This window comes from Camponotus vicinus, unplaced genomic scaffold, assembly GCF_025532165.1.
Source record: "Camponotus vicinus isolate PSW18456_S1 unplaced genomic scaffold, iyCamVici1.0 SCAF_10, whole genome shotgun sequence".
Classification (NCBI taxonomy): domain Eukaryota; kingdom Metazoa; phylum Arthropoda; class Insecta; order Hymenoptera; family Formicidae; genus Camponotus; species Camponotus vicinus.
In genome coordinates this window covers 8757370-8829458 of record NW_028141946.1, presented here as the reverse complement: position 1 = coordinate 8829458, position 72089 = coordinate 8757370, and the positions used below count along the sequence as shown (strand labels likewise).

The 72089-nt window shown below is 40.3% G+C and overlaps 1 protein-coding gene across 1 annotated transcript; it reads left to right on the top strand.

Annotated features, from left to right (window-relative positions):
- The first annotated feature begins 15057 nt into the window (after nt 1-15057).
- On the top strand, nt 15058-71380 carry Toll-6 (Toll-like receptor 6). Its single transcript, XM_083080653.1, has 3 exons — nt 15058-19690; nt 69176-69249; nt 70120-71380. Exon 1 carries the CDS (start codon nt 16024-16026, stop codon nt 19672-19674), a length of 3651 nt encoding a protein of 1216 aa, XP_082936779.1. The 5' UTR covers nt 15058-16023; the 3' UTR covers nt 19675-19690; nt 69176-69249; nt 70120-71380.
- The last annotated feature ends 709 nt before the right edge of the window (nt 71381-72089 follow it).

The following is a 72089-nucleotide window of genomic DNA, read 5'->3' as shown; positions in this document are numbered from 1 at the left end:
ATGTCTATCGGAAGCTTTCTTCGAAACTGAAATTCGAAAAGTTGCATATCGCCACGTCACAAGAGAGAAGGCGCTCTTTCGAAGAAGGAGAAAAACACAAGAGATGTCTTGTCAAAAAAAAAAGAAAAAAAATTGCAATGTAACGACATATGTCATACGAATGCAAACAAGAAATCTTCTTCCTTTGCGTACTTGGATGACGCGCGGCGGGTCACTAAATTTAATCGACATATCATTTTTATCCCGCTGAGTCTAGGACGGATTCTGTCAGTTTCCCGAGAAATAATAAAAAAATGAATTTTTCTCGATAAAACGATCCGGGCGCGTTCCTTCACTTAGCATTACACCTTTCGCCTTATTAATAAGCTTAACACAGCTCGTCTTCCACTCGCCAATAATCCGACTCGACCCCGATATAGGATTTCACGGGCAACGGAACGTGTCTTAAAGTCACACTCCCTCTCCTCGAAATATTCTCGCTAATTGGCTCGAGTTTCCCGGGAATCGCTGCTAATTACGCGATAAATGATTCCGCGGAGCACCTGCTCCAACAATGATCGCAATCGATTTTACCATCTATGCCGATACAACATGCAAGAATGATGATGGGGACGTCGATGTTACGGTGCAGACTGCTAATTTCGAGACAATAGTCCATCGGGAACCTTTGTTCCGTTGTAAGGTGGAAAGAAAAAAGGACGACGAGCAGCAACACCGCCGGAAACATTCGGCGTGTTTTCGCCGAGCAGACTAATGAGCGACGTGTCGCCCAGATAACGTGGGAGAGCGACTAATCTAATATCGAAGCGAAATTACGCATAAAGGATGCAAATCCCGGTGGTCCCTTTTCCCCGCTTCCCTCCGGGAGGAGCGAGCCCTTTCTCTCCCTCTCTCTCTTTCTCGTCCGTCGGCGCGCGTCCTAATAAACTCCTTTCATTAGAGCCGCCCCGTCGTGCTGCAGCACGCCGAATGAACAAACTGTGCAGTCGTAACACCGGCTTGGCGACAGCTGCGGGACGAGGCACCCGCTGTAGTCTCGGCCTCGCGGTTTTCTCTCCCTTCGTCCTCGTCCTTCTTTCTCTCTTTCCTTCTCCCTCCCCTTCCACCCCACCCCCGCATTAGCGCGGGTTGCTCTTCTCCCTTTCCGTTTCTCTTTTTCTCTCTCTCGAGCTTAGTTCTTTCGGTCGCGAGCCGCGCTCATCTCTCCCTCGCTTCAATCAATGGTCCTCCTCGCTCCCGTTTCTCTCCCCGCGATCCTTATTACGCTCGCGAGCCGGAGCGCGCGCGGAATTTCTTCGGTGCCGGCGACCGAGCAAATATCAAATAAATGAGACGGCTGCGTGAAACCTCGACGTTTTAATTACTGGTGTTTAGTCGCGGCACCGGGAGTCAAGAGTTGCGGCAACCAGCCTGCCTCGCTTCGCGTCTGTGCCCTCTATAGAGCCCTCTTCCTCCCTATCTCTCGCGTCGCCTCTGATACTCGCTGCGGCTCGTTCTCTTTACCTTTTTTCCTGGATTCTGTCGTAATGCCAACCTCACCGCACTTCCGCGATCTCGTCGAGGGAAAACGTCGACTTTCGGGGACGAGCGGGTTTTTATCGCATGCGCGGTTCATTATATCCGTCGCGGAAAACCAGCTCCGAATGCGTCGACGAGCTTACGTTCCATATGTGCAGATGTACGTATATATTAACGCCGCGATTATATTGACGAATACGCGTTTTGCCCGGGGATGGTTTAATTGCGAGCCCCGTGAATTTCGCACTCGCATCCATATCCATCTCTCTCATTCGCGGGGTAATCCATATCATTTCATAAATAAAAAAGGGATCGTATTTCGAAAAATAGGACAGATGCAAATGAATCGCGCGCGCGTTATTTTCATCGAGAGATTATTTTTCCTGCTTTGCCAATGTTTTAGCGATACGCGCGTCATGATGAGCAAGAGTTATAGGTTGCATCAAAACACGAATGTTTTTATAAATTTTTTCGCAGATTTAGGGCGTCAATTTTTTAGAGTGGAAATTCGAATGATCTCTTTTAAATCTCTCTCTCTCAGAACTTTTTTAATTTTTAATACGTTATAAAGATACTTCACCTTATAATTTGTTTATTTATTAATGCGTTTCGTTATTAAATTTTATACTGGCTGACTTTAATTACTGGAAGATTTTATCAGATGTTGTTTTTCTTAGGTTTGTTTATTTTTTAGTTTTAAATATTTGGATAATTATATATTTTTTATGATTTGCCAATGTTTTAATGATACGCGCGTCATGATGAGCAAGAGTTATAGGTTGCATCAAAACACAAATGTTTTTATAAATTTCTTCGCAGATTTAGGGCGTCAATTTTTTAGAGTGGAAATTCGAATGATATCTCTTTTAAATCTCTCTCTCTCAGAACTTTTTCAATTTTTAATACATTATAAAGATACTTCACCTTATAATTTGTTTATTTATTAATGCGTTTCGTTATTAAATTTTATACTGGCTGACTTTAATTACTGGAAGACTTTATCAGATGTTGTTTTTCTTAGGTTTGTTTATTTTTTAGTTTTAAATATTTGGATAATTATATATTTTTTATGATTTGCCAATGTTTTAATGATACGCGCGTCATGATGAGCAAGAGTTATAGGTTGCATCAAAATGCGAATGGTTTTATAATTTCTTCGTGGATTTAGGGCGTCAATTTTTTCGAGTGAAAATTCGAACGATATCTCTTTTAAATCCCTCTCTTAGACCTTTTTCAATTTTTAATACATTATAAAGATACTTTACTTTATAATTTGTTTATTTATTAACGCGTTTCATTATTAAATTTTATACTACTGGCTGACTTTAATTACTGGAAGATTTTATCAGATATTGTTTTTCTTAGGTTTGTTTATTTTTTAATTTTAAATATTTGGATGATTATATTATAATTAAATTATATTTAATTATAATATAATAAAATAATTATATTAAATTATATAGTATAATTAAGTTATATAATTTTAAATTAAAATTTTTTGTAATAAAATCTACAAATTAATTGAAGAATAAGTTTGGTCTTATTATAGTGTGTTTCGTGTTGAAATTGATAAAGCCGCAAATAAAAAGAGAGCCAGTAATATAATAATAATATTGTAGGACACTCTCTACCGTAAATCCGTATATCTTTTTTCCACTATTGACGCGTCACGGAGCTGTAAATCCGCACAATTTGTGGCGGCGGACTTTTACGCTGCATTGGTCCCGTGGACATTGGTCATCAGGGAACGACGCGATTTCTCATCGGAGCCAGACGATCGCACGATTTTTCGGCATTTTGATAAACGATAATAACATATTTCAGCGAACGGAATTTTTTTTTCGATGGCTTAAAATTCCATGTTAAAAGAAAATCGAATACGCATAATAAGAACTAAAAATTGTTCTTGCTGACATTTTGTTTTTTTGATCTCTTGCTTCTATTGGATAGAAATAACATCAAGTAGGAAACGATCGCGCAAATTTGTTGAATAATTGAAACAATGATCTTTTAAGTTTGACAACTAGTATATAATTGTAAAAGAATGGCGAGAGCATCTGTTTAATTGTCATCAAAAATAGAGGGATTGAATAATGACAATTGATTTTACCATCGGGAATATTATAACGTAGTTCCCCGGATATGAAAATTACTCAATTACCCCAGTTAACATTGTCGCGTTGCAAAGGCATTTTTCATTCGTCGCGAAATCTGTTTCGCCGAATGGATCTGGCGCGTGATTATGTTTTTAGTTTTCATCCTCACACTTGTATTCAACAAAACGCGAAACGTACATTTAACGTAATTCTCGGGTATACGCGATAGCAAGCGTCAAATCACGTAAATTAATATACGGCGAAACAGCGTGTTTTAAAATGCAACGCGCGTACTTCTTCGCGAACGTGTGCGCATTTACATGTTGTGTGTATCTCGTAGTTTAACTACTTTCCACCTTTAATGCCTTAGCGAGCTTTTTCGAGAATGCCATTCGTTTTTTTCCCCTTAAGCGCTATTGTCGCTACGTCAGAGAGAGGAGACTTCTTTTCTGCATTTTCAAAACTTACCTCCATCGTGCTGCACGCGCGGCTCATTTTACCTCGGTTTGGGACGGTTTGTTTGTCTCGCCAAGTAGTTCTTTCAAAGACAAACATTAAGCGAGTTTTTCGAAAACTTAATGAAACTCTACGCTCTACGTGCGCCGCGTCGTCAGTATTTGTTTTTATTTAAACGAGTGCTTGCACCGAATATATGAGAGAGAGCGTATCGATTTATTCGCTGACGATAATTGCCAGTTGCTAAAAATGTCTCCTTGCGAAAAAATTACGGTAAACACTTTTTTTTTTCTTCACTTTGTGTGAAATTCGCGAGTGATGTTGCGGTCGAAAGATTTTGGAGTAGTTACCTGTGCGCGATAAGTTTCACGCTGCTATTTATAAGCGCTATTATAAGTGATTATTATCGACATCTAAGCTGTTTAGCTGCCAATAATTTAGTTGTCGCTCCAACGTGCAACACGAGTTGAGATCTCTCTCTCTCTCTCTCTCGTTGTTGGAAGATACTGTATAAATTCGACACTGCTTATATTGTCACGATGATATAGTGATGTAGATCAACGAATATGTGTTCTTTGATTTAGACTTTTGTAAAGTATAATTGAAGGGAATAAGAATATTGTGAAACAAATTCATATTTCAGGTGTGCATTGTAATATCACTACAATTTGATTGTGAAATATACGGATAATCGAGAATTCGAGGCTAACTTTTACAATATTTCTACGTTATGTAACTTCAACATGCCAGAGCGATCTCGACACTTTTATAGTTTAGTTGTGGAAATGAAAAAAAACACAGATAAAACTATTACGTTATAACGATATGAATTGGCGGAAATTGAGTGCAATTTTATGGAGAATGTAAAAAGTGGTTCTATAAAAATGGTATGACAATTTTTGTGTACGCAGAGGAACTGCACTTTACGCACGAAAATTGTGTTTAGATAAAATCTTTCATTTTATTTTACGAATTTTCGAAAAATATATATTATTTTAGTAACAAGATGTTCGATTTTATTATAATATGATTATTTACATTTTTTTTCGATATTAATATAAAAAGTTTACTTTTATTAGTAGTAAGCAAATTTATTTTTAAGCATTTGTTTTATGATCTCTCGTTTTATTCTTTGTATATACATATATCGCTACAAGATTTTTTGTAAATTCCATTTTTTCACAAAAAACTTACTTTTATAAAATTACAAGAATTTAACACTTATAAAAAAGATTTTTTTTAATACAAGGATTAAATTGATAAAAAGCCTGCAACATATATAAAATAATAAACCGAGCACTGAGGAAAAAATCTGGTTGCAATAATTAGAAATCTGGTAGTTCAATCAGTATGTCTGTTGGAAAATGAACGAATCAGAATTCCTTTAAGAATTACTAGATTATAGAATATAATTAATTTCTTTCTGTTAAATTTATCAAATTTTTCTTGATAATAATATTATTAAATTTACAAAGAAATGGCATCACTGTGTTCATGTTTAGTTAATATTACAAGAAGTTTTATAGATCCAACTAGAAAATATTAACCAAATCCTTATAATAAAATCTATTAAATGTTCTAGTTATAAAAAAAATCGAGTTTTAATTAATATAATTAGAAATTCTGTTTGGTTTAACCAAAATGCCTTCTATCAGATACGTCTTGTTGGTACAATCAAACGATTTTTCTCAGTGAGTGCTTTAATTTTTCACAAAAATATTTTTAATAATTTAATAGTTTCCATTAAATTATTTTTTAAAATATATTTGAGATATATACTAATCAAATATTAATACAAAATCATTAATTTTATATTATATATTCTAAGTTATTTACTAAATGTTCAATGTACTAAAATTCTTAGCTCAAATTTAAAGTCTCATGTTGTCTGCATAATAGAACTGTTTGAATATTTATAACACTGGTTATACACGAGGGTGTATTTTCGTATGCACACAGTGCCTCGATACGCGAAGCTCTCGGTCGCGACACGTAATAAATCACGCAGGTAATTGCCTCAATTCGGCAGCTTTCGACGTTCGCCGCTCGCCCCGTGGACATCGATAAGAACGTTAAAAACTGGGAATGATCAATCTTCCGAAGTAAATAATAATGGAAGCTCATTGATTCACACATCCTGCTGGGAGGCGGGATGCGCGGCCATCGTTCAGTCAACGTTGAACAGCATTGAAAAGCGATTTGAATATTCAAGCCGAACACGTTGGATCGACACGCGAATCCTCGGTAGCGATAGTTAAAAGCCGGAGTCATCGGTGAAATTGGCGGTTTTAGCCCTTCTCATCCCCCTCTCCTCGACGATAGATTAAGAGGAGGACTTTATAACCCCCGGTGCGCTTCCTTTTTTTCCTCTCCTTTTCTTTTCGCCGTAATCCGCGACACGACGCGGCGCTTTCGGTTTTATTATCGACTTCCGCACTCTGTCAGGTCGCTCGGAATATTCGCGACACAATGTATGACGCGATTGCACACAATGAGCTTCGTTTTTTCGCGTTTATATAGCGCTTACGATCCTCCGCCGCGATGTCGCTGATCCTTATTGTTGTGCTGGGCACAATCAATTGAAAAGAGATCTCGAATGTCCACCGATATCAGATTTCCGGTTAAATGTCGTTCAGGTTTTGCCGGTGTAGCTTGAAAGAGGCTTCGAGCGTATTGAATCCGGGCCACGTACACGCGGTCTGTACCTACTACTTGCGTTCTCTCGTCGTCGTCGTACTCTGTACATGAAATTAACGATCTAGAATGAGCGCGGTAAAGCGAGGAAAAAAAGGAAGATGAGGAGAGAAAAGCTGTGTTTCGACAGAAAGTTGGCCTTCTCTCGTCGATCGCATCGCTGCGCAATCTCCGAATCGTTGAAGGGAGATTGGTTGAAGAAACGCTCCCAGTTTCCTCAAGCGAGAGACGCAATGCAGTCTCTCTTAACCGTAAACTGTCTATAGAAAACTATCTATCTATACGTCTCGTTCACAAAACACATCCTACGTCCGTACACACAATCCTTAAATCCTGTAATATCGAGACAGTGAAAGAATCGACGTTATCTTAGGTTCCTCGTCAGTTTTCTTGTGATTAAAACTTGAAACTAAAATTTAATAATTTTAATTAGTTCAAGTATTTCCGATATATTATACATGTATACACAGTATAAAATAAAATGTTAATTTTAACATTTTTCACACGTCCCAGAAAGTCCACTCTAAATTTTAAGTTAAAATAACTCATTCGTCGTATGTTACTTATTGACAAGCTAAAAATGTTAAATAATTGACACAATACTTTACATTTATTTTTGTTATTGTGACTTTAAGTGTAATGTAAAAATAACATGCAAATTAATTAAAAATTACATGAAAAAATAGTTACAATAACTCGTAAGAAATGTTGAGGTCATTAACATATAATAGTAATTATTTTAGCTTAAATTATTTGTAATAGAAACATTTGATTTTAGTAAATTTGATTATTTTTGTATGTCAAAGTTCAAGATTATTTCAAGATTCACTTTAACTTTTCTTAGAATGTTAAATTGACTTTGAGACATGTTGATTGTTTAGAATGATTATGTTAAAAATACTCAAAATAATATTCCATTTCTAAGAGACATGTACAAAGTGTTAAATTATGAAGTTGACATAAATGTAACATGAAAACGTTATAAAAATAATATCATATAAGTTGTATATGTTAATTTTACATTAAAATACTAATTAAAATGTGGTAACACAAGAAAATTTTAACATATGAACGCACAATTTTTTACTGTGTATATATATATACATGCATTTTTCGAGTGTTTAACATTGAAATTTAAATTTGTAATTATATGATTTTTACATTTATATTATTTTATCATTTTTATTATAATTGTATACACTCAGTTTTATACAATAATTATTTCTATGCTATACAAAATGAAATGTTGCAAGGAGTATTCGAACATGTAATCATTCTCTTTCGTAACTTTTCAAAAGCATTTCTATCGCGAATCTGAAATACCCCTTTCCTTTTTTCGACATATATAACTAGAGGGAGGGAAAATACGTAATTCGACAAAGATCGCTTTAATTAGCGTGGAGTACGCGCCGGTGGAGTCTCTGCAATTTGTTTTCGTCGGAAAAGAAAACTCGAACGAGCTGCTGCATCGCACGAAAGAAATCGATTTGAATCGGACGAATGTACGACCGAGCAAAGTAGACAGACGGAATTCGGTGTAGGGAAGCGCGGTTCTAGCAAAAAGAGCGCGCCATTCTCAGAATTGATCTGAATTGCAACGATCGAATCGAAAGTAAAAAATTGCTACGCGTCGATCGACCTCTTAGAGACTTGTTCCTTCTTTTACAGAACGATTTAACGAGGTGCGCGCTTCTCTTATTTGCTAAAAGAAACGGACGCGATCCGATCAGCAACGTTATACAAGTCACAGTACACAATGAGAGAAAGACAAAGAGAGAGAGAGAGAGAGAGAGAGAGAGAGAGAGAGAGAGAGAGAGATTTGAAATTCCATCTCGATAACTCGCAAAACATTCCGTCGCGAAATTTTTTCCCCCGTATTATCATTAGCGATATTTCAAATGATTACGATTGGCAATGGGAAATTTTTTGTCGAGATAATGCGAAAAAAAAACATTTTTTTGCTCGACCCCCCGGCGGAACGTGAAGGGGAAAATTTTTATAGCGTTGTGAGAAGAGGAGAGATTTATGGGGCTTAAACTTAAATAGCTGTTGCTACCGCGAGAAATTCGCCAGAAAATGGCGGTTATGAGGTCATAGTCGGCACGCGGGCAAATTGCCGCCGTCGCCGCGGTAACAATGCAATTTTCGCAAGATTCGTTTAAGGCAAGGATCAAAGTCCCGCGCGCCGTTCCGTTCCGGTAGATCCGGCGCGCAGGATCGACGTCTACGCCGACGAGTGGCATTGCGGTTCTGGACTTTGTTCGACGCTGATGGTCAATCTCCTTAAGAAGAGCTCCCGAGCTCCTCCGGAGGGAAGTGCCCGTCTCATTTGCGGCATCCGGTAGTTCATTTCTCCCCTCGCTCTCTCTTTCTCTCTCTTGTTTCCCTCGCGGATACCGAGTCGAAAATACTCGGTCGTTCGAAAAGTGTTGCGCTTGCTGAGGTCGCGCAATTCCCCTCGCCTTTTTACTCGAAGCAACTTTTCGCGACTGCCGTCAAATTACACGTTTAAATATCCCTCTTTCTCGTCCATTGTGTCCCTCTTCTCTCGCGCGATTTCTCTTCCCTTTGGGATCCTTCCTGGGGATGTTTCTTCGCTCGCGGGAGGCCGCATATTGAAATGGCAAATACTCGGATACGCCTTAATAATGCGTCGCGATCGGCACGACTTATTCCGAAGTAAAAGTCGCGGAGCACGATGGCGCGGAGCCGTTCTCTTTGTAAATTCCGATACTTTATTGTACCGCGCGGAGCTTTCAATTCTCCTTTACTGCTCGCCCTTTCCGGGAAAGGGTCTCTCCGGCGCGTCACGAACTTTCGATAAATTGTAAATACCACCGTCGGGCGCGCCGTTATTGAAAGACAGTCGCGAACTGATTGCCGAGTGCTTTCGTATCGCGGCCATTTCTCATGACGTCTGCTTAGAGACTTTTATTACCGTCGCGGCGAAGCTCTCGTAAAGTCTCGCGACGACTAATAACGTTAGTCATCGGGGGAAAAATAGATAGTTTGTATAATCATGAAATATTCAGAAATGCGTACACATGTATTCGGGAATACGTCGCGATTCGCAGATTTGTGATACGATAAGAGAATTTCGTCTATACTTTATGGACGAAACTCTTTGACTAATTTAGGGTGAATTGCGTGGTCGTCTTCTCCACCTTTCTCATCAGTCAATATTAAGCGTCTCGTAAGTTAAATTAAAATGAAATTAAATTAAATCTCAAATTACGGTTTTCTGCAAAGCCCGCTTGAAATTAACTGCGGATTGAAATTTTATTATTTATATTTAGACTTGAAAGTAAAGCTTTTTTTTTTTAGTTTGCTCCTCCTTTTTTTATGATTCATAACTCAAATTGTTTTCTTTGAAGTATTTTTTCTCTTTTTTGAAGAAGGAGTTTAGCTCTTCGAATTAATCAAGGAGTTTTATCAGAGGGAAGATGAATCTACAGTAGGCTTCACCGAATCTATAGCAACTTTATAAGACATTTGATAAATTCATTTCGATGCTGTTCGCTCATTAAGAATATGAAACGATAAGTGCCAGAATCCAGAGAACAGCAGCGTTATAAGATCTATCTAAATAAATTCATTTCGATGCCATTCGGTCAAGAATGAAACGATAAATACCAGAATCCAGAGTCATCGTACAACGGATTCGCTCCATGTACAATATTTTCCGTACGTGTCGGCAGTGATAGACTTGTTTGGCAAACGGACCTGGCGGATCTATTTTGCACGAGACTTCGACACATGCCGTGGCCACACATGGCGCGCCGTGATACGTATAACACACGGCAAAAAATCCGATATAAATCGAATCACCGTAAAGCACACCATTGTTCGTTGTATATAGTACAGATGCTGTACTCTAGCGCGCTGTACTCTAGCGCGAACAATACTCGGTAAAATCTGCACAGCTAAAAATGATTCGCGAAACCACCGGTCGGTTATTTTTGCGCGCGTGATCTCCCGGGAGTTTTGGCGCGAAATGGGATTTGCTCGATAAAAATTGTACGTAAGATTGATAAAAAATGGAACGGGGGTTTTGCTACGATTAATTCCTAACGCGAGATCTTGGAGGTCTCGTAAGGTTTTCCAAATTCGCCGTTGTTCACTTACAAAGGAACCGTATTTCGAGGACACCCGTTTCACGGATCGTCAGGAATTGGAGGCATTTGATAGGACGCGAGATACCTCTCGAAAATGAAAAGCGAAATCCACCCTTGGCTCCCCCCTTTATTGTGCGCGCGAAATCGGGCGTCCCGTTAATTAGACATAATGGAACATTCACGGCGAGATTTCGAGCGCATATTTATACGGATGGCTTTGCCCGAGGTATTTTAGTATTTCAAGTCGCGATGCCGTCGCCGCCGAAAGAGGAGGCTGGCCAGTTTTCTCCCTTTGACCCTACGTCGTTTTAATCCCCTCCGGGGGAGGGGGCAATTAATTCCGCTCGCTCGATTAAACTCTTATTCTAGGTTTAATTAAAACTTCTTTTTCCCCGCCATTTTCAGGCGTTATTCTGGACGATAAGATTGCGTCCATGATGCGAGGATCCGCTCCTTACGTCCTTGGAGACCGAATCCGTCGCTAATTGATTTTTGAATTGAGCGGCCAAGTTTTCAGCGAGATGCAACCAAGACGAATTACCCTCAAATTGCATGCTTTCGTTGAGGAATTTGCATTTTGCAATGTTCGAAGTAAGAAGCAGTAAACGTCTCGAATAAAGATGCTGCGTCTCGATAATCAAATCTATACACAGTAAAAAATTGTGCGTCCATATGTTGAAATTTTCTTGTGTTACCACGTTTTGATTAGTACTTTAACGTAAAATTAACATACAACCTGTATGTTATTATTTTTATAACGTTTTCATGTGTTATATTTATGTCACCTTCATAATTTAACACTTTGTATATGTCTCTTAGAAATGGAATATTATTTTGAGTATTTTTAACGTAATCATTTTAAACAATCAACATGTCTCAAAGTCAGTTTAATATTCTAAGAAAAGTTAAAGTGAATCTTGAAATAATCTTGAACTTTGACATACAAAAATAATCAAATTTACTAAAATCAAATGTTTCTATTACAAATAATTTAAGTTAAAATAATTACTATTATATGTTAATGTCCTCAATATTTCTTACGAGTTATTGAAACAATTTTTTCATGCAATTTTTAATTAATTTGTATGTTACTTTTACATTACACTTAAAGTCACAATAACAAAATAAATGTAAAGTATTGTGTTAATTATTTAACATTTTTAGTTTGTCAATAAGTAACATACGACGAATGAGTTATTTTAATTTAAAATTTAGAGTGGACTTTGTGGGACATGTGAAAAATGTTATAATTAACATTTTATTTTTTACTGTGTATTATTGAATATTCCCAAATTTTTAGACATTGATTCTTCGATAGATATTTTATAATAAAAATTTTATAACAATTATAAAGAACATATATATGTGATTTTTCAAGTGAGTCGAGGCTATTCAATTTCAATTTGTCCGGCAACTGCGTACTTCGATGTAGCTTTGTGCCAGTCTTCGTTTCGAAGCTATGATATATAGCTCAACCGACGAGCGTTTTTGATACCGCGGCTTCGTTTCAACATTAGTTGATAACGAAGCGGACGTGTGCTGAGAAATAACAGGTTCGTTTCTGGAAGGTGGCGGAGAAGTAAGATTGCGTATATTTTTGCCCGGAGGAAAACTCTCGTCGGATATCTACGGCACCTATTATTGGAGCTATAACGATCCACGATCGCCGTTATAACGATTTTAATTAAACGTGACTGGCCGAGAGAAGAACCCTCGCGTAATGGAGCGACAAATTAATTGCACTTGGAGGAAACGTTTGATCTTTTCCCGGGAAGCGTGTCATATTGCGTGTATATAAAATAAGTCGCATTAATCGAATATATACTTAGGATCCTTTCGGGGAAAAAAAGGAAGGAATCGATTCTTCCTTGAAAAAGAGATTCTAAATTCTTCTGAATTACTTGTGTATAATTATGGGGTTAATGAATTAAATGTCTTTATTTTGATTTTAATTTATTTAATTATACAAAATATGATACATTGATACTTTCTCCTACAATTACGATCGTTAGAAATGTAATTTGTTTATAGAAACACTTTACTTGATTCCAAAATGGAAGAAAGCGCTTGTTTTCTGCTCTCCAATCTTTTTAACTCGACGCTTGTGTTGGTGTTTTCTTGGCGACTCGTCCCCCGCAACGCGAGGAGTTGAAGTATAAAATATCGTTAGATGGATTAAATATCCTTGCTTTGAGTCACGTCTCGTTTGTTACGAGGACGAAGGAGGACGCGGACGATCTTTCTTCCGGGAGTTAATAATTCCCAATTTTCCAGAAGTCATCCCCGCACCACGCAAGATCTCATCCATCGCCTATGCATCAATTAAGCGCGCGATTCACCCTTCGCGCAACAAATATCCCATATACGGAGCATGAGGAATACTTTGACGCTTATTTCCCCGCCAAAGTTCCCGATTAAAGGGACACTTAATATGAATTAATGCCCGCTTTCTTGGCGAGACGAGCAGACGAGACGCGCAAATATATTCTGCGAAGTCGAAACCGCAGCGCGACCGTGGCTACCAAGTTACAAACTATTTCGAGTCCCCATCGATCAAGCCGAAAGTCGCTTGTCGGCCGAACGAGCATGAATCAGCGAGGCTTATTGAGCGTCGGACGTATCTGGAGCTCTCGCGATCTGCAAATCGAGAGAATCTCGACGGAGGGAGCGGGGAGGAAACGTTGTTTGTCGGTTTCCGGGGCGAGCGGGGAAAGGGAAAGCGAGGAGGAGAGATAAAGAAGGAGAGGAAGAGCAGTGCCGGTTCGGCGGCCACTTAAAAATTGATCGAAACCTTTTTACGACCGGTGCTCCGTGTCGGGGTTGGATGCCCCGAATATCGTGGGTCCACAGAGAGAAGAAGCGGCACGTCGCGTCTCCGCGACGCGGCGGCGCGAGGGGAGAGGGTAGGACCGGTTCGCGGTTCTTCGTGCAAGTTCGGCAATCGAATCGCAAAGTCGTGCATGCCGGCTCCCCTTCGTGTCTCTCCCTCTTGTTCTCATGTCCTCTCCCTCTCTGTCCCCCTCCCTCCCCTTTCCCTCTCTCTGTCTCCCTCTTGTCAACCGACGTCTCTCTGTGTTGCACCCTTCGGGCGATGCTGCAGCGGCAACCGGGAGATGAGTATGCGCTGCGTGTGCGTGGAGACGATCTCTATGTTCCCCGCGTCCCCCGCTCCCTCTCGGAACGGTTTCTCCTACGAGCAAGAGACTCTCTCTCCTCGAATGAGAGATTCCGAGCACGATGGAGATACGACTGGCAGAGGACGGAGCGGAACCGTCGAGGATCGTTCATGACTCGCGCCAGACATCCGAGCTAGTTTCAAATGTCCGCATCCTTCGTTTACTATCTAGCTCGCGTTTCCTCCAGACAGTGCGCGAGAAAAGAATATATATTTATTTATCTGTTTATTTATTTATTTGTTTATTTATTTGTTTATTTATTTATTTATTTAGAATGCGATAAAGGATTTTTAACTATTTAATTATTTAGTCGCTAGACGAATAGAATCCAGAGACAACATGTGTCAAATATTTGTGCGCACGCAAAAAAAAAAAAATGTTAAAAAAATGGCATGAATAGAGGCCCCCGTATCTCTTCTCGATATTTACTCTCGTATTGACGACGGCATATTCATCGATATTTTTCTTTTTCGAAGCCAGCACGGATATCGATATTTTTTGTCGACTGTAATAACGAGTAAAGTGTCGATGCTTTTTTCCGATACCGTGTCCTCGGTCCATGCCGGCGGGGGAGGAGGAGGGGGAGGGTAGAAAAGAGGGGAAGGGCGAGAAGATACAGACAGGTTGCGTGCAATGTCCGCTCGTTCTTCTCTCCTCTCTCTCTCTCTCTCTCTCTATGCGGCTCGTTCGTCCGTCGATCGCGTGTAATGGTAACGACGACGACCCTGTGTATGTGTCTATGCGTGCGTACATACATACATACATGCGTGAGTGCATACATGTGCAAGAAAGACGCGCTGGCGTACGAAACGCAGGACATCCTCGTCCTACTCCGGGATCCTGCGGTAGGCGCGTGCTCACTCCACTTGGGTGCCGCCGCTGGTGTGTGTTTGTGTGTGCGTGTATGTATGTGTGTGTGTGTGCGCTGCCGCCACCAGGTCGCTCGGTGGGGGTAGAAACGATTGGTGGACGCTGCGTCGAGTTAGACGCCGAGGAGATCTCGCACGTCAGTCGCGCGGTGGCCGTCGTCCTAAGCGCTACGCGGTCCTCGGTGTCGGTTGAAGACGAGCTACCTGCTCGATTATACCTACCGTTTTACCTTGGTTCTCATTTCACGCACAAGATTCTCGTCGCAAGTCGTGTGAGGGATCACGTCCGTCCTCCTCTGGAATCTCGGGGAGGCCGATCTCCATCTCTCTCTTTCCCTTTCTGTCCTTCTCTATGGGTTCTAATCGAGAAATCGAGGGTGCGTTTGCTCGACATCGACGAGGAAATAGTGCGAAGCGTGGGATTCTGTAATGGCACATTTCGGAGCACGAGTTGGGCAGTTTACGCGAGATGTCGATGTCGCGCGAATAACACGACACGTCTCCCTGCACATCGGAATGCGGGATATTGCAACGGGAGGCGATATTAGCTTGTCAGCGTATCATCGTAAACGGATAACATTCTGATACAGGGTTAACGTCTGCTAAGCGATTTTGACGTGACGTGACTCTCTAATCGTCGTCGATCGTTCCGAAGAACCAAGCTGAATTGCGAGTACAGAATTTATTAAAGAATACAATAGAATAACTCGTCCTTTGTCGTAAGAGAAATGTACTGATTACGAAAACAATACCCAGACGAACCGTTTGCATTTTAACCGAGTGATTTTTTCAAGTGTAAAAAATTAATCGCGCAATTATTGTGATAATTCGAGATCCGCAGACGAACCTATCGGTGATCTTTAATGGGCGCTCGGTCGTAAACGTTTCGTCGTTGATCGAATCTCGTATATCGCGATCGGAGCGAGTGAAGTCTCAGTGACACGTTCTCCGGTTAGTCATACCAGACTTTCTAATCGCGTGTAATAAACGCGCGGCGGACAATAACCCGCAACCGGTGACGTGACGCGGTCGCGCGTGTGATGATCAGGAGACAGAGGACCGGTACGGAAACCGAGCGCAGGCAACGAGTTCGCTAAAGATGCGTGGGCTCGTCGGTTGGCACGAGGATCCCGGCAGAAGAACGCTGTCGTTGGCCCATTACTGCCTGCTATTGCTGCCGGTGTACCACGTGCTCGCCGTGACCAGCGAGCTGCCGCCGAGGCTCGATTTGCCGGACCATTGTACGTGGGATTCGCGCCAGGATGGCTCGCTCACCTGCGTCCATTGTTACGCTGCCGGCAACGACTCGCTCAAGACCAACTTTTCCCAGGCCACGAGCGAGTACGTGACCGCTATGAACGTGGTCTGCGAGGATCTCGAGAACGGGACTGGCATTTTCAGCGTCGACAGCTTCCTTCACCTGTGGCGGCTGCGGTCGTTGAAGTTGACCGGATGCAAGCTGGCGCACTGGCCGGCCAAGTTGCTCAGCGGTCTGCGCGATCTTCGTAATCTAACCGTTAGAACGCTAAACGAACGCAAGACCAAGTACAGTCTGGAACTGGAGAGTGGCGCGTTCGATAACACGCCGCAGATCGAAAAACTCGACCTGTCGTGGAACAACATCTGGCAGATACCCGACCGCTTGTTTTGCCCGTTATCCAACTTGGTAACTCTGAACATTTCGTGGAACACACTGAGGGATATAGTCGAGCTCGGATTTCGCGATGTCGGCGAGAAGCTGTCGAGACGTCAACAAGAATCCACGTCGATGCCGTTTCCGTGTTCTCTCGACGTGCAGTCGCTGGACGTGTCGAACAATCAGATTTCCGTGCTGCCGGCTTACGGATTCTCATCGTTGAAGCGGCTCAGAGTATTGAATATGTCTAGCAACGCGATCTCCAAGGTAGCCGACGAAGCCCTGCATGGACTCAGATCCTTGGAAAGCCTTGACCTGTCCGGCAACAGAATTGTCGCTCTGCCAAAGGAGATGTTTCGAGATGCGACCAAGTCCCTGAAGGAGTTGAGTTTGCAAAACAATTCCATTAGCATGATGTCGCCCGGCTTGTTGACTAACATGAATCAATTGGTCACTCTCGACTTGTCGAGGAACGTCCTGACGAGTTCCTGGTTGAATTCGTCGACTTTCTCCGGTTTGATACGCCTTGTACTTCTCAACTTGTCTCACAATCGAATCAGCAAGCTGGAACCGGCACTCTTCAAGGATCTTTACACTCTTCAGATTTTAAATCTCCAGTTCAACGAAATAGAAATGATCCCGGCAGACACATTTTCTCCGATGAGCAACCTACACACTCTCGAGCTGGCCCATAATCGTTTAACTTATCTTGACGCTTACTCTCTGAACGGATTATTCGCGCTCTCTTTGCTGGCCTTGGATTCAAACCTGCTCGAGGGAATTCATCCAGACGCCTTTCGGAACTGCTCGAGTATGCTAGATTTAAATCTGTCCGGCAACAATCTTGAAAGCATACCGGTGGCGTTAAAAGACATGAGAATATTGCGAACGCTCGATCTGGGCGAGAACCAAATCAGGAGCCTCAACAAGCCCGGCTTTCGGGGAATGTCAAGCCTATATGGACTAAGAATGATCGGTAACGAGATTACCAACGTCACGCAGGAGGATCTCGTGGAACTGCCGGCGCTGCAGATCTTAAATCTGGCCAGGAACAGAATCGAATACGTGGAGGACGGCGCGTTCGCCGCGAATCCGGCGCTGCAGGCGATTCGATTGGACTCAAATTTGTTGCAAGACATGTCCAGCATCTTTGCGAGCGCGCCCGGTCTCCTGTGGCTCAACATGTCCGACAACAAGATCGCGCTGTTCGATTACAACTACCTGCCTGAGAAATTGCAGTGGATGGATTTGCATAAAAATCTTATTACGGATCTCGGCGTCGCGCCACGGAACATGAGGCTGCAGACTTTTGACGTGTCGTTCAATCAGTTAACGAAAATAAACTCGCGGTCGATTCCGGATTCCATCGAGCTACTGTTCGTCAACGATAATCTTATATCATCCGTGGAACCGCAGACCTTCTTCGGTAAGATGAATCTCACTCGAGTGGATCTCTACGCGAATCTGATTGTCAAAATGAACCTCTCGGCGCTCCAGCTTACTCAGGTGTCTAACCGGCAGCTTCCGGAATTCTACATCGGCGGAAATCCCTTTATATGCGACTGCACTACGGAGTGGTTACAGAGGATCAATTCGCTGCAGCTGAAACAGCATCCGAAGGTGATGGATCTCGAGTCCGTTTACTGTAGATTACCGTACGATCGTCACAAGTCGTTTATACCTCTGCTGGAGGCTAAGCCGTCGCAATTTCTGTGCACTTACAAGGCGCATTGCTTCGCCCTCTGCCACTGTTGCGACTTTGACGCCTGCGACTGCGAGATGACGTGTCCGACAAATTGTACTTGTTATCACGATCAATCTTGGTCGGCGAACATCGTCGACTGCTCCAGCTCGGACTACAAAACTCTACCCGGTCGATTACCGATGGACGCGACGGAAGTTTACCTCGACGGCAATAATTTCGGCGAATTGAATTCGCACTCGTTTATCGGTCGTAAAAACTTGCTGATTCTCTACGCAAACGACAGCAACATTATCGCGATCCGCAATCACACCTTCAGCGGTCTAAAGAGGCTGTTGGTGCTCCATCTGGAGAACAACAAGATAAGCGCGCTCAACGGCATGGAGTTGATGCCGTTGGAGAATCTGAAAGAACTTTACCTGCAGAACAATCTGCTGATGTACATCGATAACGGGACGTTCCTGCCGCTGCGTAAGCTGGAGATTCTGCATCTGGAGAACAATCGGCTCGGTACATTTGCCCTCTGGCAACTGGGACAGAACTCATATCTGGTCGACATCGGTCTCTCCAGCAACCCGTGGAGCTGCGAATGCTCGTATCTGGATCTCGTGCGGGAGTGGATGGCCCGCAACCGGGCCAAGATCAACGACTGGCAGAGCGTCACCTGTTCCCTCGGCGTGCCTATAACTCTCCCGGCGAACGGATCGGTCATAAATTGCGCGGCATTAACGGGCACGACCTCCGTCGTCGAGACGCGTCCGCTCGAGGCTTATCTGCCGCTGCTGCTCGCCACGGTCGTGCTGATTTTCGCGACGATCGCGTTGGTGTGCGGCGCCTTCCGGCATCGCCGTACCCTGAGAACCTGGGCGGCCAGCAGGTGCGGCCTACGGGCGTGCTACAAGACCGCCGCGTTCGAGGACCAGGAGAAGCCGTTCGACGCCTACATCTCGTACTCGGCCGTCGACGAGGCCTTCGTCTCGACGATCCTCGTGCCGGGTCTCGAGACCTCGTACAGGCTGTGCCTGCATTATCGCGATCTCGGCGCCGGCAGCAACGTGGCCGATGCCGTGGCCGAGGCGGCCGACTCCTCGAGGCGCACCATCCTCGTGCTGTCGAAAAACTTTCTCCACGGCGAATGGTCCAGATTCGAGTTCAAGGCGGCCCTCAGAGACGCTCTCAAGGGTAAGGGCCGCTCGGTGATTTTGCTTCTGGTGGGCGGTGTGTGCCCGCGAGATCTCGACGCCGATCTCAAGAAGAGAATCTCGTCGCACACCGTGCTGGTGTGGGGGGACAAATTGTTCTGGCAGAAGCTGAGGTTCGCCATGCCGGATGTGTCGCCCGTTCCCGTTCTAGAGAGACCACTGCCACTGCCGCCGCCCCCGCCACCCCCGGTGCACCATCAATGGACGTAGAGCTGCCGTTATTTAGGTAAGGAAAATATTTGGAGAAGGAGAAGGAGAGAACGAGCTTTCTCTTATTCTCCTGTTGTCATATTTATCTCTAGAATCTACGTCGCATAAAATATAATAAAATATATGTCGCGCAAAATTGCACGAATCGAAACGAACGAAAAGGAATTTAAAAAGTATCTTTGATATTTTTCGCATGCTTTAATTCATGATGCGAGTTATTAGGATTCGATAAAGAACAGGCTCGATGTTACTGATTTGGAGATATCGGTTTTACAATAATTTCCAATAAATCTACCGCACTGCACGTACATTCAGTGAATATTTGCATATGAATATCTATCGCATATCGAAATGTCCAACGGATTTCGGGATATCCGATAGTACTGCCATTATTTATTACTGCATGAAAAAACGTTTTATACAAAAGTTATTAAAGCCCTGTAACATCGGGAGCGAAATTATCGCGCTCATCTAAATAAAGTCATTTGTGTGAAAAATAATTTAATTCTCCGCGTCGCAAAAATGCATTATACGATATACTTTTATTATTTTTCCGGGATACCGTGTCTCTTTTAAACGAACAATGATTTATTCGAAAAATACGAGATATATCTGTCGATTTATAACGGTACGTATATTTAATCTCTGAATTATCAGTATTTATATTTCCAGTTATTATAAATTTGCGTAGGAGATTAGCGCGTGTCGTTTTAGACATTTGAATCTTGTAATTTCCGATGCAGCTTGAGAGCAAATATTATCTTTCTCAACAGTAATCTTCTTCGCGTACATGACGCGTCTGTGTATCCTAAGTGGGAGTGACGTTACTTCCGGTTGCAAGAACGCTTAGGAAAGTCGATTGTGTCGAGTACGGAGCCGTTGGTCGCCAACCCAATAGAATTCATAATCGATGCTCGCGCGCGTCCATAAAGCACGTCGCGATATAGGTGTACGTATATAATAGTAACGATTGAAATTATATATAATTCCTGAACGACAGGCTAACGAGAGGTAGTAGTCGTGCCATTGAATGCGAGCTGTAGCCCATTTAACGGCGACGCATTTCGCGCCATTGTGATCGTGGGGAAGGTATGAATGAGGTCATCTTTCCGTGCGCGCGGTCGGTTTTATGCGAACATATGGATCGACAGGGGAAATATACACGAAAAGTCGCATTAAATTTGTCGTTACACGTCCGCCCGTGGCCCAGAAACTAGAAAAGCCCACCATCAATCGTGCTCCCGATCGTTCGCACATAACTATTCTCACTCAATTAGCGATTAAGTACACTTTGTCCAAATGTCGTCCCTCGCCGGAGGCACAGAAGACCGTAAACCTGTCGATCGTTTGCTCTTAAATGCCGATCTGCTCGACAAAAGCCCTGATTGTTACACGATAAATGCAGTCGTGATTGTCATCAATTTATTCTCATACGTTATATTAGCAAAAATTCATATATTATATTATATAAAATTAATATATTATATTATATAATATGTAATATATTAATTTTTATATGTATTAGCAAAAATAATTAGCAAATTAATCAATAGCTGGATTTTAATTACATTGTATCATGCGTCGGATTGATTACAAAGCAACTATTCTTGACAGCAAATTTTTATGTTTTTTAAAAATTGTTTAATTTTGATTACATAATTGTGGAATTTTTTATATATATATATTTGAAGAAATTAGAAAAATGATTTTGAGGCAACGCGATAAAAATAATGTAGTAATGTAGTAAACTTTGTCTTCGTATAGCCAAGATTACTCTAGATTGGGATGTAAGAAACTTTTGCAATGTTCTTCTAGAATATTGTAACTCACTGAACTCGTATTCGTAAGAAATAAGGTCAAAAAGTTAAATACAATTCCGATTTTGAAACGGTTAAAGAAAGAAGAGTGTATTGTATATTTGTGTATGTGTGTTGTAAAAACGCAAAGTTTGATTATTCTTTTTCAAACTTTGAAAATATAAAGTTAAAAGTATATATAAAAGTACAGAGATGGCCCGCAAGAGAATTTAAACATATGAATTTCCAGCGCTTAGACAATATTGTACACGAGATAACAATTGTTATTATTAGCTAATTTATGCTTCTGCAAAGCACGGAAAGCGTTGCAAAATTTCCTCTAGAATTAGTCATTTTCATGTTTATCTTCTTAAGACAATATTGCTCATCACGACTTGAAGTTTCAAAAATAAACGTGACGAATGTTTATAACTGCATTTTTTAACAGTTATGCAAGCACATTCATCATTTTGTTCCTATTGGTTCATTTACAAGAAATAGTAAGCTAAATAATTATTAAATTTAGAGGTCAGGAATAGAAACATATTTACTCCTCTTTTTTTTATACATATATTTATAAATATTCTAGCGAAAAAAAATTTGATTATATTTTTATGATATTTTTACAGAAAAAATATTCTCTCTCTCTTTTAACATATTTTTACAACAAGGTATACATAAAGTACAATGAACATCTTATTTATAAAGCAAATTATTTAAAATATCATATTAATTAATACATCATCGTGTCAATAATTAATTAAAATATATTTCTCTTCTCTTATCTTTTCCCAAAAAAGATTTATTCTCGCCAAAGAGATTTATAAAATTACAAGTAAAGGTGTAAAACTATCCTAGTACATAATTAAATGTAAAATACATATAATTACTTAAATAACTAATTATTAGAGCGGTGATTTTATTTCGCGTTCTGCTCTTCCGCTTCGGCAAATGACGAGCAATTTGGTGATCCGGCCGACTCTCGCGCCTTTGTAATCACCAGCCGAATAGAATTATCTCTGTCGCGCAGATCGACAATGTGGAAAAGGGAGGCTGGATGACGCGCGCGCGCGCGCTCACGTAACGTTACATTAAAGCCGGCGCGTCGCACGGGAAAATGAGGAAAGTCAATTGATCGTCCGATTCCCCGCAATCCCGCAACACAATGCCCTTCGTCCCTGACCGCAGACTGCCGGACGGGCCCTCGATTTTCTTTGTATCAGGTGGCCCGACCGCGTTAACTTTCCTCGACACGCTTCAGTTTCAGCTGTTACCCGAGCCCCGCGCGAAATGGTGGTCGTCGGGTCGCGAGAGGGAATTGTTGGAGTCCGAAAGGTCCCTTTTTATCCTATAAACATCCAGTTTGGCGCCTGCGTGGTCGACGCTTCCATTAAAAGCTAAGCCGCCGGTAAGCCGCATCGATATACTAGCTCTCTCCCTCCCTCTCATTCTCTTCCAACCCTCGGCAGGGATTACGCAAAGAAGTTATTTAACCGGACAGTGGAACGCTCGCGTTTATTGTCGCGGCAGCGATTGCTCTCGTAGCCATAAGCGGGGTCCTCCTCCCCTTCTCTGGCGGGGAATGAACCGCGAATAATTTGCGATCTGCGAAATCTCGCGACCGAGACGCAAGGTCGCTCTTTCACGCCGACTTTCAGGAAGAAAAACGATCTCGCGTTTTTTTTTATCGTGATTTATCGCGCTCCGTACGCTTACCTTTAAGAGCGGGATTTCGTTGTCAGTTTCGGTTTCGAGTATGATGTACGACGTCGCGGGTGGAAGCAACTTTTTATCGATCGCGCTATCATACGGTAGTCGCCAATAACGAGCGTTTAAGCAATTTGCCGTCGTTGTCGAATTCGGGGGATCCTCCTCTCGAGACCCGGGCCGGAAACTTGCGGCCGCGTAGAATAGGATTCGTTAAGGGTGCGCGAGTTTCCCGCGTGTTTCCGATGATGGAATTTTCTCCCTGGCCGTGCGATTCTTCGGAGAAACCGTTTAACTGCGCCACGACGTTATCGCACGAGGACCGCGGGATTTATCAATCTTCGTGAGAGAGAAAAAAAAAGGAGAAAGCCTCGCCAGAGGCGAGCAAGACGCTTTAATAGAACTCCCGCCGGCCGAGGAAACGTACTCGAAATGTCTAGGCAGGTAGGATCTTCGATCGTGCGGAGGTATACCTGCCTGCGCCGTTCGTTCTGCACTTGACAAGGGCACGCCCGAGTCCAGAAGACAAATGGCTGCGCCTTGTCGACCTTGCGTACCCTCTCTCTCGCGCGCGGCGAGAGAAAAGGAACAAGAAATTGAAAAGTGATTTGTATACTAATTCGTTTTACGCAAACCCGTAGATGGGCGAGCGCATTTCGGCGTGGAATGGCCGTTCATTAGCAGATCCTTTGCGTGCACACGCCGTTTTCTTAGTCACGTCGGGGAAACGATCGTCTGCCAAAGCGCGTTTCCAACTTTTCTACCTTAGGATTTCATCTGAAATTGCGATTCTAAAGTGCAATAATATCCGTAATCTTTATTTATTTTTTCATCCACAGCTGAATAATTAAATTGAAAATTTGCTGTCATTTTTTTAGGAGGAAGATTCGTTAACACGATTGTATCTCATATAATATTAACAATATTAATTAATAATTTATTAATAATATATTAATAATTTATAACAATAATTTCTTTTATTTTCTAATTTTACTTTTTGTATAAATAGCGAAGGTCTGAACCGGAATGTATAAATAAAAAAATGTCCTTTTTATTGAAAAACTCATACGTCCATTTCGCTATTAATTTTTATGATAAAAATATCTTTTTAATATACGGAAGTAATTTATCTTTTCAAGATATTTTCTCGCAGTCGAGAGACGAGATCCATTCTGCCGGCGTATAACAAAGTGCTTTAGTTTTAGAAATAAAATAGTATACAGCTAGTGTGTGTATGTGTGTGTGTGTGTGTGTGTGCGGATGTACGGAATATAATAGAGACACCGCGTTATTTTCATTCATAACACACGGAACTCTTTCCTCGTGGTATGCATTCGCGTTAAGGCCGGCCTCTCTCGCGAGTATCGCCCTCGGCGCGCGCTAACTTCGTTTATTGCGGAATCGAGAGCGAATTAACTTCGATATTTGTTAGCGCGTTGCCTGGCGTATAACCGCGTGCAACGCGTAAATTGCAAATTAACTCTAACTCGTAAATTTGTAAATCACGTATTGTACGGCGTATGCTTTCGGTACAACGGATACGCGTAGGTGGACTAAAAAGAGGATTATATTCTCTTCCGCACATTGTGGCGGTGGAGCGATCGATTTATGTTTGTAGCCGAATGAATCCGCCGAAAATTCGTCCGATGGAAGAGAAAGACCCTTTGCGGTGAGTCACATCCGCTCCTTTTGCGTTACGTCGACGAGGGGGAGAAACGTCAAACGGGGTGGTATCGTAAGGAGAAGATAGTCCACGGGCGCCGTATTTTATGGCGCCGCATTTATATTCATAACTATTTCGCGTCGTATCGATCGCGCCTATAATTGCTGTCCTTTATACACAATCCGCGCGCGCACACGTATCCTTGCAAATATAAATATATATCGACAATAAAGGGTCTTTAGCGCGTACAAGAAGAGTCCATTAATACGGCAAATATTTTGTTATTAGGACTCGCGAAAAGACGAGGGGACGCGAAATAAAGTATACAAATCTCACGGAGTGTCTGAGGAGGACCGCGTAAATTTTTCAAGAGGCACTCCCCCTCGTTTCGCGCAACTTGTCGCCCGCCTTCATTGTTTAAAGAAGGAAGAGAGAGAGAGAGAGTCTCTCGAAGAAGAACGCTAAAGGGCTGCGAGAGTCGGGGCAAGTGTGCTAATAAAAAGAAGGGAGAAACGTCGCGCGCGATAAGATGAAAAGCGGCGCGTATTAAAGGCCGGAGTGGCGCTTGAGAGAAGCAACCCTTGGTGAATGATTGCACCCACCTACCTACGTGGCATTTGTAGCCGTAGGAGAAAATCGCTAAAGGGCGAGAGAAGGCTCTCTCAAATTGACCAAACACGCCGCGAGAGATAAGTCGTTTAACGGCTTTACGCCGGAAAGCCGTCCTCGTGACTCGAAAGAAAGCCGCGAGACGATGCCGCGGGTCGAGCTAAAAGCGTTATAAAAGAGCATCCGACCCCCGCCTCTCCTCAAATATCGCGCGCGGATGCAGGTGTCGTATCGTTGCACTCGATAAGATTAGCGGGGACTTTGAGAGGCCGCCGTCATAAAAGCGCATTGCACGTCACCCTCTCTGGAACGACCGGATTCGTCACGCGTCACGTTTGAAAAATATTATAGCCGCTGCGCCAACTTCCGGCTTCTTTCTTTAAGCCTCTTATTCTCACATTCCTTTGCGCGATGCGTGAGAATTATTCCGAAATCTCGGGAATGTAACTTTAATGGAGTTTCTCTGACTGAATTAGAATTGCCGTTCCCTTAAATGGAACGTCGAGATGTGCCTCGATTGTTTCCAAATATAAGGCAGAATTATATAAAGCCAAGAAAAGTTTATCGAGTACTAGTTAATTAATAATTAATACTTGTTTTAAATATGGGTCGATCTTAAGAATTAACTTTTCAGATTTCATTTTTAGTTTAAAAGAAACCTTTGCCGAAAACAAAGTTTTGAAATAATATTACACAGTAAAAAATAAAATGTTAATTATAACATTTTTCATGTCCCAGAAAGTCCACTCTAAATTTTAAATTAAAATAACTCATTCGTCGTATGTTACTTATTGACAAACTAAAAATGTTAAATAATTAACACAATACTTTACATTTATTTTTATTATCGTGACTTTAAGTGTAATGTAAAACTAACATACAAATTAATTAAAAATGACATGAAAAAATAATTACAATAACTCGTAAGAAATGTTGAGGACATTAACATATAATAGTAATTATTTTAACTTAAATTATTTGTAATAGAAACATTTGATTTTAGTAAATTTAATTATTTTTGTATGTCAAAATTCAAGATTATTTCAAAATTCACTTTAACTTTTCTTAGAATGTTAAACTGACTTTGAGACATGTTGATTGTTTAAAATGATTATGTTAAAAATATTCAAAATAATATTCCATTTCTAAGAAATATATACAAAGTGTTAAGTTTTGAAGTTGACATAAATGTAACACTTGAAAACGTTATAAAAATAATAACATAAGTTGTATGTTAATTTTACATTAAAGTACTAATCAAAACTTGTGATGACACAAGAAAATTTTAACATATGGACGCACAATTTTTTACTATGTATTGGAACTATAATATCTATATACAATCTAATGGGTTTCTGGTAAATATTTGTATATATCAATTTTCTAAAAACTTTCAACCAAAAGATAAAACTCGAAAATGAATGTTTCGATATACTTGCCCGATTGTATCCCGGTGAGACAGAATGACACGTGATTTTACCTTCTCGATTCAGTCACCGATATTATAGACTGAGAAATGTTACTTCGTGTCGGCCCCAAGTATCTACTCGGATCGTCTCTCTTGTGACGAGTCTCGTCATTACTTATCCATTGATCGACGACGACTCATCTGACAGCGTTTTCGCACGTTTTCGACGACACGTTTCGACTGTCACCGAGCGTGAAAACTAGCAGAGTGCTTTTCGTTCCAAACAACATTCTGCTACAACCGGTCCGTCGCTCGAAATGTCAACTCCCGTCGAGGCCCCCGGGAGTTTCGTTCCGGGTATTGTGAAGAAGGTGCGCTCGTCGCCGGCTTATTTGACTCGTTTCGTGCGCCGGTACCACGAGCTACATTTCCACCCGCTTCCGACAGGAGAGCCCGCAAAGGCGAATGCGCACAATGGCGAACAGAGGGAGAGAGAGGAAGAGAGAAAGAGAGAGAATAGGACCTCCCGATATATACAATTCGGGACATTGGCGGAAGATCGGAGAAACTTGCTGTAAAACACCACGCGTCGAACTGACAATGAGAGGGCCAGAGGGCTCGGGGACACTTCCGGAGCGCATTTTGCCGGCTACGACGACGACAACGACAATGCAGCCACGGTACTGATATGCCAATCTCGGGGATGTAATACCGCGTGTCGATCTCTACGGATACCCTTGTCGAAAACCCTCGTCAGTCTCCTTTCGGGGAGCGAATCCGGAATATCCAGGGACGCGTCTTCCGGATCATTGGCTCATACGTCGAGACGTGACTATATGTGCACAGCTTTCTACGAGAATCCATTCTTTTTCGCGAATCGCAGACACATGTATGCCCAAACGAACATCGGTGTCGAATCTTATCGATCGTTTCTAGTTATAATGCCAATTAGTATGACTTGCCATTATTTTTTATTCATATCAATTTTTGCTCGTTCTGAAAAATATATGATTCGAAGAATGACATTTTTTAGTCATCTAAATTTTGTTTTTTAATTAAATTTTTAAAATAATTGTAAATTGAAAAACTAATTAAAAGTATTTTAGCCATCTAACTTAATATAATTTTCAGATTGCATATACGTACATGGATGAAATGAATTATATGCAATTTTAATTGAAAGGATTAAAAGAAATTAAATCAATTTCTATATTATTTTACATTTTTTGTGTCACATATTAGTGCGTATTTCTCATTGTGTTAATTAATTAATTTGCTGTTTTTAAATATTTGCAAATGGAGACTTTTGGTTTGTGAAAGTTGAACCGGTTTAATAACTTACGAGAGAACAGAAATGAATGGCAATAATTACTAGATTTTTTCCATTGGTAATTCATCTACCTGTGAAATTAATGAAGCTAGCTGACAATGACGTATGAGAATAATGAAATACGTAGCAATGATCTCATAATATGAATAGTGGTTTTAAATATTTTTAGCTGGAGGGCTAAAATCTGAATAATTTTAATGGAGAATAACTTGAGAGGAAAGTGCGAGACAGATTGCTATTCCATTTTAATTTCGTCGACATAAAATTTCTGCTAGTCTCAGCAGTACTTTTCACTGCTGTCCTTAACTTTTAAGTGCATCTCTCCCTCCTCTGCTCATTCATTTTTTTGTTAATAAACTTTTCTTTGCGAATTTTTCCCTCGATTCGGCGTAAGCCGCTGTCATCTTCGCATTTTGATTAACGATGCAACTCTTTTTCAACGCCCTCATAATTGACGTTCAGATACAATCTCCTTCGCAATACATGCCATAAAGTTTATCGCGCAGTTTGTACAACGTGTAGAAAATTATAATGAGCGAAAGAGTAACCGTAGACGTAGCAGCGTCTAGTGTAATTAATTTAGAGGCGCGGCGCTTTCAAACGAACGCACGAATAAGTAATCGATCCCCGGACGAGGAAAAAAATATGTGTGTGTATGTAACGTGCTTGAAATATTAGAATTAACTCGAGCGCAATTACGAAACTAATAATTAAGGAACTTGACATCCCTTCCTCTCGCCCTTCCTCCGATATTTAGCCACTCTCGTCGTTAGGTCTGCGTCCCTGGCGATATATTTTCTTGCAGGAATTTCCGAGCATCGGTTATACCGGTCCGGTTCTCCCTAGCTCAGGCTTATTTACCTGCGTGGCACGTACGAAAAACCCGACTACTTGAGCAGACCCACGTCACTCTTGTTTCCTCATCATGGATGACTTTCAAACACCATTAGATTACGTATGCGAGCGTGTCGTTGTAAAGATTAGTGCAAGAAGTAATGCGCGGACATCGATCATGAATCGTAGTTCATTTGCTGCCTTCCTGGACAGCAATCTATGCAAATGAAATGGTTCAATAGATATGCATATCTCTTCTTGCGAAATATCTCATCTATTCACAAAATTAATAATGGTTTGAAAAATAATCTGTCTCTTTCTTCCGTTATATTAAAAAAAACTTATAAAATTGTTTTAATTTGATCAATTTCGCAATTTTTTAATTATATAATTTAGCACCTCGAACTGTGGACGAAATGGAAGAAATTATTGCCAGACATTGTTGCACTTTTAGAACCGCAATTTCGAATGAAATTCCGCGCAGTCTCAAATAGAAATTAGACACACACTTTGGTTGCGCTTAGAGTTAATAAGGACTGTAAATAATATCCATCGTTGCGAATTAACCCGTTTAAATTTGATTAATTTCGCAATTTTTTAATTGATATAATTTAGCATCTCGAGCTGTAGACGAAATGGAAGAAATTATTGCCAGATATTGTTGCACTTTTAGAACCGCAATTTCGAATGAAATTCCGCGCAGTCTCAAATAGAAATTAGACACGCACTTTGGTTGTGCTTAGAGTTAATAAGGACTATAAATAATATCCATCGTTGCGAATTAACCCGTTTAAATTTGATCAATTTCGCAATTTTTTAATTGATATAATTTAGCCCCTCGAGCTGTAGACGAAATGGAAGAAATTATTGCCATTATTGCACTTTTAAAATCGCAATTTCGAATGAAATTTCGCGCAGTCTCAAATAGAAATTAGACACACACTTTGGTTGCGCTTAGAGTTAATAAGAACTGTAAATAATATTCATCGTTGCGGATTAACCTGTTTTGATCAATTTCGCAATTTTTTAATTGATATAATTTAGCATCTCGAGCTGTAAACGAAATGGAAGAAATTATTGCCAGACGTTGTTGCACTTTTAGAACCGCAATTTCGAATGGAGTTCCGCGCAGTCTCAAATAGAAATTAGACACACACTTTGGTTGCGCTTAGAGTTAATAAAGGCTGTAAATAATATCTATCGTTGCGAATTAACTGGTTTAAATTGGATCAATTTCGCAATTTTTTAATTCATATAATTTAGCATCTCGAGCTGTAGACGAAATGGAAGAAATTATTGCCAGACGTTGTTGCACTTTTAGAATCGCAATTTCGAATGAAATTCCGCGCAGTCTCAAATAGAAATTAGACACACACTTTGGTTTCGCTTAAAGTTAATAAGGACTGTAAATAATATCCATCGTTGCGAATTAACCCGTTTAAATAGGATCAATTTCGCAATTTTTTAATTGATATAATTTAGCATCTCGAGCTGTAGACGAAATGGAAGAAATTATTGCCAGACATTGTTGCACTTTTAGAACCGCAATTTCGAATGGAATTCCGCGCAGTCTCAAATAGAAATTAGACACACACTTTGGTTGCGCTTAAAGTTAATAAGGACTGTAAATAATATCCATCGTTGCGAATTAACCCGTTTAAATAGGATCAATTTCGCAATTTTTTAATTAATATAATTTAGCATCTCGAGCTGTAGACGAAATGGAAGAAATTATTGCCAGACATTGTTGCACTTTTAGAACCGCAATTTCGAATGGAATTCCGCGCAGTCTCAAATAGAAATTAGACACGCACTTTGGTTTCGCTTAGAGTTAATAAGGACTGTAAATAATATCCATCGTTGCGAATTAACCCGTTTAAATAGGATCAATTTCGCAATTTTTTAATTAATATAATTTAGCATCTCGAGCTGTAGACGAAATGGAAGAAATTATTGCCAGACATTGTTGCACTTTTAGAACCGCAATTTCGAATGGAATTCCGCGCAGTCTCAAATAGAAATTAGACACGCACTTTGGTTTCGCTTAGAGTTAATAAGGACTGTAAATAATATCCATCATTGCGAATTAATATGACGCACGGGACCGCTTTCCAAAGTGCTTACGCAGGTGACGCGCGTCGCGTTGCCGCGTCGCGTAAACGCAATGCGACGATTTTCCGCTGCGCTGCCGTGTAATTAACACAACTGTAACTGCAACGCAATGTTGCGGCCGAAGTTTCAGGAATGTGGAAGGCGGGTCAAGTCTATTACGACGGGCACAGCCGGCAATGGCAGACTAATTACTAAAGCGCGAGCGGTTGATGCACGCGTTGCAACATCGTCGTGTCGTCATCGTCGAGATTATTGCTCGGTTGTTTTTAAAGTGGGACGCACACACACACACACACACATGTATATTTTCCGCGCGATGTCGAGACGGCAATCCCGAATTCCGGTCGCGGAAACGACGACGATGACGACGACGACGACTAATGGGCAGCCGGTAGGCGGATGTTAGGAAGAGGCGTAGCTCTTCGTCGTAAAATCATAACCGGCGATGGAAATTCGGTCGAGCTGTGCTAACAGCAGCTGCTGCAACGCCGAGGAGAATTCCGAAACGCAATCAATTTATCAGCGGCGGGTGCACGAACGTGACCAGACTTAAGCATATGGCCGATTTAACGATGTCGGTCGGGGAGAGGGATCCATGACTACTCTTAGCGCCGGGAGATTATGCGTTCATGCTGTTCCTGGAATATATTTTCTGCGCTCTACACAAAGCTGCAAGTAAGAGAGAGAAAGGGGGGGGAGAGAGAAGGAGAAAGGTGCGCGCGAAAGAGAGGAATGACCCCAATTATGCACCGCACCAGCGGCGAATTTGTTACGGCGCGCATTGTAACCGAATGTAACAATGAAGAATACCGCGTTCCCTCGCCCCTTTCTCCGACGAGGGTAGAAATTTTCAAATTATCCAACGTATTCCCGTCGGGATTGCGTCGCGGCTTTCACGGCGGGTAGTTGGGCTTTGAATTTTCTGCGATCGACAATCGTGCGATTTCGGGGACGCGTGACTTTGGGCGCGACGAGTCCCACGCGTATTTTAAAGTCGACGCACTTGGAAACTTTGTTTCGAAAATCTGATTTCGCACGGAATAGTTTGAAATAGAATTTATACTTGTGCGTTCTAGGATGACGTAAAACTAAATGTGATAAATCTAAATATGACATAAATCTAAGAGAGACGTGTTAATAAGTAGATATAAATGTAAGAAATGAAGACAAAGTTAGAGGGAATTAACAGAAATTTCTATATAAAATCTGTCTTAGCAATTTATAATCCGTGTAAAATAGAAATCTATTTATAATTATATACATGCAATACATTCTAATATTATATAAACATATTTTAGAAATATTTTCACAATTATTTACACATTTATAAAATTATAAATAAAATTCTATATTCAGAATTGTATCGTGAATTATAAGTTGTCTAAAGTAATCTTTATAATTATGTAAATAGACTTCTGTCTCGAATTTTCTCATGAATTAGAAATTAATTAATTAATAAAATAATCTTTAAATAAAAGAGATTGTGATTTTTCATTTTATTTAGAGAGAACTTATATTTAAAGAAAATTAATTTATATAAAATAAAATATCTTTTACTTAGGAATCTTATTCAACAAAATACTTTCCTACTTTTTATGTATAAGAAAAATTTTAAATTTTGACTTTTAAATAATATTTAATCTTTGCTTTCACACAATTTATTTTTGATATTAATTACAAGAATTCGTGTTCCATTCCTAATGAAAAAGCCGTGAATGGAAGTTTGTGAAAACTACTTATACTCCCCAGGGCTCGATCGTTCGATCATTGCCGAACAATCGACCTGACCAGGTCAGACTGCTCCAAAGTTACGAATAGAGCGGTTTTCGTGCGAAAGGATGCGAACGTATCATGCCCCGGAGATCGTATTGTGCGAGATCGGTTTGAAAAGAGGGACAAAATTTTCGGTGACACTCCTCTCCCCGCAATCGTCCTACGTATCTAGGATGGAAGACCGGGTGCGGCGCGGATTCTTTTCAAAGAAACTTGAGGGCTGTCGGTCTGTGGCAGGGGGCGGCCGGCCCCCACGTCGTCCTCCTTCCACGTCGGCCATTCTCATGCCCAGCTTCCTCCTTAACGTTCTCTTGTTATTTCAATTGCCGTCTCTCTTACCTGTCACCGTAGTGTCAGTGCGGCCTGAAAAGAGCAAGGCAGCAGAATTTTCCTCGTCCATTGAAAGTAAGATAAGCGTGAGTGGGATTCGATGCCATCGGGGTGGAAGGGAGGGGAAGAGAAGCTGTCTTCTCTCGCACGGTTTCCTTCCCTCGGAAATCCGCAAAATGGAGCGCGCGCAATGCCTATCATAACATTCTCGTTTTACGGCAACAATGCGAAGGTAACAAGACGTTTGCCCGAAGGACATCGAGCGTGAAAAAATAACGCGCGCAGATGATTCGCGGCAGGAGTGGCGGTGAACCCGGGAAAAACAGCCGCATAATTTTGCGAACTGCACGAAAGGTATATACGCGGCCGGTTATGGAGTAATTCCATAATATTACCTAGCGTTTCTCTAGAATTTCTCTATGTTTGAGCTCGACCGACGTCATGTTGGAAAAAAGGGGAAACCTGCCCCTCTATTTGCGTTATTATATTTTGAAATTTATTCGCGCGCTCTCTTTTCTAGTTAGACAAATGAAAGAAAACGCGGAAAATATAGGGTGCCATTTTTCACGAGGAAACTAGCTTATTCGTACGTCACGCAAAAGCAGACGGATGACTGCGAGATATAAGAACACGAAGCGTACACTTTCATAAAAACACAATGATGAAATTTTTAAACGTCTCTATATATTTTCTCCGTGAATATATTTTTCCGTTTTCGTTTCGTCAGGAATTTGTAAAGTAGCGTATGCGCGGTCTCTATATCTCTAGTGCTCTTGTTTTTGCGACGGCAACGCAATTCAATAGCGAAAATAGCATAAAAGATAGAGACCACCGAATATACAAAAAGCACACGACTGGTCCCCGCGCGGGAGAGGAAAAGGAAATTACACGCGCGAAATAGCCGTTTCCGGATATAATCAAATTGTGAAAAATGCGGGGAATATTTCGGAAGGTATCGCGGAGGCGAACGCTGACAAAAAAAAAAGAAATAAAATGCGGTGAATGCGAAAAGTCGAAACGAAGCGATATCATCCTTGCTACTCGCAATGGAAATAGACCGTCATTAGGGTCTTTGAGCCCGCGGACGAAATTACGCTCGGATCTCCGTATGATCTGCGCTTTATTATATATCCACTGTGTAATTTTCATTCCATCCGTTCCACTTTGAACTGCGTGCGTGTCTTCGGTCCGTTAGATACTTTTTTAATACACATTCCCCGCGGCATTTTCTTCCCGCGATGCTTTCCTTTTACGTATACATCGTCCTTATTTAATGTCCTAATTGGACATACTGATACTTAATGCGCATCTACTTTTCAAATAAAAAGGAGATTAATAAATTATAATAAATTATAATAAAAATAAATAAATTATAATAAAAATTAGGAGATTAATAAACTATAATAAATTATAATAAAAATTAGGAGATTAATAAACTATAATAAATTATAATAAAAATTAGGAGATTAATAAACTATAATAAATTATAATAAAAATTAGGAGATTAATAAACTATAATAAATTATAATAAAAATTAGGAGATTAATAAACTATAATAAATTATAATAAAAATTGGGAGATTAATAAACTATAATAAATTATAATAAAATCTAAGATGCATAATATATTTTAAACGTTAAAGAATCATTAGTAATTGCAATGAAATGATGAGGCTAGGGACACACATGCGAGGGGGAATAAAGTTGCGACGAAATTAAATTATTATGAGAGGGAGAAAAAAAAGGTGGGAGAGAAGAAAAGTGATGGGAAGATGAAGCTTCGACTTCAATATTTCCTTTCTAGCTCGATAGTCCGAGCGTGTAGTTGAAACAGAATTTCTAAGTGCAAAATTTAAGGAACCTCAATGGCTTCTCTTGGCGCGGCGAGCGAATAAAACCGAAGAAAGTTTCGATTGATTTTTCAAGCTGAATTCACAAGCACTCATAATCCAAAGTTTCAAGAAAGGAACGAAGTGCGAAACGAAATGAGATCTCGCGGTGGAGATAGTAGCGATGCAATGGTAGAAGCCATGGAAACAAAACTAACGTCGTTAGCGTAAATTTTAAAGAAAATAGAAGGGAAACTCCTGTCTCTCTTTCTCTCTATTTCTCTTATGGATCCGCTTTAATTAATAACTGAGAGTATATATTTGTGCATTTATTTGTACAAAGAGAGAACTCGTACGCCGGGGAGAATAAACGTTTTACGTCTAATATATTTACTCGTTCTAGAGTATATTTACATTTATGGAAAATAAGTACCCCGTGCAAAATTCTCTTTACTCAAGAGAATATTCCTCGGAGACGGTCGGTATTTTTGAGAAATTAAAATTAAACAATCGTATTTGATTTCAATTAAAAATACTTGATTATTCAAATTGATAGTAACGTGGCTCTCTAACCATTCAATAATGTCAAACGCTACAAGTTTCGAACTTTTTCAACATTTGTATGGGATGATAACATATTAAATTGGAATATTTAATGAGTGATTAATCAATCGATCGCTCCGAAATCTCGCAAATTAATGAATCTTTATCGAACAATTGCTTCTCGGAGAAAGAGAGAACAGTCTCGACGATCCCTTTCGCGAACTCCTGTGCGATATTTACGGCGGAAATTCTGTCGTCGTCGTCATCATCATATCATCGTCGTCGTCGTCGGCAATTGCCTTCCACGTTTTCATTCTCCCTTTGACATTAATTCTCGTGCTCTCGGGGAAATTAATTGGCGTTATACCGCGGAATATGCATGCCGAGTGGCGTAATTAATAAGGCACAGTAACGGCATGGAAAACGAGCCGGCGGAAATCGGCTTGAATGATTAGCACGGCGGAAATCACGATGCGACAAGGGCGCAAGATTGTCGGCGAAACAACGATCCATCTCCCCGTACCGGTTTTTACACGCGATGTCGCGTCCAGCGTCCTTTTTGTCGTGGGGACGACGACCGCTCGAGGAGGGAAGGATGAAAAGGAAGCGGACGAGTACAACGGGATATCCCATTGTTCCCGTGTCGCGCGGAAATTGGCGAAACAAGAATTACTTTACGAGAATGACGATGTAGCGGTCGCGAGCATTAGACAGGTGCTACGATGCAGCCTCGTAATCTCGGTAAAGGAGGGGGTTGCATCCCGGCAATAATCGTTAGAGAGCGCGCATAATTACGGCCGCAGTTTGCATAGCATTTTGTTAGGGAAATCTGTGATTTTACGATCACGACGGCGACGCGATTGCGCAAAAATGTCTCGCGTTCTACGAAATACTCGCAATTTTACTTTTTTGCGAAAGAGAGAGAGAAAGAGTATCTTTATCGAGGCGAGCGTTTTCAACCCGCTCGACGGCGTTCGATTTATCCGCTGGCAATATCGGTGAGAGAAACTGTAGGTTGTAGATTCGGGTTTACTCGTGTAACGGCCTCTTGTTCACGGTATCATACTCGGTTCGCCTACGCGGCCGAACTTTACCATACACGGATGGTCATGAAGCCGCGTGTAATTGTGTGCGAAACGCGCGTTGTGCGGTATAATTGAAACAGGAGCGGGAACGGGCGAAGCAGAAGCGAATGCATCTCGACAGTTATTCGATTACTCGCGCGAAAAAATCGCAAATGCACTAATTAACTCGGAAAGCGTGCGCGTTGCGTTACCTACGCGTGCATGGGCTCGGAAAAATGTGCTATCTTCGTTTTATATATATATATATATATATATATATATATATATGTATATATATACGATAGTAATTTTTTATAGCTCCTCTGGCATTTTTAAATTGTGCCAGGCGAGATATTTTTTGCCGAGCCTCGTGCACGAGAAGCTTATAAATGTATTTGTAAAAGATCGACGTGTGCGTGTATATATATCTCTGCTATTTATAAAAATCGTGATTATTTAACAGACGAAAATGCAGATAAAATGCAAAAAACGAAGAATTTCATAATTCATTATTTTGATGTTTCTCGTTTTTGTTTCCTCTATTTAAAAGGAAATTTCAGTGAAAAAACCACCGAATAGATTTGTGTGTTTGTGCTTTACGTTAAATTACGAAAAATGAAACGAGTGTATTATATATTTAAAAAATCAAGATTGAGGATATCTGCTAAAAATCTGACAAAGTACTAGAAGCTATAACAACAGATTAAAACAACCAGATGTTTCGTGACTCACATACAAATAGCAAGAGAAAAATTTCATTTGTTCAAACACGCGGCTACTTTTTACGCTTCTATCTTGAAACTAGAGAATGGAATATCGATTATTCGGAATATCACGTATTTCTTTGGAAAAATTCTATTTATTTTATAAAATTTCTCTCCATCTATAATCTAAAATATTTTATAAAATTTTATAAAACGCGCACGTACACGCGGTATTCATCATTTGAGTACACTCGTATGGGATACATCAAAATGGCTCTTTATAAAATGAAATTTAAAGCTTTCAATTGTGCGTAAACAATGGCGTCTGCCACTCATTAATGCGACAAACTCGCACCATTATGTGCGGGGCGTGAAAGGTAACGCGGTGAAAAACAAGCGATAATGAAACTCTCGGCTTTAAAATGTACTCGACGAAAACTCGATTACAGATGCATATAAATCCGACCGTCGATTAAACCCACGTGCGCGCGCGCGCATCAAAAAGCGGTCGAAATCAGGATTTATCGCGCTATCAGGACCCGACTTGGCACTTATGAAGAGAGAAAGGCCAATTTTCCCGAGTACCTGAAAGAGTGTCGATCCCATCCCTCTCTCTCTCTCCTCCTCTCCCTTGGCATTCTCACGTCTCTCGAAAGTAACATGCACTGTGTGTCAATCCTTCGAGGCTATCAGGGTGCATCAGCGGGTGTGACATCTTCTCTTTTTTTTTTTTCTCGATGCAACGACTGTCGAGGTTGTCCCGCGGCGGCAATATTTTGCGCGCATGATTGGACAAAAAGCGGGAGACCTCGAGTGGTCCCGGGGTGCGCGCGGGAGAAGAGGGAGGAATCCGGGGGAGGGCAGATGCTCACTCTGCAGCCTCACGCCCCGATACAATGGGGCGGTTGGGATGTGCGCGGGGAATAACGGCAGTAAAGCCACGGGTCGAACTCAATAGGGTTCCAGCTTTCTCTCCTTTCTTCTTCGTCACTAGCCCCGTCGGGAGACATATCTCTTCCTTTCGCTTTCCCTTATTCATCCACTTCTCTCCCGCCTCTTTTTCTCTGTTTACGTGAAAAACCCGAAATCGTTGAATAATAGCGATTGCACCCCGTTGTTCCCCGGTAAACAAGAATTCCTCGAATTCTTGGAATGATGATAAATGTATAAAAATGCAAGGATTTCTTGGATATTTTTTTAATTTTTTTAACTTTTATTTTTTAATTTTTTCATTATCAATATTAATATTCATCTAAAACCTTTTCAATCCTCTCGCTTAATATATCCCTTTTATTTTTAAATAATATATATATATAAACTTGATATTTAAATCTTCTTCAGTTGACATCACACAGAATAAATATATCTCGACTTGAATTACTTAATAACGCTCTTTAACTGACCGTAATAATAATTTTCACTGATGCATTCATTCCGTTGTAAAATTAAACGCCCCATTCTATTATTATATTTCCCTTTATATTCTACTGACAATGAGTTAACTTTATCGTTTTTATTTCGTGCGTCATCAGCAAAAAGTTAAAAGAGTCGCACGGTGTAATAGATATCCATCCTCCAACGTTCGAAGCTTCTCACCTTTCCCCAGATCTCTCTCACGTTCTTTCTCATGCTCCCCCTCCTCCCTCGCTCCCCTCGCATTGTCTTTATCTTCTCATCCGACTGTTCATCCATCTCTCTTGCTCTCGTCCGGTCTTGTTCCGGTACTGTCTGCCATGCCAGGAGAAGGCACCCGCCATTGTGCTGATTCTGAGTTACGTCAGGAGTGGCAATTGTGTCAAGTTTACGGTCGAGCGCCATTCCATTGACTGCGATGTATGTGTCTAACGTGTGTCGCGGCATAACTTGGATAGGGAGTGAGAGAGAGAGAGAGAGATGGGGAAGAGAGGGAGGGGAGAGGAGATGGAACGCAAGGATGCAACGTGGCTCGCATCAAAGGAAGAATTACCGGGAACTAGTTTTCTATGGCACGCCAGGCTTCCTCAGGTGAGGCATAAGGTCAGAAGGATGATTCCATTATAAGTTTCGCCGGCTCATCGGCCTCTTTTTATCCCTCTCTTTCTCTCTCTTCTCTCTATCTGTCTATCTCTTCTTCTCTCTCTTTTCTTTTTCTCCGAACCTCCGACACTCTTTCCGTATCGCTAGGAGCCGGCACGTCGGCTTCTACAAATTGCTGCGGCCATCGCGTTAGTACCCGGTAGTAGTTATTCCATCAGCGGAATGATTCATCTTTTTCCGGGGTATATAATGTATTCCAGAGCATTTCCGTTTCCCTCCTCGCTTCGTCTTCTTTTTCTCCCCTTTTTCTCTCTCCTGTTTTTTTCCCTCTAACGTTCTTACGCACATGACAACGAGATTTCAGCTGTCGCGCATTAATTAACAGCTACTATCTTTCTCGGACGTTTCCTGATTTTCTCGCGTATTAAATGTATGTAAAGTGTCTCCGATCTGATGTTTCGTTGCATCATGATTCGTTATCTGTCATAATTTTTCGAGGGAAATTACAAATACATTCGTATGTCAGGAACCAGATTTGCCAGGTAGATCAAAACAAAGGATCGATATATATGTACTCGTATCCGGACTTGATGTGTATCTGGAAAATTTCGATACTACAGGGAAAACATGCGCTATAGTAGTTCATAGCTTGCAGCGGCACAAGCTACATAACAATCATAGCTGATCGTTTCTGTGTTTATCGATAAATCGTGCATAGAACGCCGGTGGTTTTGATTCTCGTGGCGCGGTTATATGTTTTACCTGTCAAAATTGAAGCAAAATAATACTTGTTTACTCAATAGCGCCCATCGTTTGCTACTCCATCGTTTATTCTTTTTTTCCCAAATGGTTATTATACAAACGCGAGTTGCTTTTAATTTCGAAAATAGCGCACGGTTTCCGTTCCAAATATTATTATATGAAAAGAAAATTAATTCTGTGTGAATATCATATCTCACAGATTGTGAAAATAATCCAGTGAAGTCTAACAAAAAAAATCTCATGTAATTCATCAATTTTTTCACGATATTATATTTGACGGTAGATACACAGTAAAAAATTGTGCGTCCATACGTTAAAATTTTCTTGTGTTACCACGTTTTGATTAGTACTTTAATGTAAAATTAACATACAACCTGTATGTTATTATTTTTATAACGTTTTTATGTGTTAAATTTATATCAACTTCATAACTTAACACTTTGTATACGTCTCTTAGAAATGGAATATTATTTTGAGTATTTTTAACATAATCATTTTAAACAATCAATATGTCTCAAAGTCAGTTTAACATTCTAAGAAAAGTTAAAGTGAATCTTCAAATAATCTTGAACTTTGACATACAAAATAATCAAATTTACTAAAATCAAATGTTTCTATTACAAATAATTTAAGTTAAAATAATTACTATTATATGTTAATGTCCTCAACATTTCTTACGAGTTTTTGTAACTATTTTTTCATGCAATTTTTAATTAATTTGTATGTTATTTTTACATAACACTTAAAGTCACAATAACAAAAATAAATGTAAAGTATTGTGTCAATTATTTAACATTTTTAGTTTATCAATAAGTAACATACGACGAATGAGTTATTTTAATTTAAAATTTAGAGTGGATTTCTGGGACATGTGAGAAATGTTATAATTAACATTTTATTTTTTACTGTGTAACAAATGAATTAAACGAAAATGAAGAACGAACGGTATCATAAAATTTGAGGAAAATTAGCTGGAAATTAATCGAAGAGAAAGACGATGCGATTGCGGGGCTTAATTCCAATCCTCTTAGTATTCGGTTCCTTATATTAGAAATGCTCGATATCTTAGCGATCGCGATTCTTTCCGGTTCGTCTCCCGCATTATTCGTGTCTGGCGGAAAACTCTGCGCGATGCCTGATACACCCTGTATAGATACCGCGGTTATAGATGGCCGTGCGATTCGGGCAACAAATATTCGAGTATCTCCTTTCCTCTCCGTAGAAACGCGCCCAGGGGTCCAGACGGGACGTGACCGAGATAACGAAACGACGCATTCTATTCCGCCGTGGCTTCGTGTGGGCGAAGTCGACGCCCGGTACGTTTTAGTGGCGCCGAAATCTTGAGACCAGAAACTTTCGGGTGTACAACATACACGTAGCGGAAGAGCGCGGGCGTCCGCCGGAGATCCGTGAGGCCGGTATAACGTTTTCTCGTTCGAGTATATCTTCCTTTTATGCGGCGCGATACGTTGCACGTGGTGCACATCGAGCATCGTGTACCGCCGAGAAATATTTATTAGACCGCATTCTCGCGCCCTGAATTCTTACGAGCCTAACGACGCGCTTCACGCGTGACAAGGCACAAAAGTCGCGAAAATATGGAATGATATTTTTTTCATATTCACCCCCCTCGAGATATCGTTTTCCAACAGAAATTGAAATTTAGAAAATTAATGACACTCTCCCTTTTGCTTTGTTATTAATATATAAATACAAAAATACGTATATACGCAATATAAAACGATTCCAAATAATTTAAATAGTTAAAAAGAAATTAAGAATGTGTATGTAATAAGATCATTTTTACATTTTTTTGTAATAGAGCGTTCCATCTCTTTATATACATTTTGATAGTCACTATTGTAGAGATTATTTAACAAAGCAGAAATATACTATTAATAGAGATTAATAGAGATTATTTAACAAAGCAGAAATATACTTATTAATTTTTTAATTTATGAGTTTTTTTTAAGTTTTGAATGCGAAAGGATTTTATGGAAAACTTTTCGCTGAAATGTATGAATAATCACAGAAATATAGAAAAATTATTTTATTTTATTTAGCGTGAACTTTCATTTTGTCTCGAGAAATTTTCCTTGGTTTAATAATTAAAACTATATTTGTTTAAAACTATATAAAATTAGTGAAACCAATTCAGAATTCTCTTAAATATTTATAAATTATCACAGAATAATACGCTAACATATACACACTCACGATATTTATATGTTATTCACATTTCATATTACATATAATTAATTAAATTATTATTATTATTCGTGTAATTAAAGCTTACGTTTATTTTTACTTTCACCGCATTTATTATATCCATATGTTTACGTTATGTTCTACAAAGCAATACGCTGGAGCTTATTCTAGATGTTTTATTGGTCCAGGCTCCCACGCGCTATACTTATGCTTTTATGTAAATTTGTATGCGATGGGCTTTTACGCTCAGCTTCCACACTGCGGTTTTTTTTTCCTTCCCGTTGCTTCCATGGCAACGCATTAAATCGATGAGGGATTACGACGTTTTTGTCGTGCTTACTTCACGTCATTATTTATACGTTTGTTCTTGTACCGCGCGCGTAATTTCCGCATGCGGACGGGAAAATCTGGCGGGGAAAATCGATCATCATGCCAAATTTTAAGGCTACATACGAGCTCTACTCCAATATTCTCCGTACGCGTGAACCAAAATAATACTCGTGTAATGTAACGCAAATGACATGGACTCGAAGTCACGAACGATAAGTTCCAGGAAAAATTGAAGGGAAAAACTCATGTAATCGAGACTGGGCGATCAATTAGGAAAGTGGGAAATTCGACGACAAAATCCGGCTTTCGCTTATCGCGCTCTTGTTTTCGAGCTCCAACTTTTTGGCGCACATTCAGAACGCGAGACACGGACAATATTTGAAATAGTACAACTGCTTTTTAATGGAAATATCTCCAACGTTCTACTACACTACCCGCTGTCTCGCTTTTGTCAGTTCGCGCGTCTCTTCCAAGTTACGGGCAGATATCGGGTTTTGCGAGTGCCATCAGACCGCCAGTCTGATGCGGGGGAGACCCGCGGCGCGGCATTTATCTAGCTAACTGAGCCGTGCCTGTCGCCTGAAATTGCGATCCGTGTCCCATTGTACTTAAACAGTCCGAAATGTCGCCGGTCGATTTAATTTCGGGGATACGGCAACTATTTCCATTTACGAGATTTATGTTTACCGCCGCGCCGCCTCGCGCAAATTGCTCGTCCGCGGAAAATATCCGTGCCGGGGGAAATTTTACGACGCTCCATTACGCGCGGGGGTGCGAGAGAGAGACGGAGGGCCGATTTGTTAATGTTTATTAACTTTCCGGAGCGCGACGAGAGCGAAAATTCTCTTACGCCCGCGAACTTGAGAGCGACTTGGAAGTTACTTTCGCAGCGTGTTTCCAAGTAAAACAGGACGGAGACAATTCTGCCCTCCGGCAGTACAATGCTAAGCGTCACCGAAGTGCAGTTTGACGTTTCATCTATTAAGCACGGTGCTCGAAATTCTCTTCGAGAGAGCGCGCAACATCAATATTTAAAATCCGAAAAAATATTTAAGCACGAAAGGAAGATTGTGAAATCGATATTAAAGACGAATGCACTTGCATAATCTACGATAAAACCCTATCTTTTTTTTATCAGAAATGCGAATAATCTTTTTCTTCACTTTTTTCATATAATTGGATAAGTTTTGATTAATCGATTTTTTTTTTAACTAAACGCTTTTTGAATGTCATTTATGACTTGAAAAAAGTATCAACTTTTTTACTTTGAGGCCTGTAATTTTTTTTTAATTAAACGATCAAGAATTATAGTTTATTTAGTTTTGAATAGGTTTAAAAAATTTATAAGAATCGAATCTTTGTTCCCGAGAAAAAGATATATAAAATAAAAAAATATGATTTTACAAGAGATTGTCATTTTTTGTCACAACTTCTCTCATGTGTATATTAGACATTTAAAAATTATTTTACATATTTCAAGATATTCAGAAAGAATAATCCCCTTTAAAATTTTGATCATTTAATCTTTAATTTTAAAGTAAATTCTCATTAATAGACATCTTATCAAGTTAAATTATCAATTAACGCACGATTGCATCGCCAAGTCGTCCTCGAGTCGGTAAATTTTCCAAATTGCTCGAACGTATGCTTCTGACATTTAACGTTATATCACCGTGTTATATTTTACGCATAGAATTGTGCAGCACGTTGAGAGCTCGTTCAATACATTTGCAAACATATGACTTCGTCCCGTTGATTCCCACGTGAATCTGCCGTTAGCGTTTCGACTGCAGATGCGCATCGCGACTCGAGGAATTTCGAGGCGCGTCGCAGAACGTCCGAAAATACATGATTATGCGACGACCGAGAATACAAATATCTTTATGAATTTAAAATAGTCGTCGTAAATTTCTACGAAAAGATAGCAGCATATACTGTATCTATGTCGTATCTCTTTCGACGACGAGGTGGTCGTTTTTTCTTCCACCGATTCGGTATCGATGGAAAATTTATTTACCGGCGGTCCATCACCCTCGGAGCAATAAGGGGCAGGGCCTCTCCAGATACGGACCTTGAGCCAGACAGGGAGGGTCTTCTTCTTCTTCAATAAACGAAATATGCGTACAACGACAGTAGAAACAAATTGGATTCTCTTGCGATATTCATTCCTGATTTTTGAAGAAAAGATCTCAAATTGAAATTTAGCGATTGCACACAGAAAAAAAATAAGTGTCAAATCAAAACTTATATACTTAAACTAACGCGTTCATTGTTTCGTATATATACGCAATAATTTATAATCTTCTTAGAAGAATTTAATAATTTTAAATTTCAACAATATTATAGTCTTATTTTAATATTGTAATTGTCACCTCAAGAATATATAATTATTTAATTCTACTTTAAGAAAATTATAATCTTTGATTTAAAATTATAATCTTTAATTTGAACTATATAAAATGGCTTCATTCAAGTAAGCAATTATATTTTTCTTTAATTAACGCAATATAATCTCATTTCAAGATTTCCATGTTAAAACTAAATATATTTTTAAAACAAGAATGTCCTTTTTTGTGCAATAAATTCCCATTAGTATCTTATTAAAATCTGGAGCGGTTTCTATTAAATCACAAATTAATACATGACATGGTCTATCATTTCCGAAGCTAAAATCGTATTGAAAATTACCCACAACAAAGTTGCAAAAAAAGAAATTATTCTTGTCAAACTATTATTTTAAATGTAACTTGTTTTCCATTGTATTTAGATATGCGAGGAAATTGAAAGTAAACTCCATCTCGAGCTATTGTTCCCTGGACTCCGCGGGGAAATAATTCCGTCCGCGAGTTTCGATTCGGGGACGACGTTTACTTAAATGACGACGGAGCAGAAATCATATCGAATACCGAATCAATTTTGCACGACAGCGCTTCAATGATGCACGACGAGTATACATATCGAGGGGTCGCTAAACCGTTTCTCGATCCATTTGGGAAATTTCTACTCTCCAGCTCGGTTTTCCCGCGCGAATCGTCGTCGGGCGTCCGATAATTCGCGGTAGAATCGCCCGTTCGCGTTTCACAACCGGTAACGTTTCGCTCGGAAATGCACACCTGCCAGGCAGAACACAACGCGTACAGGTACATGCATAAAACAATGACGATTTGTGGGCTAGTGGGACGAGCGAGGCAGGGCAGGGCAGGGCAGGCGATGATTTAACACTTTGTGTGTTGCCCGACACTCGGTGGCATAAAACATGCAGGGCCCCGTGATGAATCGCGCGCGTCTGTTTTGCGCCACGTGGCTCGCCTCTAATTGGCATCATCGCGATTCCATTAAATCCGCCGCCCGTTACGACTTTATTAATCCCGCATCCGGCGCGTTCCACTCGAGATCCAATAAACCCCATACGTTTCTTCGTCTCGAAGATTTTAAGCGGTTGACGGAGCTCGAGAGAATATCGTATATTAATATTTTATATATCTTGATATATCTTCCTCTGGAAATTGATACTTTTATATCGATTCTTCTCTCGTGGAGGAGTTTGCTCTTTTATAAATATATTGCAGACTGTCAATAGATATATTGAATGATTTGATTTTTTTTTAATCAATGTTTAGAGAAATGTATTTTTACGATAAACTATTATTTGTAATAATTTCCCTGCTTAATATCATCGAATAATTATATCGGTCCTAATATTTACACCGATTAAAAATTCTAAAATGATAATTGATATTGATATTAAAAGATATTTTATAAAATGTCATATTTTTTTTTTTAAGTTATAGCGTTCACACAAAGTAACTTAAAATTGCAATTTCTACGTAAATTGAGATACTCTTTGGGATTAATCGTTTGCGCGTTGGGAAGATTGACTTTTAATCATCTTTCTTTACGCGCATTGAACATTGTGACGGCGAGTAGACGAGATTATGCGCGAGAGGAGCGTCAGCGTCAAGATCAGAAGGAGAGAGAGAGCAGCGTTAACTTGCATCTCTTGACAATGTTAAGGCAACGAGGCGCAAAAGCGCGCGTAATCTAAAAAAATGCCTGGATGTTAATTTTCGGGCAAACGGCGCGAACGTAATTACCGGCCGCCACGATCGAGAGACTCGTAACCGCTCATTATCATCTCCCTGTTAAAAAGTAAGTTTCTCTCCTCGTCGCTATTATTACCCTCTCTCTCTTTGATCCTCTGCAGAAAGAGACGGCTTTCTAATGGAGCTCTCGTATGCGGATTTCGCGCCACGAACACGCACTCCCTTCCACGAAGCGATCTCCTCTCCTTCTTTTGCTCGGGCCCCTCGATCCGGATCCCGAAATTATTAGCTTCTGCGCGGACCCGGGCCCGGGAGCCCGGACCGTGTACGCGCGCGGTAAAAACTGCATAACCGATGCAAGGTGCGACCAATCATTTTCGGGGGTCGAAAGAAATTGCCGGGCAAGCTGTGTGTACGCGTTCCCTTTTGAGAGAGGGAACCATGGCAGCGCGAACACCTGCTGCTCTCGGCCGGGTATTTTACGACCTCCTCCTCCTCTCCTCCTCGTCCCAGCCTCTTTCGCGTCGTGCTTCAACATTCCCGAAGAAACTGCGACCCGGTTAACTTTCCCGTCGTGTCGGCACGCGCGGACCCCGTTCTCGGGCGTGAGAAGACCCGGGGATCAATCGTCCAGGAACCTTCGGCAATCTAATCTCTAGTTTTCCTGTCGCCCCCTCGGAAAACACAAAGCCCCCCCGTTGTCGATTAAATGGTCGAGTTGAAAACTTTTCGCGATTTCCCCGATTTCAATGATAGATTCAGACACGTGGCATCCTCTGGGGGTCCATTTATTTTCGCGACGTGAAAAGGTGATGGTTTTCAAACGCGCGTTTCTAGTTTTATGCCTCTTTGAGACGGATTACGATGTAATTTGCGCGAGAATTTTTCCGCGATAATATTCTCCTCCCCCTCGTTAGTCTGCGGTGGCATGATACTACCTCGTAAAAGTGTGTGTCGCGCAATGATGTAATAAAATTACCAGAACTGGGAGCGCCGATAAAAACTGGCTCCGATACTAATGTCTGATGGAAAAATCGATTTCGCTTTTGGAAAGTCATAAATTGCGGCGCTGAACTTAGACTAGAGTAATGTTCAACTCTGACCCCTTTTTTGTTTCCTCTCTGCCGTAGTTTAGAATGTGATAAAGCGAAAGCAAGTGCACCGATGTATGCAGCTAGTACATTTACCCCATCGTGGTATTATTTTTATTTTATAAGTTTTTTTCTCGGACTTGTTCGAATAACCAAAGAACTCTAATTTTGCAAATATATTAAATAAAAAGAAACATGTTAAATGTAAATTTACAAAGCGTTTAGTAAACAGTATATCTCAATTTAACGTACTTTAAAATTATTTTGAGCTAAAAAACTCAAATATGGATTTGATTTATAACTTGTGTTTGATTAATTAGATAGCCACGCGTTCAGACATATAAAGAAAAATATCTAGTTTATAAATAATTCATCCCTTTCCAGATTTTATTTTTTTCTGTTTGACATAAGTTTAAATTTATATAAAAACCCGGAGAAATTTATTAAATGGCAGCATTTATATAAATAAAAAAAATAAAGATTGTATAAGTACAGTATATATTAAGAAAGATACCGTATCTAATACTGTTTGTTTTGACTTAAATAATTCATGAAAGGGTGTTTGCACATAATAATTTAATACACGATACAAAAGAATTAATTTCAATTTTTTAATTCATATTTTATTTATTTATATATTTTATTTATCTGAATTTATCTGAATATTTATTTATCTTTATTTATTTATATATTTTATTTATTTATCTTATCTCTAGTTTAAATACGTGTTTGAATTTCTTCCGGAATAATCTGTCAACAAATATATTATTATAATATTGTTCTATTTGAGCACGAGATATACAAACAGCAGCGAAATAAAGTCGGAAACGCAAGGTCCGGTCGGAAGAAAGCCGTATGTCGCAATCTCGATGAGCTCGCAGCGACCTGATCCGCGCGATGCACTTAAAAGATTTTCGCGAAATGCTCTCCGCCTCGGGCGTAACAAAGTCCTGAATGGCGTAATTGCAATTGGACAAACAACGTCAGAAGTCCCCTTTCCGTCTCGATCTTTCCCCTCCGCGCCCCCCTTTCGTTCTTTAACTCTCTCGGTGTGTTTTTCGCTCCCCTTTTCCAGCATCTCTCTTTCTCTCCCCGGCTTCATCTTTTATTTGTCTCTCTATATATCTCTCTATCTCTCTCTCTCGCTATTGCACCAAGCGGAATCTGATCGTAAAGGTCAAAACGACTGTCCCTGATTGATTTACCCACGGTCAATACACGGTGAAGAATTGTTTGAGAGCACCATCGATTGCCGGCGTCTCCCTTCCTCCTCTTTCTCTCTCTCTCTCTCTCTGTCTCTTGCTCTCCCTTATTCCAGCATCCAATTCCCGTATCCAATGGAGAGCTGTCTCGGCGAGCAGTACTTATTCCTGGCGCTATCGTTCAACTTGGAATAAACCCCCCGGTCGTTCCGGATTGCTGCGAACGTTCCTTCCTCCTTCGATCGTACATTAACCGTTTGCGCTCCGCCGCGAAACGCGATCCAACTTCTTCCCTCGGTCCTTCCGCCAAGGTCGTCCTCTTCCTTCCCCCCTGTTCCCTATCGTGACAGGAGGAGTCGTTAAGTTCGGTGGCTACAACTTGCGGGAGGCAGGGGAAGCCTGCCTCTCGCGACTCCGCCGAATCATCTCGATCCATTTCCGAATGGCCGTATATTTCCGCCCGGTTACCCTCCCGTCCCCCTCCTCTGTCTTATTTCCGCGGACGATCTCGATAACGGCGAGCGGCCGCGCGCGATATTGCGGTAAAATATCGCAGGACCGACGGTTTTATGAGCCACGTCAGAGAGGGATAAACTGCGACTGTTCCGTCATTTCGGCTTCCCATCCGCTGTGTTATCTGCCGCCTATTATCTGCTCTATCTCCCTTTCTCCCTGTCTGTTCCGCTGCCGGCACCATTGTCGCGGAGAAATGTACGACCGGTTGCATCGCGCGTGATTTGTGACCCTCGTCGAAGAGAAAGTTACGCCCGAATGCGAGGACCCGCGTCTGTTTACGCGCCTCGTCCGCGGACGAAGAGCAATTTCGTTTTTGACATCGCACTGGACTTCTTCCTCGAATGGCTCGTCGGACAATTTCGGAAACGAGCTCGGCTCGGCTCGCGTATCGCGAGCGGAAGCGAAAAATAACGTGCCCAGAGGGCCCAGACACAATAAAATACCGGGACAGTCCGGAATGCCGCGTCCCTTCCAACTTTCCAATACGTTGAAATAAACGATTTCCCTTTCACAACTTCTGGAGCAAAAAAAAAATCTCCGTTTCCCCCTCGAAAAGTATCATCCATTTCTTTTAATGTCATTACGCTCGTTTGGCATTTCGATTGTTTGTACCTCCATTCCAAGGTTGAAAGGAAAAAAGTGAACGATTATTCTCCGATTTACTTTAAGAATCTCTCATTTTAGGAATTGAGAATCGAGCCGCGGGGTAAGTTTGTTGCGAATAAAACGTAATATTGCTCCCTTTTCTTCTCTTTTCCCTCGCTTATAGGGACAGATAATAAGAAAGGAATAAAGGAAACATTTTACGAGAGATGTAAAGAACCATTTCGACATTATATGATTGATTACAAATAAAGTACAAAAATCAGAGACCAAGAAATATTCGTTCAAACGTTGTTTATCGGTGCATGCGATATTTATTGTGGGATGTGGAAAATTATATTTACTCTTTCTCTCTCTTATACTCGTTTTCGAGCCAACAATTATGATTGTAAAACATTTATCATGCAACGTAACAAATATTTCCTGTAAGAAAATATTAAATATTAAATATTAAATAATCCCCACACATAGATTATAATTTAAATAATTAAAAATATATATATATATTTTTTAAATTATTTAAATGTGATTTCAGCTATATAAAATACTATAAATATTATAAACGTCATTGCTTTCAATGCGCATATTATTATTGATTAATTATTATTGATATTAATTATTTCTTTTTTATTATTAAAATTTTTAAAAACGCATGCCATATACTTCTTAATATCATGTATTATTTAATAAATGGTGTATATTATTTAATAAATTCCAAAGATAAAAAAAGAAATGTTTCGACGCATAAAAGTATAATCGTGTATTAATAAACACATCATATCATTTTAAAAACACATTATTTTTTATTCACATCATATTAATAATTATATAATTTAAAACAATATCATTTAGAATAAGTGTTATCATCTTTTTTCTTACTTTAAAGATAAATTTAATAGAAAATTGATATCTAATGAATAATATAAATCATATAAAATTATTCACTATATTAAATTCCTAAACATTCAAGCTATCAAAATACGCAGTCTTTGCGATGCCAATTATTCGACATATTGATGCAAACTAAAGAGAAGCGTATTATATAATCTTTCTTCTGTCAAGAAGAGTGATATTGTATCACGTGTTTTGTTTTTAACGAATGAATTGTATGTTATATTTTTTAGATTTTACACATAACATCATACAGAAAAAAACATTATTTTACCTTTTATTAAACTGTGTATTTTTCTCCGCTAAAAATCGAGATTTTTTTTGGACAGAACATCTCAATCAAGAATCAACGCGTGTTTTCTCAAATTTCTCGATTGCAATGAACATGTTGCTACATTCTCGGGCAACCAATTTCCATTTACCGTTGGCGCAGTAATTATTTCCTCGAGTTTAAAATGGAGAGAATGGCGCACCGCGAAAACTTTTCATACGTGAGTCGGAAGTTACTTTCCGAACTTTTGCATAATGCTGGCCGAGTATATGTACGTGTGTGCGCGCGCGTTTGTGTACGTGCTGGCGATCGCGAGCGTACATAAGTTTATACGAGCGTACGTGCGTTAAGGGACCGTCGCGTAAGCGTACTTTCCAAGTAGTTGTCGAAATGCAATTGTGCGCGATGATGTGGCCGCGATAACGGAAGTCGTGACATACGTCTTTTTCTCTTCCGGTTCCCTCGGTATAGCCGAGACGACGCGATGGAATCGTCTTACTTATCGAATCTGGGACGGTTCGATTGTGCTTTCGGGTAGCGAGAGGTGCCAGCATCCATTGTGTTTAATCGAGCGACGTTTAATCGAACGATTTCGGGATGTTGATTATCGTATGGGCGAGCGAATTAAGTCCAGATCGGACTAGTCAAATTTCAGGACCGCTTCGGGAGAAACGCACGACCTTGATGGTAAGCTATTGGCGCGATTGGCGAAAAGTAGATCTCGTAAAAAAAGGAGAAAAGAGAGAATACTGGAAAAGCGCTAAGCGAACCAAGACTCGAAGTTTCTGATTACTTTGTAAGCCTCAATTCAACTTGGGCCATTACGAATTACGTTATTCGTACCCGAACCCTTTCTCGGAGTCGCGGAAAAATGTCACGAAGCGGACGCTCCCGGGAAGAGATTCCGAGACTGCCATTAAGGAGGAATTAAACGCGACGAATATTGTTTTTGTTCAGACTTGTCGCGAGCATCGGTCGCTCTCCAATTATCCAGCTAATCCCGCAAAAACTCCTCGCGAATCTCGCCGCCACCGGCGTACATTCGCTAAATTCGCAGGAAAACCCGAAATTCGCGGTCGAATGATGGGCGAGAAAGGAGGGGAGGAGTCTAACCCTGATCACTCTTTAAATTCAACTGCGCCAACTATGTTAATTTGACAGGGAGAAAGAGAGAGAAACGGGAGTGGAGTGAGCAGACGAGAGAAAGAGAGAGAAAGAGGCAGCCGCGTCAAGTGAAGCGGAAAATCTAGTAACAGTTTTCAGGGGTAGATCCAAAGCTTTATCCAGTGGAGTTGAAGCAAGTTGGAGTGAGGGTTAGGTGGCAGGCAAGAACAAAGCTACGGAAGAAGAGAAAGTAAAGGGCGCTTGAAAAAAAATTTATCGAGCGCGGCACTTAACTGCAGGCATCACTTTAAACCAGTTGGCGAGAAATTCTTGGAGATCTCCTCCGGCCTGCCTGTCGTGATTCTTGATTTCGTCGTGAACGTCCCTTATAAACACGTGATTAACACGTTTATATGTCTCGCATTTTTTTAAACACATCTATTTTTTAAAAGCACGCAATATTTTTTTCTGCTTGTTCTACATTTTTAATTATATGTGAAAAAGCTTATACATAAAGAAAGAATTTATTGATTATGTTACATAAATGTGACGCCATTGCAAACATTTTTAACGCGTAAAATATTTAAAAACTTTCTGTTTTCGATTATTTAATTATGATTATGTCGACAATTTTAGATTATAATTTTGACTTATTAACTTTATTAAAGTCTCGTAATGAAATTCTACTCTACTGTCAAACATGTGTGCCGCTGATCTCCCAGAAATAGGCATGGATGTCACCCACATGTGAGTCTGAAAGATGACGTGTTAAAAAGAAATAATTAAAAGGGTTCCATAAAGTACACACTTTGTGTAGAGTGTTGTAAGCTTCTTCTTCAATCAATATGTTAAACAAATGTTTATCGAATTTTATTTTGAAAGAATAATTTCTTAAAGATATTTCGGATTTTTTTAAAAGCCAAGCAGACACGTTTCCGGAGATTGTGTCATTTTGAAGATGATGAAAAAAGGTACCAGCTTATTATAAGACCTGGTATAAGAATACATTTTTATTTTGCATTATATAGTATGAGAGAAAAGAAAATTGAGAAAGTTTGGGTGGATCGAGATTATAGCGGAATTTGATCGCAATCATACACATGCATGTTACTTCTGCGTGAAAATGTGAACATAAATGCGTATACAATTCTTACGTAACTTTTGGCATTATTTCGAGGAGAAATTTACAAATATCGTAATCTCTCGCACGAGAGCCCAAGTGAATCCGTAAAACGTTGTAAAATGTTGAACGTCTTTATAACGCGTTGCTTTCGAAACACAACGGACCGAGAATGACATACACAACGTTACAATGTAGATCCTTTGACGCAGTATTTTCTCTGAAATCGTAGAATTCAGGATGAAGGAGAAGTCTGGCTGGGAAAATCCCTGAATAAAAGAACGAGCGCGTGAGGAAAAAAAAGCGGGATAAATTATCATATAGTCGTACGAAAGAATTAGAGATTGGCGCGTGCCTCTGTGTCCGTGTGTGCATAAGTGCAAAAAGTTAAAAAACACAGAGGAAAAATATATAGCCGACGGCGAGAAAGGAGGAGCAAACGCCGTAGATTACGTTCTTTCGACTTGATACATAATTTCGTAGTGTTTCGCGGAGAGGGAGGGGGCTGGTTTTTTCTCCCTCCTCTTTCTCTTTCTGCCCTTTCTTTTTCCGCAGTCGCGGAAAATAGAAACGAGGAAAATGCGAAAGAACCGCACCATCCATCCCGCTTCCTGTCGACGACGACGACGTATGGGACGTGGAGCTACGTCATTTGCCCCTCGACAAATCCCGGGGTCGTTTGCACGAAATGACTCTTACATCTTGTCAGGCTTGGGATAGCTCAATCCGTATCAGGATCACCGGCCGTCCAGGATCAGGACGTGGGAAACAAGCTCCGCGTTCCCCGCGTAACGTCGTGTTTATCCGAGATTTAATTTTCAGTCGCAGCATATATATATGTGTGTGTGTGTGTGTACACTGCCGCAGGAATGTATATCCAATTCCACGCGCGATATCATGCGGTATATTACAGTTTGCCGTTACGTTGTAAATAGTTTATAATCCCGTGTGTAGCTCTGACATGATGTTTATTATTAACTAGTTTTGGGATTCGCTAATATGCATAACATACGTCTGCAAATAATGAAATGAAATTAACAGCATTGAAAACTTTATATCATTTAATTTGACTTTTGAATGGACATTTATTGTCTCGTTTCTCTCGAGATATCGCTCGAAATTTACGGTTAAATAAATGAAGACCAGGGATTCTCCTTCTTGTTAGTCGAAACGTTCATAAAATAACGTATAATTTAAGATTGTCATTTATTTATTTTTACACATGTGCTATTTATTTTCTCATTTTCAAAAGCCGAGACAATAAGATACAAATATCGCTCGAATGTGTCGTACTATTTGAAAGCTCTAGCCCGCCGGTTTTGCAAAATTTTCACGTCGCGCACATCGCGTCAGAAACGAGAAAATGGCGCGACGCAAAGAAAGAACGCGCTTATTATTACTCCCCATCGCTCTTCCCCTCTCTCTCCCTCGCGCATCCGATGCGAAAGGCAGAAAAGAGAGAGAGAAATATTTTTCAATTCTCGCTCGCGTACACAAGTTGGTGTCGCGAACGAATGCGAATTTTATATCGTCGATCCTCGCGCGCGGGCGGTGTTTACGAAAGAATCAACTTTATCCCGCTATTTCCATGGGGCTGCATGCGAAAATGTCAACTTTATATTGCCACCGCATCGCCAGATATTATATGCGATATCGGTGCGTTTCCTCGACGGGATCGAATACGCGTTGACCGCGAGAGGGGCCGATCGGGCCGACAAATCCGCGCGTATGCTCGCGATATCGAAGGAGCTTTTACACGGGTCGTATGGCATGATTCGCATGGAAATCTGCATAAATCGACGATGCATTCCAAATTCACGTCGTAAACGCGACATTTAGCCTCTCTCTGTTCTCGCGAAATCCGCTATATTTCTGTCAAGTCGCTCGATCCATTATCGTCGTATTTTCTCGATGATCGCAATTTAATTATTGAAATGTGGTAATTGTGCAATAATGAGTTTATCGGGGAGACCGCATATAAATTGGGGGAGATCGAATTGATGAATTTTCTTCCTTTTTTGAATTCTGTTAACTTTAGCTACTCGGGAGAGTATGATAACTTGATATCATCTTCCGCATCAGCGAACAAACGCATTACATTATTCTACAAATGTGCCAAGTTTCGAGGGAATCTTTAGATTTTCCAGATTGGCAAAGTTCTCTATGAAATGTAACGGCTCTTAAAATCTTTTATTGGTTAGCGAATTTAAAAACTGCAAATACAAAGCTATTTACAGTTTCTTAACTTGGTGCGTAATCTTTTGTTATAAATATATATAACATGTTTTATATGCATAGATTGAGTATATGAGTAAATTATAAAAGGCTCCTATTAAAGATGTTATTTTTAACAGGCTGCGCGCGCTTTTAAACATGTTATTCAACATCATTCTTATTTCTTTTTTTTTCACGTGCTTTTGCATACGAAGTAAACAACCAGTGAGAAATGATAAAAATGAGCTTGTACGTGCTAATTATAAAGTTAATTAACTTTTGAAGTTTGCTTTGAAAACAATTATAATCGATATATATCGGATTTTGATATATTGCGCAACGTTACGGTCGATTATTACACGCTGATCAATCACTGTACCTGTTATCCTATTCGCATTCGGGTTTCATCGCATCCTGTCGCGTTAAGGGACGGTTAATAAATAATGTACAACTCATTAACGGATGATTAATAGAACTTCAGCAAAGAGAGCACGTCGGTCACCGCGCGCATACTTCATATCCCGCGATGCGTCGAAAATTAGGCGAACGGCCACGCCGCGAGTTTGACAGCTCGCTGTGCGCGAAAATAAATGAAAATCGAAACGCCATCGTGATCGCATCGCGATCGACGAGCTGATCCGCCGAGGAAAGGGCCTGATTGCGAGCTCGTTAGCGCAAAATTGCCTTCGTGGAACGCACGCGGCGACTTTAACGATTGTAAGAAGGGAACGGCGATCCGGAACGCACGACTCTAAACTGCGCGGTCTAAGCTAGCGATGTGTATCTTGTTGTACCTTCATTAATGGAAACTAGTCGCGGAAAAATGCGAGAAAAACCGCATGCACGGACATTCTGAGTCGCTCGGTTCGAAGAGAAATTGCTGATGGAAAGAGCACAAAAGTATTTCGATATATTTTTCTATAATTATTATTAGACTCTTTTTTAATTATTAGACTCTTTTACTCGATTCTCTATTATAATAATTCTATTTTTTTACATACTTATATTTTGATATCAATTTTTTAACTCTAAGAATAGTTTTTTGAACAAAATTTTTTTCTCGGGATTTGTAGTATCATTTTTAGTGATTTATAAAGTTGTGCTATAAATTTTATACACATATAACACACTTGTAAATTTTATTTATTATTCCTGAATAAGAATTTAGTGTAAAAAATGAATTTTACATGTAAAAAATTTGAGAGAAAACACATTTAATATAATCGATGCTTCTTTTCTGAAATCCATAAATTTTACTTTACACTATCTCTAATTTTCGACAGAATTCAGAGTAGAATTCTATTTATCTTTTAAACATGTCATACATATTTTGATATATATAAAATATATACATACATATATATGTATTCTAATTCCATGCATGTGTGCTGTATCATATTATTTTTATTACAGATCACATCTAGAGTAGACTTAATGAATGATTGCGAACGCGCTCCTTTTTTTTTTGGTCTCGATACCACATCTTTAATCAAAAACGCGCACTCGACGTCTAGTTAAACGAGAAACCTAATTGTTCACCAAGCATGAAAAGCGTGTCTCTGTGTACATGCGCGCGCGAGCGCGCTCGAAACGCGTCCGGATCGACGTAAACATTGAATCGAAACACCCATGGGAGGACAATTGGTGCAGGGTCGTCGTTCTACGCGTCATTCGACATCAAAGAGCAACCTCGTCCGACTGTGAAGAGCCGAAATCTACATAGCGTGTTGTCCCCCTACCCTCCCCTCTTCCCCCTCCCCTCTCCCTCTCCGTCCGCGAACCTCGTAACGCATTTAAAAATCGTTTGTACGAGAGTCCGCGCTCAACGATACCTATTGTGCGCACACTTTTCACGTTTCTTTCTCTAAAATGTCCCGTGGCCGGAGAGAGCCAAGCACGGCTTTGTGCGTTCAACATTCGTCTTTCGCCTTCGGGGCGGGAACAGCGCCCGGTGTCCTTACACATGTAAGGCAGCACTTTTGTTAATGGACGTCGCGTTCGGCTCGCAGACTGCTGTCGTATTCGCCCTTAATGGACTTTATCTATTCAACGGAACAAGTATTAATAACACTGTGCGGTCAGAGGGTCCCGGCTGTAAGCGATACTTTGAATATGGATAGGGTTACGTTTGTTTTGCTGCATGATGATGGCGGGCGGTGTACGTGTTACACAAGTAGAGTTAATACTCCCATCAAACGGAAGGCTGATTGCTCCGACAGATTGAACTCGGCAATCTAGCTTCATCTGTCAACAAGCTTTAATTTCGATCTCTTGCAAAAAAATGTGCGGTTTTAATCATATTTTTTTTTAGGTATTACATGTACTTTATAAAAGCTTTTCTCGCACACAAGTTTTATATAAAATCATTCGTGACTTGCCACTATAAATATTATTTTATTAAAATATTAATTATGATATATCTTATTATTTTATTAAAATAGTATTTACTATAAATATTATTTTTAATTATTTTATACTTGCGTGGAAAACCTTATTTATTATTAGTGGATATATTTTTTGTACATAATTTTCAAAAAAAACATGTATCATTATCCTCTTATTCGATGTAGTTATTGATGCTTTTCTTTTAATATCAAAATGATTGAATATGTATTTTCTTTTCTGCGATGAGAGAAATTATAATATTATTTGAGATAAAAATTAATTCACTTTTAATTATGTGAGTTGTACAACAGAGATTATTTAATCAAAAGTTTTTTAAAACATGTTTAATTATCAAATCTGACGGAATCCAGGGGTAGTTTTTTGCCGTCGCACAATTCAAGTGTTGGTTTATTTGCATTCCCGACATACACTTTACGCATCGCGTAATGCATTCATCGCCGAAACTTGCGGTGGAGGATGCATCTGCGGACGAATGTGAAAAATGCATGCATGTGCGAACGCGAAGCTGTCCGTTTACACGAGAAAGATGCACCATTGTGTGCTCGGTCGGCTCAACCTGCATCCGTATCCGCTTAAATGACAAATGGTAGCGTACAGAACGCTATGTATCGAGTACGCGTTTTATGTACCGAGTCTCGAAACACGCGCATGTAACCGAAATTAGAACGAAATTTTCAGAGAGGCAACAGTTACACCCCCACTTGTCGTTTCGCGCGATTTCTATATTTATTTTCCTTCCGAATTACACTTTTCAAATCTCGATCAGAAAACAGCACGTTGCGATTCAATAAACACCGCGCAAAATGGAAAACTGCAGCTCTCTCTCTCTCGAGTTATATCAAAAATTGACGATTTACACATTTCGAACATTCTTGTTCGATTGTCCCATTTCACGTGTATACATTTTCGATTAATTTTACATCCGTGTATCGCTCACGTAAAGTCGGACGTAAACACTCGAAAGTACCGCTCAAACCTCCTTTCAACGGGAAATAAATGCGGGATATCTCTTAGAAGACGAAATCGAATTGTGTGTTTTATATCGAGAACCGGAATCGATTAGCCGGTTTAAAACTTTGCAGCGAAATCGCGTCAATTTCTCGTCGCTCACGATCGTAAGATAATTCATCATTAAATTGCATTTATCTAAATTGGAACATCGCGGTGCTATAAATTATTCCTCAGCATTCTCCCGAGATCCCCTATCTCGACATCTTGGGATATTCTCCGGCGAGCGGATAAAGCCGTTCAACTGCGCATACCGTCGCTCTCATATCTGAAATAATGATCTCTATTCTAGCCGAGGGAAAATCATCGAAACCTAATGCACTTAGAGACAAATCCGTGCGGGCCTTACGGCTTGTATCCCGCGGGAATCGCGTCGGAAATGGAAGAAACGAAGGAGCAGCAACTCTCAGAAGTAAAATCGATTTCGAAATGTCATTATCTCTTAAACAATCGCGAAAATTATCGATTATGCTTCATCCGATCGTGTCTTTTTCTCCTTATTCGCGTCGAGGCCTGCTCCATTCTCCTCTTCTTTAATTTTATTACTCCAAAATAATCAAATTTCGATTACATGGAGTGCTTCTTTCCGATGAATTCAATACGATTATCTTTCCCATTTAATTAATCGACTGCGCCTATTATCTCGAGCTATCGAATACACATTATTTATTTCCAATTTATTAGTTTTATTTTTCAGAGAAAGAGAGAGTTACAATAAATATATTATTTATACAAAAACATATTACATTTTAACGCGACTCTTCAACAAACGAATATATGAAGCTTTTAACTTGTTGATTTCGAAAAATTATATCAGTCATATTTTCATGTCAAAAATATTTATATCAAAGAGAGAATTAAATATAAATTATACTATAATTTGTTGATATCAATTGGATATAACATTCATCAAGTAATATTCTATTCTATAATCAATCTGCTATAACCGACCAATCGATTCTCGTCGAATTGGCCGGCAATGGTGCCGCTTTCGTCTGCTCTGCCTCGAGCTCGTCTTTTCTGCTGCTCTCATTGGCTACGGCGAAAATTTTCCCTCTCGTTCGGCAACGCACAATCGACGATCTTTTTGTTTGTCGGTGCGCCTCCCCGACGATTTTCAATTCCACTATTTTCTTCCGTTTTTCCGACCTCTCCCCCCCCCCGGAATTCTCCTCGCTTCCGCTTTGTCCGTTCGCGTCGGACTGGCCAATTTCGCGATTAAGCGATCCGACGCTCGAACGGCCTCGATAATGACGGTGGAAAAGACAAGAGAGGAGGAAGATCGAACCGTTCGCGGTTAGAAACTGACTCGAGGCGGAAGAGGGGAGGTTTCTCGCGGATCTCGCATTTTTCGACGATATTACATCGAGAGCTGACCGCGACAAATTCCGTCTCGACGTTCCCAGAGTTTGCTTTCTCGCGGAAAATTGTGTTTACGTATTGCGTTACCGGATCATGTTGTTTCCCTCGATCGAGATGTCCATGGCCCTCCGGGATCGATTCGCCGAATAAACAGTCCGGCGAGCGACGAAAGCGAGCTCATCGATCCGAATTAATGACGCGGGAGATTTACCTGGAGTACCGCTTCACCCGAACAAGTGCTCTTTAACATCTCTTTATTCCGTCCCGATTGGTCGACTAGATCACAATTACCATCCGCGTGCGGGGCTCCACATGCAGTGTGTTCATGACCTAAAACTCGTACATGTCTGGAGGCTGGGTTAATCTAGGTGATCCATCGTTGCAGTGCAATTTTCCAGTATTATTAAAAGGATTAAAGAACGAGAGCATGTTTTAACAAAAAATAATCTTTTTTTTAAATGGAGTAATATAATATTATAATGGAGTAATATAATATTAGCTTTATATATTCTCATGTCAACCTTAAAGGATGCGAAAAAATCCGTACTTGAGCTTTCGGAATAATTTCTCTGGATATTTTAATAAATTAAAAGAATACATTAAAAGGATACATTGTTTCAAAAGAGCATTATAAGTTTCCAATCTTACTCGCGGATTAAAAACAAGTTAAAATTCAAAAGGGACATTTCCTTCTAACAAAAAATAATTTCCAGATTTCAATTCTTTTTATACTTCAAAGTTTCACTTTAGAATGGATTACATTCAACACTGAAAATTAAAAAGCGCAGGCGGATCAAACCTCGTTAAAGGAAACGAATTTCCGATCGGTGAGGAAATATCGCTAAAGAAAGGTAATTCGAATATCCTGTACGATTGTTGCCCGTTACCAAAAAATGCCAATGGAAAAAGTAATAATACATGAAGGATACTATAATGCTGTCGGTATTATAACGTCAACGTTCAACGCAGCGAGCATGATCGAGGATAAAGAGGCGGCGACCTCGGGAAATGTCCCGGCGACTTCTCAAAGGCTTTTCTTCGCGCGCGACAAAGGACTTTTCGCGTCGCCGGCGGATCTCACGGGGGAGAAATCGATGAAATTCCGGTTTCGAGGAGAATTCTGAAAGCTTTGCGCCGCCGTAGTGCAAATGTAATTACGGCCCATCGGACGCCCCCGCGTGCGCGGCGGGGGAGGGGGGGAGGGAGGGCGAGCGAGAAGCGAACAGTGCGTGGAAAGGCGGTGTGCGTGTAAACATGGCACTGTTATTGATTGCGAAAAATCACTCCTGGCCAAATGTGCGGCTCAGTAGTAACGGCAGCGGCACAACAAGACCTACGCAGCCGCGGAATACCAAGTTTGATTGGATCCCCCGGCTCTCTGTCGGCTCTCTCCGTTCCCAGCAATCGTTGGCCGATCGTTAATTCCGCCGATGCGCGCGGTCCCGAGAATTTCATAGCGATTTTGCAATCTCCGTAATGATGCGTCAACTCGTCACGCCGCGGCCGCGATTGGCGGTCTATCCAGATTACCGATCGCGATCGGCGTGACTATCATTTAACGCGCGTATTAAAAAAAAAAAAAATATCCCCTCGACGAAGCTTCTTCGTTTCCCATTGTTGAGCACGAATTCGACTCTTTTGTATCGCGCGTTATTAAGGTTGAAATGTTTCACTAACGATAGATACACGTAATAGAGGATATGTGCGCGCAAAACAAGATTAATGAAGTTCGCAAGGTTGAATTTCAACATCGATGCAACGCGAAACAAAGCAGTACAAACGTGACGTTTGCGGGGAATTCCTCGATCTTCCTTAAAGATTGTTTTGCAAATTGCAAATTCCACGTCTTTACACAAGCAGCATAATTGTCAAATGTCATTTCACCCACAATATGCGAGCTCCACTCGAGTTTCTTCCCTTCTTTTGGCAATTGTTCACGCATCGCTGCAATCTCGTTTCCTTCTTGTCAACCCGACGTCAAGTAGCAATAAACGAAGCGTACATTCGGTACCGCTCTACGCCTGCATTATATTCGCGGATAGTTGACCAAAATGGAGGTAGCGGGGCCGCGGAGGCGGCAAAGTAACACAATCCTCGCGAAATTCGATTTGCCCGGGTAATGAAAGCGTCGGATTCGCTCGCGGTACGTTGTAGCCCGGCGCATAAGCTCCCCGGCGTATCTGTCGATTTTCCATTCTCGCAAATATATCGAGAATCGGCGGTGACTCCGAAAGTAACCGCGGACCGTATCCTCCAGGCTTGAATGGATCCGGAAAAGCTAACGGTAACGACTTTTGCGAATTTTTTTCTCCTATTGTGAAGTAATTGAATTATAGTTTCAGAGCGAATGTGTGTGGCAAGGAGAGTTTTTTTATCGAATTTTTTGTTAATCAAAATTTTTCTCCTCCCTTTTATCGAAAGATCGGCAGTGACGCTGAATCGGGGGAAGAACGCGCGAGGATAGTTCAACGTTCTATAAAATTCTATAAAATGCTTCATAAGCATGCCCCGCGAGTTTCTCGTATTCGATAAGAGTTCTGCGGATGGCATACATCTGTCTTCGAGGTCAATCACATAATCGTCGGCGAACTTTTTCAATTTTCGCATTTCATCCCTTCAGATTTCACGTTTGAATCTCAGCCAGTCAAATGTTATTGATTCGCGACGATAAAAGTTACGTAGTCGTAATTTCGGCAAATTCATGGAATAATTTTCATTTTTGTATCTTACTTTTTTTAGGATCACGTGTTCGACTGAAAAGACACTGATTCGCAAAAGTTTGATCAACTTTAGTCGCAAACCGTGAAAACTCATAATTAGATTTTTTTTGTGCGCCGAGGCAAACTCAAAATACGTCATTGCGACTCTTGGATCTTTCCTCCGTTTATAATAAGAGGATTATATAAGATTCTCGATAACTGCTATTTATATATTGCGCTTGTGCGGTTGTATGTCTATACTTGTGATTATGTTGTATAAATAATTATATAGGGTACGCTTGTGCGCATAAAAAATAGAGATTTTTCTCTCTAAAATAAAAATATCAATAATACAGTTTAATCGAGTGAAAATGAAGGATTCTATACAAACTAAATACAATTATAAAATTAAAAATCTTATTTTTCGTTTATGTATTTCAAATATGTTTTGTACAAAATGAATTAATTTAATTCAGAATTTTAATCACGAAAATATTTAGCGTTGAATATTAAAGTCGGCGACATCTTGCATAATTTTCCTTAAAGAAAAATTGGCTGAAAATTCGTTAAAGAACTCGGCATTAAAGTTAAGATTGGAATTTCCGAGAGGCTACCACCCGACATAAATCCCACCCTACAAACGCGCTCGTGAAGTCTTTATCATAGATCGTAACTTAATGCGACTCCAGGAAGAATCGGGTCGACGATCCGAGTGCTTCGCCATCTTTTTCTACGACGCAAATTCGCTTAGCGATTGTTATCGTTTAACACTCTGAGAGTCCGGTGGTTCTATTCTCTAAAAACCATCTCTCCGTCTTTCAGGGAGCGACCCTGCTTCAAGTTGCTCGCAACCGACGCCGCAAGAGATACGGATTTCGGAGCGAAACCGCCATTCCGACGGATTGAATATTCTATATTTCAACAAACAACAAGTTTTCCTTTATGAAAGTACGCGCCTCGGTATAATATACATGAAATATTTTCCTTCCTCCTTTTCCCCGACTCCCCCCAGTAGTCCAGACAAATCACTGGACGCGCTTAAGTCCCTCTGAGAAGCCACGGAGGAGGCATTTGCTTGGGAATTTGCGGGCGGAAAGAAGTAATATCATTCAAAAGCGGCGGAAGTTATTCCTTGATGCGAAAGTTTCTCCATTTTACATCGGCCGGAATAGTTTCGGAGGGAAAATGTTAGTTGCGGGCAAAACTCCATCCCCGACGATAACTTTTCCAATTATTATCAGATCGCAAATGGACACCCCTTTGTGTTTTCTCTCGGCAACCGCCGCCGCCGACGCTGCCTGGGAAGCGCGAGAACTCGGGTAACTTAAATTGTAGCGTATATGCTACAATTCGAGGGAGGATCGAGGGAGAGGGTGCTCCGTCCAGCAGTGAACCGTCGTCGACGCGGTTACGTGAGACGTCCGCGCCCGAGGAACGTAATTGTGTCACTCAACGCGAACAGATTGTGCCTAACGTTATTTGCAATTCATCCCCGATCCGCATCTGAGAGAACGTATTTTCTACCTCTCATCGATTTTTTCTTTCCCTCGCGCATCTTTGAATTAAAATTGTAAATTGCAGAGATAGATAAAATGGAAATTAATAATTTTTACATATAAGCTGTTTTCTTTACTGGAAATTAGGAATGGTTAATATGAAACAATAATTTATATTTGTACGTGAATTAAAATCTACTTGAGGTATTTAATTCGTTTTACAAATAAAAAATAAATGCCTTAAATTGTGCGAAAATATTTGAATACTATTTCTATAAATCTATTTCGTTTATTTTTTTCTTTAAATCTAGACCAATTAAGTTTGCAAACTAGCAACATTAAATAAATGATAATTTTATTTGGAAATAAATATATTTTATTTTTCTATTTTACTTTTCTAATTATCTTTTTTAATGCATAACATTTAAATTAATATTAAAAATAATACAAGAGATAATATTTAAAATGGCAAATAAAAATTTGGAGGTTATATGTGCGTGTAATTCTATAAATAGTATTTCTGATAATGTATTTTAAATTATTATTTCAATCAATAATTTCAATTATTGCATTTCCAATATTTTTCCCGTGTATTTATATTCATTATGCTCACGCAAGATCAAATTTTAAATCATATTTTATTTAAATGACACACTGTTTGAATAATTATTTTCCATAATCTGCATTCAAAATATGTCCAGCATTGATACATTGTATTATTCCATATTCTTTAATCATTTTTAACGCACGCGTGACATCATCATCATTCAATTAGAATGTAAAAATTAAGAGACTTGAATCTCGCAAGCAAACTAAAATGTAAAAAATACTATGTTTATTACAACAATTAAGCTTCGGATGTTTTATTCGATTTTGCAACACTCGCTTTATATATTTTTTTTTATGAAAATTGCAAAATTCCAAAGTTGCAGATCTAAGATACGTAATTTGCATTTTCGTTTTACGCCGGTTTGGGGAGATTTCGTTTCGGGAGTCAACGGTGGCTACAACGCGAAAGGCTGCGAAATAGGCCTCTCCTCGGGACGGAATCTCGGAGCGTGAACCGACGGAGGCGTGAATAATCCGCAAAACAAAGCGCTCAAAGAGCGGAAAATGAAATTATATCCTTGCGCGCGACCGGCGGATACGACGCGTTCGCTTGGCCGAAGGCTAGCGCGATGAAAGAGCGAAAGAGAGGAGGAGAGGAGAGACAAGACCGGCGGATTTCCTGTAAGCCGCTACGAGTCAATTTGCAGATCGGAGAGAGGTTTTGCCCTCGCTCTTCCGAGACGTTCCTCGTTCGATTGTTTTTAAGCGGAAAAGCAGAGAGGACCGGGCGAAATCGACTCGTATTGGCGAACTCGCGACGGAACTTTCTGGCCAACGACGACAATGGCGATTCGAGTTCCCGTCGAGAAGTAATGAAATGGACCGAGGGCAGGCGCGGAGAGAAAGAGAGAGATGGTCTTGAGGCGGAATTCCTCCGGGTGAATGGAAATCCTCCCGTGTGTTTACAAACAAGTGAAACTGGTTCCGAAGGGAGCGCTTATGCGAACGAACACGCCCTATCCTACGGGCTGTGCGACCGTGCGAAAGGGCCTCCGTCGATGGGAGGAACAAAGCGGCGCTATCCTTTGTTTCAACCATTCAGCCCAGGGGAGGATATATAACGCGAGTGTGTTAATTAAGACCGACCGACCGACCGATGGCGGGATATATATATAAGGCGTTGAAGAAATATCGGACGAAAATCTAGGCTTTTTGCGCGACTCGCTCGCTCGCTCGTCATAAATCCCCGGTATATTCTTATCCGCCGTGTCCATCGGTGTTAAAAGAACTCTCTTTCTCCCTCTCTCTTTCTCTCGAATCAGATTTCTCAGGGCGATCTTTCCGCGAGTTATTACGCCCCAGATATCTCTTTCGATTAATCGTTCTGCTTTTATTCGGCCGATTCCGCTAGAGAGATTCCAGGGGAATATACCCATATTCCACCGGAATCGCGAAATTAAGGTTTTCTCCATGTTCTTGCTCACGCTGGATTAATGCATATAAATCATAGACTTCCGTGAGATAATTCGTACGTTTTAAATTCTTCCAGTTAATTTCTAGTAAATTATATACTTCGCCAGTTATTTACCAGATGTAATTAAATTAACTTTTAATTGATTACCAGGAAAAAATTTAACTCTCAAGATTTTAGGACACCTTATAATATTCCACGTCGAGTCTATATTTTAATAAATATAAATATCACAAATTGTACGCGATAATCTGCGTTGCATCTAAAACATATTTTTTAACAGAGAACCGGGATAGGGAATATGCCGCATGATTTTTGATAGAGATTTTACGCGTTCGGAGCTACACCATAAGTTTGTTTCCATGATTCTAATAACGCAATCGGCCGCGATGCACCGGGAAATCGGGGATTAAAACGCGCGCGGCATCTCGCTCTAAATATCTAAAGGGCACCGTATCTCGCGCCTGTGATTATAACCGAATCGCGCGATTCGACAATCGAACCTCCACCCTCGCGTCGATGCACCCGCGAGAGATCGGTACCATTATTATCCCCGACAGGATTATTCGACAAAATTCACGCGCGGCGCGTGTTATTATCCGCGCGCTGTTATTATACGCGATGGACGGGACGTAATACCGTTCGTTCGTTCGTTCGTTCGTGTACACGGGGTATATATATACGCCGTTTCCATACTGGACAGAGAGGATCGTATCGGTGGAATTAATAACGGACACTTCAATAGTGGCCTCATATTATTACCCGCTTCTTTCGCGGAGGCGAAGAGCGTATTTCCCAGGGAAACTCGGGGGCGCGAATATTCTCAGAGAGCGCGGCTCCGAAATCCACCCTCCTTCCCTCTCGCGTAGGATTCCGAGGAGAAACTTTCTTCAGGAACCGCCCGCCTCGTCCCCCTATCTCTTTCCCCATATCCGCGCTTGCTTCATTAAAATTGAAGGTTGCTCTCGCAGTCGAGTCGAAAGTGTCTTGTGGAAAGCTCGTTCCCTTGCCCCCGGCTTTTCCTCGCTACACGACCCGGTGTCGTTGTATTTAAAACCAAGTCGGTTTCCCTTGCAAGGGTGCGGCTTCGTTCTCCTCGGGGAGAAGGAGAAGGAGAATGCATCTCGGCTTTCAGCCTTCTCGTTGAGATGCGATCGCGAGACGACTGGCGTAAACGAGAGCGGGGATTGCGAGCAACCGCGGAAAGACCATGAGACTGCGATAGCTATTTATTATTTCTTTGAGCGTTTAATTAAATTCGCGCGCGGATGTAAGTAAATTTCACTTATTTCAGCCCCCTTGCGCGCGGGGACCTTCTCCTTCGATCCTCCCCGGCTGCGCCGGCAGGCATCAGGAAACAACCCTTCCTCTCTTGTGTCGAGCACGGTATTGCCTAGACTGTGTACACGGGACTGTTTGATGTTTATTGTCTACATGTCTGTCTGGGAAAGAAATTACCCCGTTTTCCCATGTAATTATAATTTTATAATTAAGCGTTAATATAATCCTGGAGTTATAGATCGAGTTTAAGATTATTATTGAAATTAGTTAAAAATAAAAAAAAATACAAATTACAAATAAACAAGTCTCTAATGATGATTTTGCGACGATCTCCCGATTTCAACTTAAATAAAAAAAAAATAAAAAAATGGAGATCCGCCTTTTGTCGGTCCGCTCGACGTGCTCGCCGAAGCGTGGCGCGGTTCGAGCTGGCAAAATTTCGAAACGGCCGACATTTCCGCCCGTGATGTCTGGCAGGGCCGTCGTGCGCGGCCGTGACACCGCGACAAATGTGCGGCATCGGTTTTTCGCGCGTATCCGCGTCCCGTCCTCCGCAGCGCGCAAGAATCCCCCTCCACCCCCGCCACCCCCGTCCTCCCCGTCTGATGCGGCGCGACGTGCCGGCGACGCAAAAAGGAAATGCATTTTGACACGGAACACAACCAAGCGGAAGTTTAAATGCATTTCTAAAACCACGGCCGCGAAACTTTCAGCGTCTCTCTCTCTCTCTTTCTCTCTCTCTCTCTCTCGCGTCGTGGGGAAAATTAAGAAAAAAAAAATATATATATATACATGTATATATAAAACTTGTTAAAACTATCCCGACGGTAGCGGAAAAAGTTTGCGATCTTTTGTATTCAAAAGGTATCTTTTGTATTCAGGTTACTCCCGGGAGTAGAATGTTTCTCGCGAGATGCAGAGACGCCGACTATCTAATTCTCTACTTATCCTTATTATGCATCGGTCTTTTATTTTTTATCTCGCGCACCCCCCCCTTTTCATATCTTGTTTCGTTTCTATTATAAAATTAAGCGTCGCGTGTTTAAAGTATAGTTATAAAATTTTTTACGAAAAATTCTTACAATGAACTATTTTTTTTTTTTACATAATAATATCTTCGTGCGAAGAGATTAATGTGTATCTTCTGTGTGTTTCAGATGTGTGAACTGTTCCCAAAAGTATTATTGAATCGCGTTACGTAAGGAGCGACCGGAAATCGCAGTGAGGAAAGGTAAGCCGTCATTTGGATTTTAGAGAATTTATAATATAAATATCAGAGAGAAGGATTGTAAATATTTCTCGAACTGATCACACAGTAATAATCAGCTTTGGCACTGTAATCATACTCCATCTGTGCAAACGAAGTACATAATGTAGTGCATTTCCGGAGCAATTATAGATATAACGATTGATGGTTCGCTTATTGAAACTCATTATAATAATAAACCGCTCTATTATCATTATCTGGATTTATTAACGCAATATATTATTGTTAATGAATCATTCTTTCTGCGTGATCAATAATTGTATCACATATTGCGCTCGACGACCTACACAAAGCGCATTTCAATTATTCATTTATTAAAGCGCGCGTCTAACAATAAGTGTATTAATGCACAGAAAAAAAATAAGTGTCAAATCAAAACTTATATACTTAAACTAACGCGTTCATTGTTTCGTATATACGCAACAATTTATAATCTTCTTAGAAGAATTTAATAATTTTAAATTTCAACAATATTATAGTCTTATTTTAATATTGTAATTGCCACCTCAAGAATATATAATTATTTAATTCTACTTTAAGAAAATTATAATCTTTGATTTAAAAATGTTATTTTCTATCCAACATTGTTTCTTTTCTATTCAAGAAAATTAAATCTTAAATCATAAGAATATATTTTTCTCGATTGAATTATATAAAATTGCTTCATTCGAGTAAGCAATTATTCAAGCAATTATATTTTTCTTTAATTAACGCAATATAATCTCATTTCAAAATTTCCATGTTAAAACTAAATATATTTTCAAAACAAGAATGTCCTTTTTTTTGTGTGGGGATCACATGTAATCACATATTCTCTGTTTTTCTCTGTTTCAGGACTCCTGACTATCGCGACTTTTCTCTCTCTACTTATTATCAGAAGCATTTCTTACTATTGCAATGTACCCGTAACACGGTGTCCGAATAAATAAGCGAATTATTCGTATTTTTGAGAATCGTGATAGCTTCGTAGTGTGCAAATGTAATTAGCGCGAGAAACAGAAAAAAAAAAATCTTTGAGCATACTACCTGTAACTCGTATTGCAACGAAACGTAACATTTTTTCCTCTTTCTAACTCGAGACGATAGTTTTAATCGACGATCGATTTATTATAAAAGTTCTTCGGCATTCAAGTTCTCTTGTTTGAGTCGAAAAACGGAGATCGATGTACATATAGCGAGAGTTTTGTATATTTGTAAAATAGATAGGGCATTTTATTATTATTATATATAAATATATATATATATATACATAAACAATAAAGTTATTTATATATATTTTAATCAACAAAGAGCAAAGCGTACTTCTTTCTCTCATCCTGGCACTCTCGCTGGCGAATTCGCCGCGTCTCGATTGTCTCCTCGTTGAAGGAAACGGACCGACCGGAAGATTGCGACGCTTAATCTAAAATTCTATCAGACCCGACGTCGTACAATGTATAATCCATTCTGTACAAAGTTGCGCGCGAAAGCGTTAATGTCGTTAAACGACGCCGGCGACGGTGTCGATTATCCGTATTTTGCACTTTCGAGCCTTTTTCCACTGGACAAGGTCGAGGAGTCCTCGATAGCGCGGCTCGGCGCCAGAAGCATTAAATATATTATTACGTCCGGCGCGCGTTACATTCGCCGCCGATGGTGCGCGTCGATGATTAATAGGGATACTCGACGTAGCGTGACGTCGAGTAATATGTGTGCGCATTGTAACAATAACGAGAGTACGAGAGGCATATATAATATCGCGGATGGATTAATTAGTACAAATTACTGCGGTATCAATTCTCTTGCTTGCACGAGCACAAGTGGCGTATATGTATATAGTCTCTCTCTCTCGCACGCGCGCGGACGCTAAATTAATAATTCCAATTAAATCGCGTCTTGCAGAGAAAGAGAGAGAGAGCGAGAGAGAGCCCGATTGAAAAATCGAAACTATATGTGTAAATATTAATTTTCTCTGCTGTATCTCTCCCGATGTTGTGTACTATAATTGTATTAAATACCAATGTTTCCTTTGTAAATGTCGCTCCCTGCGATCGGGCGGCGACAATTAACGGTGATTACTTGCATTTTGCAATAAAAAGGCTGAAGTGACTTACAATGGCGTCCTTGAATTACCCAGAAACGAGTGCCTTATTATGGAGCTGGTTTATCTTTTTCCTTGATTCATTTGTTGTACGATATATGCGTCAATCTTACGTCTTTTATAAAACAGAAAATATACTTTTGATTTTTAACAAGATAATTAAGTAAAATTCTCTCGTTATTTATGATTGAATTGTTTTATTAATTTTAATTTTATTAAATTGTTGTGCCAAAGATGGTAACACAAATGGATCAAGATGTAAGTAGATTAATATTCTTCCGGAAGTTCTATCATTTTTTAATCACATATCGCACCTTTGCACATGCGTTTCCTGTAACACGCCATAAAGAGAAATTTCTAGCGCACATCACACGATTACATCTATTACGCGATTCGACAGGAAGCTCGCACACATCTGGAACACTAGTTTCTTCTGTAATTATTCGGTCCAAACAGAAAGCTGCGGTGTCGAGAAATGTACATGGCAGCGTAATAACGTCCTGAGAAGAAACTTAATATCTTTAATCGTCCTGCTATCGACAGCTTCAACCAGCATCGAGTATTCTTGTTTTTCCTTTTTCTTCTTTTTTTTTTTTTTGATGAGTCGCCCTTAAGGCAACTGCAATGCGCGCGACACGTGAGAAAGCTACGCAATTACGTCCTCTGATTGAAACAGTCGAGAATTGCATTTTCATTATTCGCGATACAAAATACGTACAAAGCG

Bases quoted from the DNA above. Each gene is read 5' to 3' on its own strand.
- Toll-6 (XM_083080653.1), top strand. From the start codon at position 16,024: ATGCGTGGGCTCGTCGGTTGGCACGAGGATCCCGGCAGAAGAACGCTG.